The sequence below is a fragment of the Engystomops pustulosus genome, chromosome 6, assembly GCF_040894005.1.
Source record: "Engystomops pustulosus chromosome 6, aEngPut4.maternal, whole genome shotgun sequence".
Classification (NCBI taxonomy): Eukaryota; Metazoa; Chordata; class Amphibia; order Anura; family Leptodactylidae; genus Engystomops; species Engystomops pustulosus.
The window spans coordinates 37,324,436-37,396,524 of record NC_092416.1 but is presented as its reverse complement, the minus strand read 5'-3'; the positions used below and the strand labels follow the sequence as shown (position 1 = coordinate 37,396,524).

Sequence of the window (72,089 nt, the reverse complement as noted above, 5' to 3'; positions counted from 1 at the left end):
GTGTTCAGATACATAAATGGGGTAGACTTTTCAATGTTAGTAGGTAAAGGACCTTGGATGACATCACCTTGGTCCCATGACATGAAGTGTTGAATTGTGAGGATGTATATGGCATAAGGAGAAGTAGATGGGAGAGTCCAGCACTGAGTAGGACTCGCCCCCTCTGATATCAGGCTAGGTAACATAAAGTTGATTTTATGGGGATGTGAGATAAATATTTTTTATCTAAAAGAAGGGTGTCAGGGCTCTATAGGTACCTGTCACTAGTTATAATGGTGAAAAAGCTGTGACAGGTTCCCTTTAAATTCCTAGACAACCATGGACTTTGATGGAGATCAGCCATAGTTACCTCTCTAATTTATTACTACTATTAGGCGTCTTAAGTAGGGTGTAAAAATGGATGGGGTAAGCACAAAACTGTATCATGCTCCAGAGAAAGGGTAACTATAGTATAAACTTTGTAAAAATAAATTCTAGTATCCGAATGGTCAGGTAAAAGCACAAAGAGAATGAAACTAACATCTCGCTCAGAATTTGAATGAGGGATGTGGATGATATCATGAATTTTTCATTCCTCTTAGGGTTAACAAGGTAATTACAGAATTATATATTTGGGATGTTTTTGTTTAATTATGTTTTAGCTGTATTTAACAGTTACTGTGTTCCGTATGGGAAAAGCACCATAGTATACCTTGCCTGCAGGTAAATGCAGATGATAAGACGCGTCATATTCCTTATTTTATTAGATTCACAACTACTTCCAAAAATGTGATACCCAATATGCCAATGGCTATGAGTTTATTTGGTATTTTTTATTCCCCATAAGCACCAATCTGCTAAATACAATGTCTGGTATTAAATCTGAATACAAAACCAATTCCTGTTCTTTCAAGAGTGTTATTGTATATTTATGTCATATACTAGGCATGGATGAAATGTGAATGTATCAAGCATATTCCTGAAATCTTGTTGAATGTCAACTTTATATAATCAAATTTTTTTTTTCCACGCCGTATTCTCAACTAAGATATTGGTCCTCTGACCTTCTTACCACCTGCTGAGGTGACCACATCCTGGTGAAAAGTGGAGACAGTATCAAAGAAACGGCAAAAAAACTGTTGCTGTTAGCTATCTGCAGCATTCCCTACTTCTGTAAGACACCGATGGTCCTTCAGGCTCATTAGCATAATTTGAAAAGTTGATTTTAGAAGGAAGGAGGACAACAAATATAAGACGATTACAGCAGTCATGGTACCTGGATCTATAAGTAAGTGTCCCTGGTTTATCACGATGGATTTTGATGGCAGATTTCCTCTACAACTCTTTTAATATAATATCTGGTAGCAGTTGTCTTTTCTCTTTATTTTCCTTAACTATTTCCATACTTTATACAACATAATTGCATGTTCCATTGATTTTAATTTAGCCTTTTAACTTAAACAGCATGTGCGTAACAGGGGATAATTAGGGGGTAGGGGGTGATACCTGGTTCTGGTTCCCACCTGAGTGTATAGCAGGTGGTTGTTGCGCACCAACCGATCCCCTATTTATGGCAAATCCGTTGCACAGGTCATTAATTTGGGCCAGCAACCCCTATAATTGAGAATATACCTTTGGCTAAATATGACCATCTGTTTAAGACAATAATGTTCGGTTACATCATGTTGCAAAGTTATATTATGTACGTCTCTGAGGCTATGCAGTGTTTCTGTCAATAACAGCAAAGAAGTGCAGCACAGGGACGGATGAACTCTATGGGGCAGATTTACTTACCCGGTCAATTCGCGATCCAGCGGCGCGTTCTCTGCGGTGGATCGGGTCCGGCCGGGATTCACTAAGGCAGTTCCTCCGACGTCCACTAGGTGGCGCTGCTGCGCTGAAGTTCCCCGGAATGCACTGATCTTCACCAAGCCGGACCGAGTGAAGGTAAGCGCGAGTACCGTGACACTTTTTTATTTTTTTTTAAATGCGGCGTTTTTTCCGAATCCGTCGGGTTTTTGTTCGGCAATGCCCCCCGATTTCCGTTGCGTTTATGCCAGCGCCGATGCCCCACAATCCGATCACGTGTGCCAAAACCCCGGGGCAATTCAGGAAAAATCGGCGCAAATCGGAAATATTCGGGTAACACGTCAGGAAAACGCGAATCGGGCTCTTAGTAAATGACCCCCTATAAGATTGCTTTATTCCAACCAAATGCAACATTTCAATCTCATTGTGATCTTTGTAAAGCATGTGTACATAGTCCAAAAATAACATATATATAGGGGCTTATTTACTAAGGGTCCCGCGGCCACACTATAGTCAGATTTTCCGACATTTTCAGGGATTGCACGGCTGTGACAGGTATTTAGAAGGGGATTGTGTCACACACGATTGGATTTTGGCGCAGCTGCACTGGCTTTTATGGAACAGAAATCGGGGGGCATGGACGTCGGACGATCCGACTGATTCGGACTGAGCGCAGGATTTAAGATTCAAATTGTGTCACAAGATCAGGCACTTACATGCACCAGGAAGAAGAAGGTGAACTCTGTTGGACCTGAGCTGGGAAGTGACACATGCAGGATATCGGGCACACGATCTTCGTAAATTGCAGCACAGTGCATAATCGTCGGACAATGCACTTTCAGTGAACTCCTCCGTGGACCCTTAGTAAATGAGCCCCAGTGTGAGAAATAATATCTATGGCACAATTGCTCAGAGATCACATGATTCATGGTAAACAAGCAACAGAGATAACATGACAGAGATCACATGAATCATGGTAACCAAGTAAAATCGAAGGAGAAAGCCACAGCACCGAGGAGTAAATTATGAGGGGATCTTTATTGGTACATCATCCGGGCAAAAAAAATGCAACGTTTCGATTCAAGTGTGAATCTTTTTCACAAAAAGATTCACACTTGAATCGAAACGTTGCATTTTTTTTGCCCGGATGATGTACCAATAAAGATCACCTCATAATTTACTCCTCGGTGCTGTGGCTTTCTCCTTCGATTTTGCTGTGACTGAAGTTTTTGAACGCCTGAACTTCCAGCTGCGAGCACCAACCCCCAGGAGGGACTATTGTGGATTGCTGTCCTTTCTCTCTATTTGATGGTAACCAAGTATACATAATATTATTAAATCTATATGATCCACGGTAGTACAAAGAGCTGTATTCCCTGAACAATATCTAGCTTTCTGATATTCCATAATGAAAATAAGCGGTCTCCGATTACCATGCTTACCATGAGATCATGTGATCTCTATCATGTGATCTATTTTGCTTGGTTACCATGAATCATGTGATCTGTCCGTTTGGATATACCTGGGCAACTGTACTGTAGATATATCTCAAAATTATTTATTTGGGATGTAGGCACATGTATATACATCACTATGTATTAATAGATTTATGATGTAAACACTGTTTTTAATGTTTTGTATGATATAACTTTATACACTGGAAATGATGTCATTATGTGGAGACGCTATATATATGTTGTTATTGGACTATGTGCACATGCTTGACGAAGATCACAATGCGATCGATACTTTTCATTGGGTTGGAATAAAGCACCCTTATTGAGTTCCCCCGTCCTGTGTCTTCTTTGCTATTGTTGGATCCATGAGGAACCCCTGACTGGGGCTGACGGACTGCTGGCTCCCTCCACAACTACTAGTCTTTTTTGACCTTGGGTTTGCTGTCTACTATTTCTGTATGTGTTCCTGTTGTATTTACCATATTGAACCATATTGCCAACCATATTGTTGGCAAATTTCGATCTAGACTAAATTTCAGCTAAAGAAATGGAAGACCTATTGGCATCTTCAAGGACTTAAATGAACTACCTCTTTGTTTGTGGTTGAGTTGAGGTCATCGGTAAATAGCGACTGGTTGGTCTTCATATCTGTTGGTGGTGAGATGTCCGTTGTCAGCTTGTACAATGCTACTAGACCGTTTTCTAATGTTTTTGCCATTGTATATGGCTGTCCAGAGTGGATTCTAATAACAATGCTCCCTAGTTCTCTATTTTTTCGTGGAATAGTCTTTTCAGATAGGACAATTTTCCTCCTTAAAATAGAAACCTTTTGTTAGAAGGATCTATTCATTGTCAATTTGTAACCCCCAGTGTCATGGTTTGTATTTGAGATTGCTATTATCTATCTATTACTATCATATTATCCAGGTTTATATCCAAAAGCTGTTTTATAATAGATACAACATATTGTATTAATATCTCACAGGTTCCCACAAAAGACGTTACACACCCAATTATGGTATCAGGGCAGGAAAGATTGCATTTTAGTCTCAGCACGTTAGAAACATCAGTGATGATTGGTCAAAATTAGATGAAACTAGACACTTAATCATAAACCATCTACAAGGACTATGTGTTCCTTCTGTATTTTAGATTATTCTATTGAGTATCTTTATATGTAGTATATATAATTTCATCACAATCCCAGCTGTTAGTGCGGGAGCCCGGCTATCACTCACAGCTGAGCTCCGACAGCAATCACAAGGGCTCTGCTTATGAGCCCGGGCGATCGCTCAGATGTACATGTACATTGGGATGTGACATTAAGGGGTTAATGTAGGTTTCTTTGTAAAAGTTGTTTTGAAAAAGTAAAATTCCTCTATAGTGTTGAGTGGGTCCGAACTGTAAAGTTTGGGTCCATAATGAACTTTGCAAGTTCGGGCCCCAGTCTTGGACAACAACTTTAGCCAGTTTATATCCGAGTCCGGCTCAATACCGCCGCCAGACTATATATGCAATATAGAAGTATGTACAGTATATATACACCAGGCTACGCACCAATAGAAATTGTACTTAACTAAGAAATGAAGTTAGGAGATGTGATATAGTTGAAAGTGCTTCTTTTCACACTTTTTTTCTGGAATCTGCACAGATTGACTACAGCCCTGTCTACTGGAAACACTCAGACAGATGGCGTGCATATCACACACGCAAAGATTTTTTTTTTAAGACATGTAACAGTGCCACATGAGCTTGATGAATTAGGTGATGTCATTTCAGAGCGTGAATGCAAGAGAATGGTTCACAGAGACTTGATAAATTATCCAACTACAGGTGTCGTATACTTGGCAACATGTAGTGAATACACAAAGTACTGGAGCACCTAAAGTTCCAACAAATCGTACATCATCCGTGTAAGTTTCTCTCACAGCTAAGTCCTTGGGCCATTGCATATATCTAGACCAGACTGCTCATATAATAGATCTCAGTTATTGACCAAATTATTAAATTATGTACATACAATCTTTAGTGGGGAATGAAAGGATTTTGTGCTGAAGTTTTTTTTCCCTTCCTTTTTTGCCTGTTGGTCTCACACAAGCACAGCACATACAGCTCTAATACATTCATTCACATACACACAGCTCTGCTACTTTCCCACACTCATGCACAGATCTGCTATATCCATACTCACACACATCTATGCTACATCCAAACACGCACTCACAAATCTGTAACATCCATACACTCACACACATCTCTGCTATATTACTTCATTCACACATCATTCTTACATAATAATAATTTATTTTATTAAAATAGCGCACACAAATTACACAGCACTACACAGAGCTTGCCAAATCAGTCCCTGTCCCCATTGGGGCTCACAATCTAATCCATTCACTCCCACACACACAGCTCTGCTGCATCCATTTACTTACACAAATTACTGCTACAACCATTCACTCATACACCTCTTGCTAAATTCACTCACTTACTTCGGTCTGCTACATACATTCACTCACATGAACACTCTCATCACTACTACATCCATTCACACACTGCTCTTCTTCATGTCCAGTCCCAATGCCAAAACTGATCAGGTTTGTTAATAGACCACCAAAACGATATCATGTCCAGTATCCCAAAAAATACCAAACTGTCATCAATCAAACAATGTCATGTCCGGTATCCCAATGAGATATCATGTCCCAGTATCTCAATCGCCGGCATGTTTTGAGGGAGGTTGAGCTGATCCCAGACTCTAACATCAAATGAAGTGTCTAGGGGACCCAAACCTCCAAAGTTCATTATGAACCAGATCCAATAAAAACATACAGTTGGGTACGGAAAGTATTCAGACCCCTTCACATTTTCACTCTTTGTTTCATTGCGGTGGAATGATATCAGAGAAGTTTGGGTTTTTTTGCTCATTAATGTAAACTCTGCACCACATTTTGAAGAACAGAAAAAACTGAAATATCACATGGTTATAAGTATTCATCCCCTTTAAGCAGCTTTTGAGGTAGAAAAGGATTTCAAGTCCTTAAAAAGCCCATAAGTGGGTCTGCTCAAACCTACTGTAGACATTACCTCACAGCAAAGGTTACAATGTTACAAGTTTGGAAAAGGTTACAAGGTTTTTCCAGGAATTTCATATTAAAGGAAACCTACCATTTGATTTGATGCAGTATGAAGCAAACATACCTTGAGAATGCTGTAGCTACACTGATGCAGGATCATATCTTGGTTATCCCTGAGTTGAGTGGTTATGTTGATAAAACAGATATAACATTATGATGATGCAGCTCTGTTGCTTCTATGGCTCCTTCTGTACTTGGTTCAGCGCTTCTCCTAGCCTGTGAGTTTTTCTCTGTAGGAGAGGATGATGTAATCACTCTTCTCCCTGCCAGGCAGAATAATCAATTTCTGCACCATCCCCCTGCTGCTGTATATGAGTGATCCAGCTTAGGTTTATTAGTCATGCTTGACTAACCTCCATTTGTAATTATAAGCCCAGTGTCGATCTAATGTGTTGATCTTGGCAGTCAGCCTTACCCAGCTTTCCCAAGGTCCTGAATGTTATAATTGTTTTTTTTTAAGCAAAAACACTCAGCACAGGGATAAAACAAGATACCAGTGTAGCTACAGCATTCTCAAGGTATGTTTCCTTTATATATTCTCCAGTAACAGTCTATCTCATATCTATCTAGTTAGTCATTCTATATGCCATTGAATTTTGGAAAGTCTTAGACTTCAGTACTTATCCTTAAACATGCTTAGCTGGCCAGTTGCTCCCAAGATGCCTAATTACTCACCAGTTCTACACAATTCATGTTCTTTTCAATAAGAAAGACTCGCCAGCTGTACTACTTATTACACAGAACTCCCAAGGCTTACATACTGCCCAAAGTTTATGAAAATTGTCACATAACAGGTGCCGATATAATTCCATAGGAAACTTAACCCTGACTGTACATGACATTTACAAAGAATGGTTTGCAACTTGCATTACATTTGTTACCATCTAATTTTGTACCCGATTATATCGTAAAAACACATTTTGATGATTTCTTCTTTTGTTTTTCCTTCTGTTCTTGCCTCATTTTTTTCCACTCAGCTTGCTCTCTCAATTTTCAGCTCCTTCCTTGTATCAGTAATGATGTTAAAAGCCAACATATAATGGAATTACTGTAGATTAAGAACACTTCTTACTTTTGAGTGGAGAAATTTAAGGAGGTTTCTTTTTTTTCCCAAGTTATTTTACAATAAGTTTTATTAAAGTACAAAGGGTTCAGAATACAGGAACAAGTAAAAAGAGATTAATGTTAAAGGGGAAGAAACTATAAAATAAAGAATGAAAAAATTAAATAAGATATCAGATTTACATTCTCTTTAACATGCAAAAGTAAATATCAATATGATGTAAAATATTTTCTTTTATTTTCAGATTTTTTCCCCTCTTTATTCTGCCTGGGTATAATATGGATTGACAATTTGTCTAGTATTACCATTTAGCAATATGCTGTACAGTAGGTAGAGGAGATAAGCTGTGACATCACCTATTGTCAGTAGTGATGTAATGATGGGTCAGTGTTATCTATATAGAGGACATTGTACAGGGAGAAGGAGATAAGCTGTGACATCATCTATTGTCAGTAGTGATGTAATGATGGGTCAGTGTTATCTATATAGAGGTCATTGTACAGGGAGGAGGAGATAAGCTGTGACATCATCTATTGTCAGTAGTGATGTAATGATGGGTCAGTGTTATCTATATAGAGGTCATTGTACAGGGAGAAGGAGAGAAGCTGTGACATCATCTATTGTCAGTAGTGATGTAATGATGGGTCAGTGTTATCTATATAGAGGTCATTGTATAGAGAGGAGGAGATAAGCTGTGACATCATCTATTGTCAGTAGTGATGTAATAATGGGTCAGTGTTATTTATATAGAGGCCATTGTACAGGGAGGAGGAGGAGATAAGCTGTGACATCATCTATTGTCAGTAGTGATGTAATGATTGGTCAGTGTTATCTATATAGAGGACATTGCACAGGGAAGGGGAGGGGATAAGCTGTGACATCATCTATTGTCAGTAGTGATGTAATGATGGGCCAGTGTTATCTATATAGAGGTCATTGTATAGAGAGGAGGAGATAAGCTGTGACATCATCTATTGTCAGTAGTGATGTAATGATGGGTTAGTGTTATCTATATAGAGGTCATTGTACAGGGATCGGGAGGAGATAAGCTGTGACATCATCTATTGTTAGTAGTGATGTAATGATGGGTCAGTGTTATTTATACAGAGGCCATTGTACAGGGAGGTGGAGGGGATAAGCTGTGACATCACCTATTGTCAGTAGTGATGTAATGATCGGTCAGTGTTATCTATATAGAGGTCATTGTATAGAGAGGAGGAGATAAGCTGTGACATCATCTATTGTCCATAGTGATGTAATGATCGGTCAGTGTTATCTATATAGAGAACATTGCACAGGGAAGGGGAGGAGATAAGCTGTGACATCATCTATTGTCAGTAGTGATGTAATGATGGGTCAGTGTTATCTATATAAAGGTCATTGTACAGGGAAGGGGAGGAGATAAGCTGTGACATCATCTATTGTCAATAGTGATGTAATGATGGGTCAGTGTTATCTATATAGAGGTCATTGTATAGAGAGCAGGAGATAAGCTGTGACATCATCTATTGTCAGTAGTGATGTAATGATGGGTCAGTGTTATCTATATAGAGGTCATTGTACAGGGAGGGGGAGGAGATAAGTTGTGACATCATCTATTGTCAGTAGTGATGTAATGATGGGTCAGTGTTATCTATATAGAGGTCATTGTACAGGGAGGGGAGGAGATAAGTTGTGACATCATCTATTGTCAGTAGTGATGTAATGATGGGTCAATGTTATCTATATAGAGGTCATTGTAGAGGGAGGGGGAGGAGATAAGCTGTGACATCATCTATTATCAGAAGTGATGTAATGATGGGTCAGTGTTATCTATATAGAGGTCATTGTAGAGGGAGGGGGAGGAGATAAGCTGTTACATAATCTATTGTCAGTAATGATGTAATGATGGGTCAGTGTTATCTATATAGAGGTCATTGTATAGGGAGGAGGAGGAGATAAGCTGTGACATCATCTATTGTCAGTAGTTATGTAATGATGGGTCAGTGTTATCGATATAGAGGTCATTGTACAGAGAGGAGATAACTTCAGACAACTGTGTCTAGATGAATTATGTGGCTCCAGGTATGGTAGAAAAATTTATGAAGTGTGACGTTTCAATACCATGCAAAGATGCAAATTTATGTACAAATCCACTTTAGTCTCTCAGTAGGATAGGAAAAATTTAGGAATTAGTTGCACCAAATTTGTGACATTTGATCAACTTTTTAAATAAAAAGATTCATATCCACTCCAAACATTAACATCTCAGTCTGATATGCAAAAGGCAATCTTACGACGCTACAAAAATTGGAGTAAGATCCTATCTAATGATAAATCTGCTTCATTGCCTTTAAAACACAAGATAGATAAGTCGTAAGAGGGTTGAAACACAATGTCAACTGTTTGCAAGTGTAGAATATCTTTCCCATGTGGCTGCCTGCTTCCCAAGCTAAACTATGCCACAGTCCCCTCAGGTATGGCCTGTTTGGAGAATGGCAATAAAAAAAGTTTGTTGTAGCTCACCCGATACAACCTCTGGTTACTGCACGTCACGGATTCCACGCGGACCAGGTGCGTTTATACTGAGGAATAGGAAGTCCAGAGATTATTAAAACTTCATCTTTATAGTGGATGCATATTCCATTACAAAAAGTAAAATACCGCTTGTGTCTCTTCAATAGCTGGCTACTAGATGGTGGGTATTGCCTGGCTTGGCCAACGCGTTTCTAGTGTCACCCAACACTCTTACTAATGGCTAGTGTCATGAACGCTAGGTAAAATTTGAATGTTATGAGACCGGAAACTCTGCTGGTTTGAGGCTGAGATTGATAATATCTGCCATGGATTATTAGCGTTCACAAGAACAGCACCGCTGGTAAGTATATAACAGATATGCCTCTATAATAAAAAACGTGTGCTTGACGTACAATATACTGTATATTCTGATTAAATATAACAAATATCAAATTGTGCCAAATAAACAAATATAAAAAATATCAAACAGTGCCAATAAAAACAAAAACAGGCTAACCTTACATACCTTGTTAACTTGGGAACAGTGCGGAATTAAACGTATAAGACGGGACTGTAACCCGAAATATATAATACAGAAAGATATAACACTGGCATGTGATGTACATTAACCTTGACAATTGTATAAATGTACTCTCATTGTTGGAAAGTTGAGAGATGCGATCGCACAGTATTGTACAGAGCATTGTATGTATTTGATTGCATTGGAATTATGTTATTTCCTATAATTAAACATTAATTCATTTTTATAATTGAGGCCTTGGGGGTATCTAGTTTGTAAGTTTGTCACTTAAATAATAATAATAGAGCTTTATTTATATAGCGCCATCATATTTCACAGAGCTGTACAGAATACCGGATACATATATAAATGAAACAAGAAATTATAGAGTAATAACATAATCAGATGAAACAATTGGAGGGAGGGTCCTACTCGCCAGAGCTTACAATCTATAAGGACGAAGGCCTGAGATAGAAGTGACTTATACGAAGGTCCAGCCATTGTTTATGGGATAAAATAATTAAATAAATAAATAGATAAATAATTCTGAATGAGCCAGTCACCATCGGCTATCGATATGCACAGAAACTAGGGAGCATCCATCTGCAGAGAAACCTTTTTAATTATGGTTAGACAGGAGGTTTACTTAGACTGATTACTTAGACAGGAGGAGAGATCAGTGAAGATCAGTGAAGGATTAGAGAAAACAAAGTAAAAGTTACATGCATTTAGGAAATGTGATAGGCCTACCTGAAAAGATGAGTTTTTATGGCATGTTTGAAAGTTTGGTAGTTAGGTATTAACCTAATAGATTGAGGTAGTGAATTCCAGTGAATAGGTTCAGCTCGGGAGAAGTCTTGGATTTTCAAAATGAGAAAGAACGTAGATCATTTGCGGATCGAAGAGCACGGCCTGGTTAATAGACTGAGATGGGAGATGAGAGAGGAGAGGTAGGGAGGTGCGGTACTGTTCAGAGCTTTGTGGAAGAGGGTGATTAATTGATAGTCCATTCTTATTATATGTAAGGTGCAAGTGAGAGGTCAGAATCCAGCATCTTTATTAGAATTGAATACGGAAGGTGATGGGCAGCCAGTGGAGTGACTGACACAGAGTAGAGGCATACGTGTAGAGTTGGGATGTATAGATTTTTCTGGCCACTAGATTGTAGTGGAGAGAGTTTAGTAAGTGGAAGACCGATTAGTAGGGAGCCACAGTAGCCGAGAACGGAGTAAATCAGTCCGACAATTAAGGTATTAAAGGTTTCCATGGTCAGTAAAGGATGGATTCAAGAAATGTTTTTTGAGGCGCAAACGCCAGGTGCATGAAAGTGATTGTACGTGAGACGCAAATGAGAGGTCTGAAGTCCAGCACAACTTTACTTTACTAGAATTGGCTAATTTCTTAAGAAACCAATTCAATAAAATACAATATAATAAATCATGTTTTCTTGAAGAGCTGGTCATCTATCGAAAATATGTCAAACCAAAGACCTTAAAGTGTTAAAGGTTATTATAGTATCAACATTGTTAGATACTTCAGGTATAAGAAATAGAAATTATACATTTATACTAAATACATTTTGTAATGTGAAGTTTCAAGAGCTTCCACTCACTCCGAGAAATTAATGCTTGGAATGACCTCCAATGGCTTGTACAAGTTCTCCATTTGCTAATCTGTCATTACTACAAGAAAAGGGAAGCATTAGCTTCCTTAACCTCTCATCACTCCAGAACGGTATCGGCATAATTAGTACTTGGTACACAAGGGCCCAGTCATACAGGAAATAAACATTTATCGCACACATAGCAGTTTCATCCCACGTCATGTTGAGTTTGTTTGTAGGCATTGGATGATATTATTGCAATTTCATGTTAATTTGGAAAATAATAAAAGTCATTTGATGACTAAGTAATATATGTAGTATTTATAAATGGATTTGATAATCAATTCTGCAATTTCTTTTTTTTTCTGAAAAGAGTAATTACTGTCTATTTCTATTAAAGAGATAACTGTAATCTCTCACTTGCTTTGTTCTTTTGTACGGCGTAGACAATGGTCTATTCAAAATAAGCTTTTCATGAAACGCCATTAAAACGCAATTAGACAGCGGCTATTAAGACCAAAATCATCCAAACAGATTCAGCAAGTGAGATGAAACAATACTAACACAAACAATAAGACAAATAGTAAAAATCTAATTGAGATGTAATTACGATGAGCATAGATTATTTAGGGTCACCTGTGAACTAAACCAAGAAAGGGGGTGGGGTAATCTGTACATTGAAACTGACTTTAGATTACCCTATATAATTGGAAAAATATACCAAATATAATTGGAAAACCCCTATAAAGAAAAAAAAAAAGTACTTACCCGGACCAGTCTACCCATTGTCGAAGCATCATTTCTTAGATAGGCCAATCAAAGGCCTCAGAGGTCAGAAGGGCAAGAGCGGTAAAGTCACTGTAGAATATTACAATTGATCTGAACTGCAATATTTTGTCAGTCAGAAGTTTGTGTTTGGCGTGCTCACCCCTACAGGTAACGCCTGCATAAGTGCTGGTACCTAACGTGAATGTTAACCCTCGCAAATGCCCAACAATGTCATGGGGAGCCTCAATCTGGTTTTCCCAGCACAATGGTTATCACACACAGCACTGATAACAAGTATTACGGGTGAGCATTCAGGTTCAAAGTTCAGCTGAACTCGACGAACCTGAACCTGAACAAGTCCACTCATCACTACTCAACATCTCCGATCTCTCTTTTGTGACCGCTATCACCACTGATTGACCGTAGAGTTCATATGACTGCAGATACTTCTGTTTAAACAGTGAGTCTGAGGGTCAGAACAAGGAAACTATATTTTTGAAATTTCCCTTCCTTCTGTCCAAGCCCCCAGAGATTTTCCATTAAAACTGTTAAACCCCTGGATAAAACCGTTGATTCCAGCAGGATCAGTCAACAAAGATCTATCAGAAATAGATGGCCCACTTCAGTAAAAGCAGCATTTTAACTTGAGGGTGGAGGAGAACAGATGCCTGACAAGAAGAGGAGAAGGCAATATAATATTATATATATATATATATATACAAAATAGTGAGAAACAACTATAAATATCTCTTATATTCTATGTCCTTTTCTTTGAGTAAAGATTTGCACACTCTTGGCATGATGCACACTTGATGAGCTTCAAGAAAAGGTTTTCAGATTTTTATGTCAGAGGTGCCCTGTCAGGTGTAATAAGTGGGATTACTTGCCTTATAAATAGGTTTGGGACCATCAGTTGTGTTGTGCAGGAGTCAGGTGGATACACAGCTGATAGTCCTACTAAATAGACTGGTAGAATTTGTATTATGGCTAGAAAAAAGCAGTAAGTAAAGAAAAACTAGTGGCCATCATTACTTTAAGAATTGAGGTTTAGTCAGTGCAGTTGCAATAACCATCAAGCACTACAAAGAAACAGTCTCATATGAGGATCGCCCTAGGAAAGGAAGACCAAGAGGTTGGGAAGTAAGAGTTCTGCCAATTAATGCCGTCATGTAGGCGTGTGGAGTCTAATAGCCATGAATGCTCCACTAGGGGGATCCTGGGAAAATATACAAAGTTTTTCATGATGGGATAAGGAAAACCACGCCTCTTTTAGCTACCACGTAAGGCAGCTCCCTTGACATCAAGCATGACTTACAAGAGGCCTTATGACATTAAAACCAAACCAGTACATCTTTTCAGAATGAACAGACTCCCAACTGTATTTTTAATTTTACGTTTTTTTTAAATTATATTTGCCTTCACTATTTATTTTTGAAAACTTCTATTATGACTTGAGTAGGACTCATACAACTTTTTATTAATTTCTCTCCTTGGATTTACTAAAGTAATAGGAATCTACATCATCACTGCTCTTGACTCGTCTGTTCACTTTTGTGATATTTATCTACTAGATTTTTTAATCAGATATATTTGCTTCTGGGACCTGTTTGAAGTTTATTAATGCTGGATTAGCCATGTATCTTAATTGGAACTTTTGGCGAAATGTTAGTATTAGCTCTCACCTTCTCTTCCCATCTATTCCATGCATCTTAATTGGGTCTCCATATTTTGTGAAATGTTAGTGTTTACTGTACTCTCACCTCCCGCATTAATGCACTGCTTTTCATTTTAATCCATGTGTCTTTAATCTTTCGTCTAGCGTTGGCCCACATTAGTGCTGGGAACTTATTGTTACTTTCCACTCTGCCAGTAATTTACAGCAAGCTTTTATTTTTCGATTTCTTTAGATTCCATGTTACCATGTTAGCACCTTCCCCTTCTTATATTTGTGAGATGTGAGAACATTTTCAACAAAATTAATATTGACTCATCAAAAATAAAGGTGATAATAAACAAGATGAATTTATAACTGAGCTAATGGAAAATGCAACTCTATCCAACATGTTATTGTAATAATATACCTGCTAAAAGGAAATGTGATTGAAAATTGGCTCCATTTTCATTCAATTAGTGGTTTTTCAGTGCTTTGTCTAAAATAAAATATACTGATAATTTAAGAGGGGTCCTTTGGGGAAACACACTGATGACCTATTGCTATGATAGGGCAGCATTATATGGTTAATGACCTCTAGGATGTTAATGGGGGTCAGTTACATTTAAGAATGCACAAACTTATCCACAAAACATTTCTGTGTCAAACGTTTCACATTCATATTGATTACCCATCAATAGGATCAGTCATCAGATTGAGGGTAGCTCCCATAAATGAATCAAAAGTTTCTGCTGTCTGGGGTGAGCTACAGAATGACCCCCCTCCACCCCATACAGTAGTAATATATCAGGTTATTTTTTTAGGAAGTGGGTTCTCCATGCTGACATTGGGTGTGCAGAGCCACTATTTTTAGGTGTCTTGCTTTATAGCAGATGACTACGTCCCTGATGCTTTCCCCCCAGCAGTGCTCCCAGAGGCAAAAGACTCATCTCGCCTCATGGTTGGTGCACCTCTGATGGCTCAACATCTGAGACCTCCAGCAATAAGCTTATTCAATGCCAGAACATGTAGAATGGTGCCATTCCCTGTGTAGTAGCTGTGCCAGGGAACTGTATATAATTTGATATTGATTAATATCATATGGATGAGTCATCTATGTAAATAAGAATGTAAACTCCTTTTGTTAGCACAATGTTCAGATCAGATTGAGTCCTTAAATTTTGATCTCCGTTCATCATAAATCCGTGGTCTATCCCAGTAAGACCTCGGTGGAGCGTATAGAGAAAGGTCTTTCAAAGCCGATGACGAATATAATGAAACAAAAATCCATCAAATGAAATGTTTTCTTCTCAAAGGGTTGGTCTTTTAGGAATTTAAACCCATAATTTTAGGTGACTCTTTATAATAAACTGTGGGTTCATAAAGAGTAGCAATATTTCTGACTTGCATATTATCGACAGTATTTATATTTCCCTGTTTTGATGTTTGACAAACACAGCAAGTGGGAAGAAAAACTTGCACTCTTATCTGTCCATTTCCTTCTGATCCTCCTTGAGATGGTTCTACTCCTTCATTGGAGTCCAGCTGTGTTTAAACTGATTGGACTTCATTAGGTAAGGCACATGCCTTTCTTCCTTTCTATAGAAGACCTCACATCTCACAGTGTACACGAGAATCATGAGATCTAAGGAACTGCCCAAGGAGCTCAGAGACAGAATTGTGGCAAGGCGGCAAGACACAGATGTGGCCAAGATTACAAAAGAATTTATGCAGCACTCAAAGTTCCGAAGAGCACAGTGGCCTCCACAATCCATAAATGAAAGAGGTTTGAGACTACCACAACTTCTTGGTAAGAGAGGCCTTGGTGAGAAAGGCAAAGAAGAACGCCCAAGTTCACTATGTCTGTGCTCCACAGATGCAATAGGGAGGTGGGAGAAAATTCCATAAAGTCAACCATCGCTGCAGCCCTACTACAGTCGGGGCTTTATAGCAGAGTGTGCCGGAGGAAGCCTTCCCTTAGTGCAAGACATATGAAAGCCACATACAGTTTGCAAAAAAACACTATAAGCATTCCCAGACTATAAAAAAAAACATTCTCTGGTCTGAGGAGGCTAAGATTGAACTTTTTGGTGTTAATGCAAATGAGCCTGAGGGGTCTGGGCTCCATTAACACCTATGGAGCCTGGATCACCTCAGGCTCATTTGAGTACAGTCCTTTATCCTGGTGGTAGACTCCCTTTAAATTAGGCAAGAATTCTGACACATTGCGGCACATTTACTTACCCGTCCATGTCGCGATCTCCGATCCGGAATGTCCGACGATCATACATTGTGCCGCGTGTAACGTACATCATGTGCCTGATTTCCTGAATGTGTCACTTCCCTGATCAGGTCTACCGGAGTTCACCATCTTCCTACTTGTGTATGTAAGTGCATGGCTTGAGACACAATTTGTAAGGTAAATCCTGCTGTTTGTCCGAATCCGTCGGATCGTCCAACGGCCCGTCCCCCACTATTGCCTGCTAAATACCTGTCCCAGCGCTGCAATCCCAGAAAATGTCGCAAAACTCGCCGAAAATGTGGCTGCAGGACCCTTAGTAAAAAAGCCCCAAGTAAACTTGCTCTATTATTTACTAAGAGAAAATCTTAGTATATGACTCTTCAGTCAATCTTGTATTAGAGTACCATTAGAAGTTATTTCTTTTTTTTAAAAAAATTACAAAAATACTATGTAATTTGAGGTAATTTTCAACCTTCAAAATAAGTGCCTAATGAGGACCTTGTCAGTTTTCTTCTCATTGTCTCATAGTTTTGAAAATATCAAAGTAAACTTCCTTTTAGGAACATAATTGGAAAGTGACAAAGAGACTATTTAAGTAACATCTTCTGAATATAAAGTAATTACCGAAAACCTATCACTATTTGTGACATCTTTTGGTAAATACTTGCATTTTCCATAAAACAACAAGCATCTTAGAAATTTCCTCTATTATTTCTACTGTATCTTTATGAATAAATTGACAGCTTTGTGTGATCATGTCCCTACACAAAGCAATAATGTCGGCACTAAGTGGACAATGTCACAGTGTACATGGACACACACTCCGGCACCCAACTAGCAACGCCCAGTTGTCAATGTATTAACATATAAATAACAGAGAAACATCACAATTAATTATTTCAAAAGCAATTTAAGATTAGACTAAAACAGGCAAGTTATAACTTTTTGGCCTTACATGTCCCGCTGAGGAACTTTTATTAAGTATTTTTTATTAAAATGTATTTTTGTCATTAACAGCTCAAAACTACCCAGGATCCGGTGAAAAACACCAGGCACCGGGCAAAAATTTGTTGTAATTCTCTAGCTTGGGTTGGTACGGGTGTGGAACTACAAAATATGATCTATTTTATCTATTTTTCTTCAGTTTTTGTGTGCTTGTGATATTGTTACTTTTTTAAATACTTTTTCTTAATAAAATTAAATGCTTCATGCAGTCAGCCACCCCCCTTCTAATGAAATGCCCCATGCAGTTAGCCTCCGCCACTGATGATGAAATGCCCCATGCAGCCAACTCCCCAATGATGAAATGCCCCATGCAGCCGGCCCCCTGATGATGAAATGCCTCCTGCAGCTAGCCACCCAAGTTATGAAATGCCCCATGCAGTCAGGACCCCCCTCTGCCCCCTGAAGCCCTCGGCGTATAAAAAAATAAACTTACATACTCGCTTTCCTGTGCTCCCCGGTGCTCCCGATGCTTCCCTCTTCTTTCTTCTCTATTGTAACAGTGGGCAGAGGTACATCCATGCATTCTGCCTGCTGGCACACACCAGGACGCCATCAGCGGCGACACTGCCGCATCATAGTGTGCGGAGAGGAGAAAAGAAGAAGAGAGGAAAGAAGAGGAGCATCAGGGAGCCGCGCAGAGCCTCAGGAGCACCTCAGGAGTTAACCACAGTGTCTAAGGATTAAAACCAAGGATCTGACCTTTTCCAATCCAATAGGGCACGTTTACTTACCCGGTCCCTATTCGATCCCCGAGGTGCGTTGTCCGACGAGGATGAAGTCTGCCGCGATTCACTAAGATAGTGTGTCTGATATCCTGCATGTGTCGCTTCCCTGCTCAGGTCCGCTAGAGTTCACCTTCTTCTTCTCGGCATATGTGAGTGCATGTCTTTGGACACAATTTGAATTTTATATCCCGCGCTTAGTCCGAATCAGTCGGGTTGTTTTAACATTATGCAAATGAGCCTCAGGGCTCAAGGCCCCATAGGTGTTAATGGAGCCTAAACCCCCCCCCAGGCTCATTTGCATATTGTTTGAAGCCCTTTTTTCTTAAAAACAGGTGCATTGGAAGCTTAAAGAAGAGTGAATCGTACCAGAGGGGGCGCACACCAGTATGTCAGTGCGCTTGAGCAACATCCCGCACCTGGGCCTAGCCTTTTCTTGGGGCCTGGAGGCAGCCGGGGCCCAGAATACCGGAGTGGCTGGCGGTTGTGGTCTAGGTACGCTAGTGTCACGGTACTTGGTATGGGGACCGCAGGGCTGTCCTCCAGCCTGGCAGGTCTCCAGCAGGTGGTGTGTGCAAGAAATGATATAGAGGGAGAGGCTGTTGTACTGATTCTCCCTGGGGCAGCCCTTAGAGTCTGTGGTATGTGTCCCTGGTAGATAGATGGGGTGCCCTTGGTGTTACAGCCGTAGCAGGGACCAGACGAAGGCAATGTTGTGCAAAAATAACTTACAGTTCTTTATTCGAACCAACAGCAACGGCAGGCAACGTGCCCAATGATTCCTTACAGAAGTAGGATACTGGGAGTGCTCTTGGAGAGGGAACCACAGGAGTTTGTTCACCAGCCTGGATGCAGGGGCAGGCTGGGATGGAGCTGTGTCCAATGTAGGAAGCTTCCGCTTTTATCCTGAGATGGTTCAGTGTTAGCCCTGAAGGCGGACTGACACCCTGTAGCTCTGTAGTGAGAGCTGAGGCCTAGGAGGCCTGTGGTCAGAGCATGTGATGTTTCTCTGTCAGAAGCTGGATCCTAAGAGAACTGCTCTCTTCAGAAGTTTCTGGAACTCCTCCTCCTCCCCTGGTCAGGTGGGCTCCTCCTCCAATCACACTCCAGTTCACAGTTAAGTGCATTGAGGCATATCATTGGATGATAACAGTAAAAAACATTTAACCCTTGCCTATCCAGGCAGAATCTACCGCTGCACAATGACCTAAGTATATGTGTAGTGTCCTACAGAGGAGCTGATCAGACTCTCTATGAGGGGAAAACACATATTAGGGGCTTATACGCAATAAATCCTCTGCCTTGCAATGGCAGGGATGTTGTACTTGGTTTACAATCTTTCATCCTGGTGGTAGATGTCCTTTGAGGTATTACATTGTAAGTAGGACACCAGAGGTGATTTACTCTGCTTTCCCTATTGAGAAATGATATATTCTAAGCTGAGGTGAGCATGTATGTGTATAGATGGGTTGGAAAGAATAATTGTTGAGTTATTAAAGCTGCATGTGTACTTTAAAGAGAACTCTTCTTCACAACACCAACTCTTTGTAATGTTTAATACCGTTTAAGTATCCCTCCACAAAATTTGGCGCTTGGGCCACAAATAGCTGACCAGTGCCGATTAGTTTCCGCTTGTCTATCATCAGTGAGTTAAGGCCGCTCACAGGCCCATGACAAGAGAAAGAGTCGACTCGATCTGCAAACAAAGACTAGAATAGGAGCTGCTCTAAAATTTGTATCTCAGGCAGTCGACTCATACTGAAGGCTGTGTGTATGAGCCCATAGAAAGACACAGGGATGTCTGTCATTTGTGGAAACTGGAGTAAATGCCCTTCAGGCCTCAAGGCACAATGGTTACAATATGTGAAGGCAGAGATTTCTGAAGTGGATGCTCAAAACTTCTTTTCGTTGCTGTTCCTATTGTGTCTAATTCCAACCAAGGTCCCAGTAGAAATACCTACAGTCACATAATCAATAACTTTAACAGAAAGAAGAAAAGGAAGAATAATTTGATCTGTCTGAATGTTTGCACTGCACCCTGAAGTGCTCGTATGGCTTGAACTTTCCACAACAACGCTGAGGTTAAGCAACAATGAGTTTCAATGCTCTTTGCCCAGGTTTCTTGATAGAAGGTCAACGATGTAACCCCAAGTACATAGACCTGTCCCACACACATACCATGTTGTCAATCAAAAATTGTTACCTCACAGACCTGAGATTCATGGAGGGAAAGAGTTGCTAGATGCTATTTGACAAGAGTTGAACGTTCTATCTGCAGGAAATAAGACGGGTCATTACTTTGACAGAGTAAATAGCATTTTCATCATAGTAAATGAGGTTTCTGTGATGATATTTCTACTAGGGCCTTTGAAATCAATATAATAGGTAAGTGAATAACACTACAAAGAGTGTTAGCAAACATGAACTCGTCTGGGTCATTATACTCAAACATGTGGCAAAGAATGATTCAAGCGAAACTCGGTCCACTCAACAATGGTCCAAGGATCCTCGTCTACACATACAAATTTTTCAAAGCAAGCAAAGACAACATATATTTATCACAATGGTATCATGTCCTAGCATTGCCATACACCAATCGGCCAAAATATTAATATTAATACATTTATAATCTCTTAACTCAAAAATAGAACCGATCAAGGGGTCAGAGATATTCGTCAGAAGGTCAACAGTTCTCAAAGTTGGTGTGTTGGAAGCGTAAAGATCTGAGGAAATTCGGCAAGGACCAACGTAACGACTAAACCACTAGGTTGGTGGAATCTCCAAAACAATAGCTCTTATAGGTGTGTTGTGGGTGAATTTTAACTCCTTCCTGCTTTTGTCTTTCTGCAATTTTTAGATTTTTACTTCACTGTTCCCAAAAAACATAACTTTTTCTTTTGTTTTTATTTAGAAAGTTGCATGAGGATTTGGTTTCAGACAAACAAATTGGAATATGTAATGGAACAGCTCAGCAGATCGCTTCATGTGTAAAAACTAAAGTTCAAACTCAAAGAAGAAGGATTAACCATTTACTAATGAATACAGGCATCAGGACTGTGACAATTGTCTTATATGTGTTATCCATAGCCTCCTTCCTTCTAAAATCAACTTTTACATTTTTCTAATGAGCCAGAAGGGATCTGGGGGGCCTTACCATAGCTCCTCTGTGCTGTAGTTTCACCAGCGGTGACAAAGTTACATTTGCAACATCTACCCCATATACTTATCTGATCACACACAATAACAGCAGCCTCCATGGAGGATGGGGAGGAGTAGAAAGCCATGGAGGCTGCTGTGATTATCCCATTATACTGCCATGTGATCAGATACATACATGGGGTAGATTCTGCAAATGTTACTGGGTAAAGGATCTTAGATGACATCACCTTGGTCACATGACATGCTAAGAAGAGGCATGAGACATCGGATGATGTAGATTAGAGGGGTTGGCCGAGCAGGACACGCCCCCTGATGCCAGGTAATATAAGAAAAAGTTTATTTATGGGGATGGAAGGCAAACATTTTTTGGCTAAAAGAAGGGTGTCAGTTAGGTAACATGGCTTTATGTGTATTTATGAAAATGTGGTGAAAAGTTCCCTTTAAAGGAGGTAGACTGTAAACAACCAGCTCTGTTGCCTCTTCAGCTTTGTGTAATAGTCAAGAATAAAGATCCTAATTAAAGATATACCATCAAATATGCTGATTCTTGGGAAGAAACTTTCAATCAAGAATAAACTTTATTCAAGGCGTCAGAAGAAGACAATTTGTGTTCAAGAACAAGGACAGGACGCACAGTTACTTGGAAAGAAGTCCTGGTTCAAGTGGAAAATATCACCATATGACCTCATGAACATGTAATAGGGGCCTTGTGCTAGTAACTTGCATGGATAAGTGGTAAGTAAAGCAAAGTACCCTCACCCCAAAGCTCACAGTCAAAGACTACATTCACACGAACGTATGAAAATGAAGGTATGCTACCCATATAGTACCATTTTTTTTACCGGTTACATACTTCCACATTCATTTTAATGCACAATAAGTCCAACCATGTACATTGCTGTTGTTAACAGTGCACTATGATGTATACTAGCCATATAAAATATAGAATAAGTCCTATTTTCTCCCATATGGAGCTCCCTTGCCAACATGCAGAATGATATACCTCTGCAGAGAACATGCATTCTGTGCGGTGGACGAGAATTCGTTGCATATGCATAAAGATTTTTAATTGAAATTTTGCTTCCCACAGAACAGCTGATTACCGGAAGGATCCACCAGCTCCCGAGGAACCTGTGTCTTCTCCAGAGGAGCATGCAGCAGAACAAGATCCAGGGCCAGACATCCAAACAGAGCTATCATCAGCAACACCACCACCACCCCAGGTTACACCTCTGCAAGGAAGGCAAAGAAAACATCCACCTACTGTTGAATCTGCTGCAATAATGGAGATCCTTGATCTACTGCAACAGCGGCATGAAGACATGCAGAATGCTTTCGGAGAAGAGTCATGAAGACCCAGTCCAGGAGCAGATCATCTGCAGGATTGTGCGACTTTTGTCATCATTTGTAATTATTTGGCAGCCCACCATATTTTATATGGATACAGTGCAGATACGGTGACATACGTGTACATAATTGTGAAAAACGTCATCTATATACTGACTCATACGGTATGAAAACACCGGACTGGATAAATAATATGTTTGTGTCAATGTAGCCTAAGTTCGTATGACAAATCCAAAAAGGGACCATAAGACTATTACGATAATCCACTTACATACTGAGGTTAATGTGAGGACAGCTCAAGCCATTTGTCACAGAGTCTTGAAGCTGTCTTTCTATAACAGCACAAACTCTCAGAAAGGGAAGGTCAAATGGAACCTCTCCAGATCCATCAGCACTCTTTGGGGTCATCCAGTACCACCATACCCATGCTTACAAAAAGGATTTTATAGACCTGCTCCCAGAACCTCTAAACCTCAACTCAAGATTCCAAAAGGTGGTGAGAAGTGCCAGCATACATAAGGCATACAGCTGGAAAGCCAGGGAAGAACTTACTAACCCTAGCAGTTGCTAGATAGACACGATGAAGGTTGTACGCCTGCAACATCTGGTCAACCGGGACAGTCAAGCCTAGTTTAGGGGCTGCCAAAATCATATGCCATTCCTAAGTCTACCTCCGGGAGGATTCTTTGAGGTTAGTGGAACATTGGCATCTATAAATGTGTCGGTTATTTTTGGTGTGTCACAATGGGAGTATGATTCTGATTTGATCATTAACTTTGACAGGCTGTTTATACTGTAGATAAGTCTGTTTGGAATTTTTATCAATAATACACTTTTTATTTCTTATATTTCCTTGTATTAAAGAGAATCAGCAGGAAGAGACGTGATCCCGACACGATTCTACGAGTTAGTCTCTTTCAATGTAAACATTTGGATCCAAGCTGTGTTAATAAAGGGAGCTGTGATTACATTGTTATTATCATCAATAGTTAATTTTTCATTTTTATTCACTATTATGAATTGACTTTTAAATTGTTTTAAGCTCAGTGTGAGCTAATTTGTAACTGCACTGTGATCATCTCTTCACTAAGGTTACCAATTCGTGGTAAGAACAAACTGTACGATGACTATGCTTTTACTTGGAAAAACTTAAAAGGTTAGAACAGGTTTACCAGAAAACTTCTGGGGGCCGGGCAGGAGGTAGATAAAAAAATTTAATTCAAGCATGCTTCTAAATAGGGCCATTGAGGGGCTTAAAGGAAACCTACCACTTGGGATAGGGCTTATAAACTGGACATGCCGTGCACCAGCTCAGGGTGAGCTGGTGCCGGCGCTTATCTCCGTTATGTTTTTAAACAGTTTGAAAGTGTTTTAACAGTTTATTAATGTTTATATCCTTACTATCTTCCCCGCATCGGGGTCTGCGCTCGGCGCACCATGCGCGCTACCACTTCCTATTCAGATGCACGCACGGTCGCGCACATGGTGCGCCGAGCGCGGACCCCGGTGCATAGAAGATAGTAAGGATATAAACATTAATAAACTGTTAAAACACTTTCAAACTGTTTAAAAACATAACGGAGATAAGCGCTGGCACCAGCTCACCCTGAGCTGGTGCACGGCATGTCCAGCTTATAAGCCCTACCCGAAGTGGTAGGTTTCCTTTAAATGATGCACCTACACTTTGGGTGAATAAATGCTTACTGTTCCAGGAGTGCTGCTTCTGTACTATTTATTCTGGAGCTTTACCTGAGAGTTGGGTACGCCAAGACTTGCACCCTAAATTATGGCCGTTAAATCTTTATATGATAGAACTGCTCCATTGCCTTTTTTTTCTAATAACATAGAGGAAATGTAGATGTAGCGTTTATCAACTGGTTTTAGAAAATCTGTCTGTGATGGCACATCTCTTGGTGGTTACACATCTTGACAGAGGAAGAATGTAGAAACATCCAAAAAAAATCCATAAATCCTATATGTAGAAATATAATCTAATGGGCTGCTGCCCATATGTGTGTCATTCACATTAAGAGTGAGCCACAGAATCCCACAGCACAAGGTACATTTACCCATCTCACAGGACACCGTTCTGGATAGGATATTTGTAGTTCTGATTCAATATTTGCTCATATCCAGCTACTACAGAGCCTCCCAGTTGTAAATTATTTTGTTTTCTTGGTTCTTTTTAGGATGCCCCTTACAGCACTACAAGGGGTTTGGACGGTAGTCTGGGCCCAAGTCTTCTAGGGGGCTCGTGGACACCAAAACCTGCTACATTTTATTCTCAGAAGGACCTTCACTCATGAAATTCTCGTACATCTGTTCCTGCTATCAATACACAAAAAGATCTTCCAAATGTTCTGAAGACACAGATCACAGATTAAAAACAGGTAGAAAGGATGTTTTCACCATTCCCCAAGAAGATTGATTCTAGTAACATATGTAGGAAGTGAATTCTGGGTTTGTATGACCTATAGTATTCTTACAGCCCGGGGCCCATGGAAGTCTTATTCTGCCCCTGCCCTACAGGCACCATGTCCTACGTCCCCTCTCACTCTCTCACACCCACTGTTGCTTAACCCTGGGAGGGCAATTAATTTTCATATTCTGCTTATCCCTAGCAACTATTTGTAACTATCTCCTGCTCATAAACAAGTAACTCACAGGTTCCAGTTGAGAAGCTGTAAACAACGGCTGTAGAAGGTCCACCATGCAACCTCAACCAGATCAAAGGTGTACACCTTCAAAGATAAAGTTCATGTGTGTTATCTGAAAAGGGTATACAGAACATATTTACATGTAGTTGTTTTTAAAAATCAGCCCAAACTAACTGTTGAAGTTGATTTGCTTCCTTTGCTTTTGGGCAATACTGTTTCTTCTTGTTGAGAGGCCAGCTAGTAAAGGAAAGCTTGAAGGAAATGCTCCCCAAGGAAAAGATTTGCAAATTAGTTTATCTGTAGTAAACAAAAAACCATCACCTTAATGCCACCTGCTTTTGTCAATATATTTACAACTAAAGGGTCAAACAATTGCCTATAGATGGGAGTGTCTTCAATTTGGAGGAGATTCTGGTTTGGCTGATATCTGGCTCGTAAATAAGTTGGACATAGATTGCTACAGCAGAATTAGTTTTCTTCCATCTAGAGGAAAAATTGTTTACCTGCATTCAAAACCATTATCAATAAAGTCTGACATAGTTTCCAGATATGACCGCATTTCAGAGGCCACTTGCTAGCATTTTAATAAAATGCACCAAGTCTACTGACATTGAAAATCTTGTACAGTAGATCAATCATTCTGAATTAGCTTTGGTGCTTAGAGCACTTCAAAGGGCATTTTTACAGAAGAGCACAGCTGGGGGTACAGCTCTTCTACTTCACCATATGACTTTCTGTACCAGAGCTGGCGTTAGGTTTTTATGTGTCCTCTGATGGATAATGGTCATGACATCTAATTAATTCGGATTCTCAATATGTTTGATGTGTCTCATTTTCACAGACGTGGCTCCATCACGACAACTATTCCTACTTTGGACTACCTCGCTTTCGAATGGAGAGTCACTAACTAGCACAATAGTTTGGCTATTCTTCCTCCGGCACAATTAGTTATTTAATGGGGAAGTACAACCTGCTGCTGTGATGAGAGAACCCTTTAAGAAGTTATTACAGGTGGTCAATTCAATTTGTTAGGGAGAGTGAGATTCACAGTTTGAAAGATGTTCTCATATCTAAGGGTTATAGAATAATTTTAATGCAAATGTTAAGGGGTAAAGCCAAATTCCAAATCTTGGAACTTCTCTCGCTTGTAGGTATAAATGTCTAAAGTTAAAGCATCAACATCTAAAATCACCTCCATGACAAGTGATTTGATAAACCAAACCCACAGGGTTGTGTCACATGTGCATTAGTGTCTTATGTGATCTGTGCTTGTAAGATGAGGAGGCGTTGAGTTTTTCTGTTATTTACTCATTTGGCAGTCTGAACAGGGCTCTAGGGGCTGGCTGATTTCTGCCAAATCCTCTCTTTCTGAACTCCGCCTTTCTCCAACAAGGGTTAACTATGTGTGTCTGTGATCGCCTGCCCACGGCCTTTCCTTTCTATAAGTATCAACTACTCACTTCATATTGGTCAAATTTCTGTATGGCTTCATTCATACGCTTGCTATTTGCTTTTCTGATTCTGGTACCTGACCTGTTTTGCTTGTTCTGTGTGTGCACAGAGACCTAAGAAGGGATTGTCTTCCAGTTGTCCCTGGCCATTAGTACTCAGAGAGGCAATAAGCAAATGAAGGCTTTGGGGGGGCTTAGTAAAGGGCCCACTGCCCTGCTTGTATTCCTCTCCAGTGTTGTCCTGATCCTCCCTGGTTCACTCTCTGAAGGAACACGGATCCTCCTCCCTACCATCCTGTGCTCTCCTCTATTTTCTCTGATGGGTGCACGCACTATGACAGTGATGGCGAACCTTTTAGAGGCCGAGTGCCCAAACTGCAACCCAAAACCCTGCTTATTTATCATGAAGTGCCAACCAAAAATGAAAGCAGTAACTTATTGCTCTCTGTCCAACAACTTTCATTCATATTGGCCTCCTGAAGACAGCAACACAGTAGAAAGATGGAAAATTTTCATCATTTTAGCTTCTTTCCAGTCTCCCTCTATACACAGAGAAATGTGGGACCAGCAGGAGGTCCTCCAAAAATAATTTGACCCTGTCTAATTCTCCTCCTTCCTGCAGTCCCAAGTAGCGAAGTCAGTATCAAAATATGACTGAAAGCCGCATCTTTTAAGTAGCTTGGAACTGCAGGAAGATTATTTGAGTCCTGTCTGGTGTGCTGGGGCAATGGCCTGGGTGCCCACAAAAAGGGCTCTGAGTGCCGCCTCTGGCACCCGTGCCATAGGTTCGCCACCACTGCACTATGAAGACGGCGGACAATGATTTGCTTGACCCATGATGTGCATAGCGACACACAAAGAAGATGGTGCCTGATGATCTAAGCAAAGAGCTGGGGAAATGGACTGGGTCCAGAACAAAGTGACTGGTGAGTGGGATGGAAAATTAGTTATAAGCTCATCTATGGCCCATGCTTTAAGCTAAAGATGGCCAACCACCTTAACCCCTTGCCAATACACGACATACTGCAGGACGGATATTGGGCCTTATACAAGGAGGGCATTCAAATTTTCTGTCACCAGTCGCTGGTGTTAACTATTTAAATGTCCCAGACAAAGCTGCCAGAGGCTTTTAAATTGTGGCGGCATTGGGTGCCCCCATTTTCCATGAGTTCCTCTTAGATTCCAGGACCTGTCATTCTGCCTGATCTCAGAGGCAGGCGCTTAGAGATCAGTAGAAAAACTGCGAAATTGTAATGTCCTTGCCAATACATCGCACTATCTGCAGTTGGCAGAATAGATGACGTTAATTTGCGTGTGAACGGTGGCTTAGTGTTTGTGTTTGGATTAACTGAGCCACACCCTGCTCCTTGCATTTCTGTCATGCCCAGCAAGGGTTACGAGCCTGATGGACAGTTTCCCCAGTGTGCTGCTGGAGGCGTGTCCGGGAACTGCCTTATATACCTGCCTACTCCAATCAGACCTTGCTGGTTATTCTTCAAGTCTTACCTATGTATCTAGTTCAAGTCTTTCCTGTGTATCTAGTGCTCTTGCTATCTTGTTTGCTATTCTGTGTTTTGTATCCGATTCTGTACCCTTGCAGCCATCTTGGTTTTTACCCGATTTGTTTGTCTCCAATTGTCTGCCCATATTTGGACCTGACCTGTATATAACCTGCTTGATCTTGACCTGTCTCTGCTTGTCTGCCTGTATCTTGACCTGACCTGTATATAACCCGCTTAATCTTGACCTGACCTGTATATAACGTTGTTTGTCCCTCAGTATTGTTTACCTCCTAGTGTTATCCCGCTTTCCCTGTTTCTGTCCTGTGTTAGTATTCTGTGCCCTAGTGTGAACACTGGTCTATTCTCGTATTCCGGTTACCTGTCCGCTCCACCATCCAGCAGCTGCCAGACAAAGTAAGTTTTCCCTGTCATCTTGTAGGGTCACTCAGGGCCCGTCAATTAGGTTCCTGATAATGGGTTGGCCCTTATCAGGGCTGTTTATCTGCTTTAGGCAGGGCCTTAACCCACAGGGACGTCGCAGACCAATTACCTAATCTGGCTAGCGCCAAGCCTGGTTGTGGTTGCCCGTTTGCTGGACAGGTGCTGACAGATATACTGCAATACAGTAGCATTGCAATATATGGCAGAAGTGATCAGAACCCCTAGGGCAGTGGTGGCGAACCTATGGCACGGGTGCCATAGGTGGCACTCAGAGCCCTTTCTATGGGCACTCCAATCTTCCTGCAGTCCCAGGCAAATTAAGAGATGCTGCTCTGTCTATTCGACACTTTGTTGGCTGTTTGGAACTGCGGGAAAAGTGAGAAGGTTTTGACAGAACTGCATTATATTTGGAGGTCATCATGCTGGACCCCCACCATTGTTCCTTTACAGAGAGACCCTTGAGAAAATCTACAATGATAATCTGAATTTGCCCTCCTTCTTTTAACTGGTGGCCTCAGACCACCGATACAATTGAAGGATGTGGAAGAACAGGTAGCAATAAGTTACTGCTTAAAATTTCATATTGGCACTTCACAGTGAATAAGTGGATCTCGGTTGTAGTTTGGGCACTCGGTCTCTAAAAGGTTCGCCATCACTGCCCTAGGGTTCAAGTACCCTGGGGGGGCAAAAAAGTGAAAAAAAAAAATAGTCCAACTCAATTAATATTTCAAACTGAATATCCCCGGCAGTGAATGTATGTAATGGAAAAAGATGCTCTGGTCACTTTTTTGGCCATTTTGCAACTCATCAGAAGATCATAGTCTCCAAAATGGTAGCAATGAAAATGTTATCATGTGCTGAAAAAAAATAACATGACACAGGTCTGTAATCTGTAGAATGAAAAAGTGATCGATGTCAGAATAAGGTGAAATTAATAGGAATTTTTTTGGATACAAAAATTCTACTAAAGCCTTATGAAGTCTATAAAAATTTGGTATCTCCAAGACCACATAGAAGAAAAGAATAGAGAAGAGCTGTTATTTGAAACGTACATTGAATGCCATAAAAAAAAGCTCACAAGAAAATGTAAATTTTTTTTTTGCCCATTTCATCACAAATTGGAATTTTATCCCCCGATTCCCAGTACATGGCATGGAATAAATAAGTAGAATTTGTTATACAAGAAACAAGCCCTCATACAGTTCTGTACATGGATAAATACAAAAGTTAAAGACTTTTGAAGGTGAGGAGCAAAAAACGGAAACACAAAAAAGTCGGCGTTTAATGGGTTAAACTACAGTAACATATCACTACTACATTCTAATTGAAGGAGGAAGATCTTCAGAAATAAAATGCATGGCATTCATCCCCTAGAGTGACTTACGGAAAATCGGAATCTGAGATCCAGAATGAAGTGCGTCTTTAAGTTTTGAAAATGTTTATAATTATACATTATACAGTATTATATATATTATATTATTTAATTATATATTAAATCTAATTTAATATTAAATATAATTTTTATTTTGCTGATCATTTATAACTAACTTACTTCACATTGAAGTAATAAATAACATAGCCGTTATGTATCATGTACAACAAAAAATTTATTTTTTCTCAAAATATGATTTTTTTTCCCCTCCTGAACACAAATGGGGAGAAAAAGAGAAAAATTGATTAATCTCTACAAAATGACAAGGGTGATTTCCAGCCGCCTCCACCTTACTGTAGTGTTAACTATGCTGACATTGTGACTGTGAAAATGGAACCATTGGGAGCCGAATGTAATAATGACTCCTCATTCACATCATCAATCACACAATCAATCCAGTTACATTTAACCAGCTGAGGAGAATTCTTCAAATCGAATGACTCTTTTCAAGGTTGACCTGGATCAAAACTGCAACCCTGGTTCCAATAACTTCCAATTACATTGTCCTATACATAGCAGGAATGATACCGTCAGGCCGAGGCCTACATTGTGATAATGTCTAGTGAGCAGCAGAAACACTACTTTACAGAATCATTTGTCTGAAAGATTTCTTCACAGGATATTCAACACAGGATAAATTTAAAAAATTGAAAATAAAAATCCAAACAATTCGATAAAAAAACTAATTCCTAGAAATGTGCTTGGAGTTGTTATTAGGGATGAGCAGAACCAAAGCGGCAAATTCAGGTCCGTACCAAATTTGGACCCAAAGTCAATTATCACTCATCGTTTGGGATCAAGGACCGGGCTTTGGAAAATGTGCCAAGCTGCTTGGTAGACTGCTGAGCTGTCAACAGTAGTGGACTACAATATAAGTGGGTTGGGTTGTAGCCCAAGCTTTCTAGGGGGCCCATGGCCACCCAAACCAACCACCAAATTATATTCTTGGAAGGGCGCTCACCCATGAAATCCTCGTACATCGGTTACTGCTCTTAAGGGAATCCCAAACTTGTGAGGGCTATAATAAACATACAGCCCAAAGTCCATGACAGTCTTAATCCTAACCCAGGATGTAAATCAAACTGTTTTCAGCCCCTTAAAAACCACAGCCATGGCAACACAGAGCCTGGCTGTGATTGGTCTGGCAGGACATTTGACCCTGCTGTATAAGAGGCAGGGTCACACGCCACGGAACCATAACAGGACGAAGAGAGCTTTGGAGAGCTTTATGCTGCAGGAACAGTGAAAGACAGAGCTGTAAAATATAATTATTGCCCTTTTCAGAAGCTTGTGAGGGACAGAGAGAATACATTTCCCTTCTCAGGGCTTTCTACTCATTGGGGAACATGTGTCATAGTTTTTTGGCTGCCATTTTTCAAGTTTCCTGAAGTTCCTGAAGTTTCATTGCAACGTATCTTATGATAAGTTGCCTGTTTAGTCTCACTTTTGCGACTTTTTGTTTCGGTGTGCGACTTTTAAGTCCCAAATAGAAGCTGCGAAAGTAAGGCTGGGTCTAGCATGCTCTGTTTTGCAACTTATAGGACTACTTCAGAGACCAAAAGTTGCACAAGTTTAACAAACATCTGGGCTACAAAGATAAATACGACCACTGCATTAAATCGTGGAGGCAGCTAACTTTGGTACGCTGCTTGATTCTGCACCTAATAAGTCAAAAAGTGTGAAAAGTCTAACAAAAAGTCACACAAAAAAAAGGAAAAGAATGCAATAGAAGTGATACCCCATTGACTGCTATAGTGCAGAGCCACTCTAAGTAGTAGTTGTATCCCACAGTGCTAGAGGACATTTACAGTGTTAGTAATACTTGAATCCTACAGTACTAATGTACATTGTCAGTGTTAGCAATACAGTCATCCTCCAGTACCACTTTCAGTACCAGTACCAATACTATTTGCATCATATATTCATTCCAGCTTTATAGTACCAAGGCTATTAATATTTGCATTTACTTACCCTTCCCGTCGCGATCCCCGCTGTGCGTTGTCTGACGAGGATTCGCAGCTGCTGCGATTCACTAAGATCGTGCGTCCAATTTCCTGCATGTGTCGCTTACCTGCTCACCATCTTCTTCCCGGTGCATGTAAGTGTATGGCTTGCGGCAAAATTTAGTCCGAATCAGTTGGGTTGTCCGATGGCACGCCCCCGATTTGTGTTGCATGAAAATCCCATTGCGTGCGCCAAAAACCCCTGTTAAATGCGGAGCAAAACAGAAAAATGATGGAAATGCAGTCCGCGGACCCTTAGTAAATGTGCCCCATTGTGTGCTGTGTATACATGTAAGCCCCAATTGGACACACAAAATTGAGACATTAGTCAATTACATGGCCGACAGTGCCTTAACTTCCAGCGCATTATCTTCACCATGCTCATCCTCTGTTGGAAGTGCAGAGCTCTCCACCTCACCCCCCTTCAAAACATCAAAGCCGTCTCAGCCACACGTCATGGAGCAGTCACTCCTGTATGATGACTCTACTCACTGGGATTTCGTGAACCGTCCACCTGCCCCTTTAACAAACATAGGCGCACATGTATAAAACTTTTGCGTTTGACTTTTTTAATGTTTGAGACTTTTCATGACGCATGTGCACATTTGCTCCTAAGACAGTCTCCCTTCAAATCTCGCCATTGTCTAGTTTTCTGCAGTCTTCCCAGAGTTATCACCTGAATCCAGATGGGAAAGGTGCTAATTTTGCCTGACGAGGCTTAGAAATTAGCTTCAAACTGATTGCGACTTAAAAAGTTGCAAATTCACTAAAGACCAAATACCATATGTGTCAATAAGGAAAAACTGCTAAGATACATCTGACCAGCAGAAGAGCCAAGAAAAATAAATGGACGGACAAAGTCAAACTTATTACACATGTGCATTATAGAGTTGGAAGATTCCCAAGAAGTTGGAGTATAAGGGTGTGGACAGTGGACCATCCGAAAGGATCTACAATGATGAAACTACTAGGGCATACTAGGGTCATAAAATATTATTATAAATTTATAAAAAGTTATGGGGTACTGAATGATAAGCCATAAAAGGGCTTGGATGCTGTGCATTAGATGAACCTACCACCTTAATAGGTAGATCCGTGATGGCAAGTTTCTTTTAATCTGCTATGGGAATAACCCTGAACACTGACCCTCACCATCCAAGGCTCCATCCATCCATAGCATTTTTTATGTCAGTATTTTAAGTACTGTCCCTAGCCCATTTTAGTTAGGGCAACTGTACGGTTTATTACCCTCAATTTTGGGCCCTTTACCCCTTACTATCCCCATTTAACAGCCATTTTACGTGTTAAACTTTGAGTCCCCATTTATTTCAATGAGGTTTGTGTTGGGGCTCAGCTTTAGGACCAAGTCCAACTAAATTTTCTTCTGATATTTGGACAACCTCGAATTGTACCGAACCTACTCATTACTACAGTAGGTGTTACTTCATTTGGAAAAGAATAGAAGGCAACTACTCACAAAATGTGTTGCATGTTTCTTTAGTCAAACTAAGATGTTATCCGTAGCATTTTGATTTTAAGGATGAAGCTTTGAATTTTTGTGGGCACCCTAGTTCCTAAATATTGGATTATCTGGCCATCTCTATACCTTAAAATGTTTCTGGCTAAAAATATTGATGAACATATAGTTAGGTAATCATTATCAAATTAGTAGAAGCCTACCACACATCAAGACTACAGATCAAATGTTCTCAGAAGCTGAGCCTGGAACAGCTCCATACCCTGTATCTGGTTGAATCATGTCACTGCGGTTAATAAATGTGAGCTAATCTGCTATAAAACTGTCTTTTTCTTGTTCCATTCTGTTCCCACCCACAGCCAAACAGTTGGGGTCCTTGTTTTCAGAACCCTGCCATTCTGCTACTGATAACCTGGTCAGCAAAGGATAGGTTAAGAATAAATGTTGCTTTCATTTTAGAAACTATAGGAACTTTTTATTCAAAAAGTTTATAGGTGGCAAAAATATTTATTTATTTATTTATTTTTTAAAAATGTTTAGTCTCAGATGGCTCACACAATCTGATTGCAGTTCATTGTCCATTTATTGCTTTCCTCCCTCTGGCAGGGTGTAATAAGAGTGTTAGCATGATAGACCTGGGTTAACAACCATGATCTGTACACGTATGGCTCACATGCTTTAACTAAGAGTTGCGTAATCAGATTGATTTGCAAAAAAACTGTATTATAAATATAAGACCCGTGATAATAAGTCAATAAGATAAAAAAACCTGGAAAATAAACATATTGGGGGAGATTTATCATACACCGGCGCTCATGTGCCACTGGATATATCAAGAGGCATAGGCCTCTTGATATATTTGTGGGGCACATGGCCACTGGGCAAAACGATGACTGGATCTGACCTGGTATAGCTTCGCAAATGAAACATATAGTCTGCAAACAAAAGGTTTTTAAAAAGTATCTGGGCACAGGGCATTCCTGTCGGCAGCTGTGCCCCTCTATGCCCCCTCCATGCCCACAATGCGTGGAGTGACATAATCGCGATAATAATTATTTGTGATTATTTCTGTGCTTCTACTCCAGAAAACTGCCGTAGAAGCACTAATTAATCTCCCCTATTATCTTCAAGAGGATACGGGGGGTTCTGTAACAGTTACTGGGGCCAGGTCACACTCATCCAATAATAAACTAGACCAAAAAAATGATGTCTCACAATATCTCTATAATGTATGATGAGGAATGGCAGCACCAGAGGATGATGAAGATCTCCCAGATCACAGTATGAGAAAGTCATTCATTGTAGGTGCCTACCAGCTTAGATAATGAAAGGGATTGTGGGCCCTTTAATGTGTTCATCAATACTTGGAGATTTCAATCTCTTGGAATTAATTTAAAGTCCCTTTAGGACTGTATCTATTTTTGAACAGAGTGTTAGAGATTAATGCGCTGAAAAATGGAAAGAATACTGTTACATTATGGAAAATCTAATGGATTACTGGGGTTTGTACATTCTGCAGAGTTCTATAGATCCTAATTTGTGCCAAAAGTATCCAACATTGCTTGACATTTGTTACATTTTGCACTTCTGGATGTCTCTGCTTAGCCACCTGGAGTCTATAGGTCATGTGCCTTGGGCTGTACACATTTTTTTATGGTTTGACATTCACTATATAGTACTAGGACAAATCTTCTTGTTGACTTTCAGTTCTGCAGTTTAAAGACCTTTGCAGGAACTTCAAAGGTCCTGGAAGGCCTCTTGATTATATATATGTGAGTTTACGGCTGGCAGAATTGTATGAAGATTTTGGGGGTCTTCTTATTATCTCTATAGGACAGTATGAAACTTAGTGGGTGGTCTGGGTGCCCTTAGCTGTCTAACAAACTACCCTTAATATAATTTACTAATGAGTGAGAATTTGCATTGGTTATTCAGGCTTAAAAATTCCTACTTTTCTACCCACTTTTTAAAGTAGATTTATTGGAAATCTACCACCAGGATGAAGGATTCTAAATCAAGCACACTTACATGCAGGTATATGCAGGATCTGCTCTTCTTAAGTTTCTTGTACCCTTTTTTTTACTCAAAAGGCCTTTAAAAATTATGCAATTTTGCAAAGCTGTTACTCGAGCCCAGAGCCCCTTGGGCTAAATTGCATAATTTTAAAATCAAACAAAGAAAGGATGCTGCCAGGGGGGGCACACACCAACATGTAAGTGTGTTTGGTTTACAATCCTTCATTCTGGTGGTAGATTTCCTTTCAGGTCTAAGAATTTTTTTAAAAAATGACACATTTTCAAAAAACTAATTTCAAAGCCAAAACTAGAATGCTTTATGTGCTATAATATACTGCCATCTTATGAATGGTACATAGTACTATAACAGTGACGGCGAACCTTTTAGCGGCCAAGTGCCCAAAATGCAACCCAAAACCCCTCTTATTTATCGTGAGGCACCAACCAAAAATTAAAGAAGTAATTGCTCCCTGTTCAACAACTTTCAATCATATTGGCCTCCTGAGGACAGCAACATAGTAGAAAGTGGAAAATTTTCATCATTTTAGCTTCTTTCCAGTGTCCCTCTGTACACAGAGAATCGTGGGGCAAGCAGGAGGTCCTCCAAAGATAATTCGTCCTTGTCTACTCATTCTCCCTCTTCCTACAGACCCTAGTAACGAAGTAAGTATCAAAATATGACTGAAAGCAGCAAGCATGCTTGCAACTGCAGGAAGATTCTTTGAGTCCTCTCTGATGTGCTTGGACGATGGCCCGGGTGCCCACAGAAAGGGCTCTGAGTGCCGCCTCTGGCACCCGTGCCATAGGTTCGCCACCACTGCACTATAATGTTTCCTTTTGATGTCCATCACAAAAACAAATCAATCTAATTTCTTAAATTTCAATTGCATCCTGATTTTTAAGATTTAGGGTTAATACCTTCTAGGTCCGGCTTTGGATATTCCTTTACACATGCTGTATGAAATCCTGTTCTGTCACACTTGTAACCCTTTTGCTGTCAGTGCCTTCAGCTATTCCCTTGTAAATCCCTTTCCTGTGCTGTCATACTATGACTTTAGCTATTGTGAATAAATGTATTTACAAGGTGAAATCTCAGTCATTTAATGGTGCTCAGTGATAATGATGTCTGGAAAGAAGAGGTTACAGAACACAAATGTGCAATGAATAAAGCAGATCTGCTGAAAGGTTAATATGCAATGTGCATATAGAAAAATGGAATAATCATCACCGCAGGCCTTTTCTTGAGCAGGAACATCCAGAACCTGACTTACTGCTCATACTGCTAGTTATAAATGGTTGTCCGCACAATCCCTTACCGTCAAAATTCAGATTTCTATAAAGAGAAGAAGAGAGATCATGCTCACCACCGTGATCTCCCATGATCTCCACCTCTACCATGTAAATATTATATAGGTACCTTCTCCTCTCTGGTCCTGGTGGTCTGTTCTCACTGATCTCTTTGATCCTGGTGGCCTGGTCCTGGTAGTCCATTATGCACTTCTCCAGTCTTCTTTAGACCTTCTTCTACTTAATTTGCTATCTCTATTCACCCTCCACAGGCCCCTTCTTCCAAATTCTTCTGGTTCCTGTTGAACTGAAAGAAAGGCCGTATTCAGCTTGAGACACAAAGCCAATTAATGACCCCATCCCAGTTATAGTCCTGATCTGTTAGTTTCCATAACGATATTTGGTCAGTGTTAAGAAAAGACAACACATTTCTTCTCCCCCCCCCCCTCTCCTATATTCTAAATCCTCCCCATTACCTTAAATCAGTGTTCAACTAATCAGGTTGGGGCCAAGCTTCAAAACAATAATGGCTCCTGTAAGTCCAACTGAGGACAAGCAGATTAAGAGACTACTAGGGTCTGTTATTGTGGGTTGATGGAGAGTGGGCCTGAGAATTAGTTCAACATTTGGAGAGAGAAGATCTGGACTTCACATCCACAAATTATACAATGATCTATTGCCGCTAGGCTACATTAACAAAACCAATTTAACCCCTTAGGGACGTGGCCCTTTTTCATTTTTGCATTTTCATTTTTCACTCCCCACCTTCAAAAATCTGTAACTTTTTTTATTTTTCCATGTAAAGAGCTCTGTTTGGGCTTGTTTTCTGCGTAACAAATTGAACTTCATAGTGATGGTATTTATTATTCCATGCCGTATACTGGGAAGCGGGAAAAAAATCAGAATGCAGTGAAAATGATGAAAAAACGCATTTCCGCCGTTTTCTTGTGGGCTTGGATTTTACAGCTTTCACTGAGCGCCCCAAATCACATGTCTGTTTTATTCTTTGGTTTGGCACGATCACGAGGATACCAAATTTGTACAGGTTTTATAATGTTTTCATACATTAAAAAAAAATGAAAACCTTCTGTACAAAAAAAGTTCTTCATTTTGCCATGTTCTGGCACTAATAACTTTTTCATACTTCAGTGTACGGAGCTGTGGGTGGTGTAATTTTTCGCTGGGAAAAATCGCTAATATATTTTGAAAGATCGGACATTTTGGGACGCGATGATACCTAATGTGTTGATGATTTTTACTGTTTATTTATATCAGTTCTAGGGAAAGGGGGGTGATTTAAACTTTTACTTTTTTTACTATTTTTTTTACATTTTTTTTAATTTTTTTTTACCAATATTTTAGATACTCCAGGGTAATTTAACCCTGCAGGGTCCGATTGCTAATACTATATACTGCAATACTACTGTATTGCAGTATATAGCTATTTTACAATGATTTTTAATAGCCTGCCCTCTGGTGGCTATTAGAAATCATTGCACCTGGCAAGCCTACGAGTCTCAATGACACTCTAGGCTGCCATAGCAACCAATCGCTGCCCTCCGATGACGTTTCAGGGGGCCGCGATCGGGCATCCAAGATGGCGGCGCCCATGTAAAGGTAAGTTAGGCACTTAACAGGTTAACTGCCTGGATCGGTGCCAGAACTGACCGCGGCAGTGACAGGCGGGTGTTGGCTGTTTTATACAGCCATTACCCGCTATGTATGGAGAGAGCTCAGCTCGTGAGCTCTCTCCATACACCCCTTGCGGTACGAGGACAATATAGTTCGTCCTCGGTCGTCAAGGTGTTCTTAGTTATATTTTGCTCAAGTTTTATGAGCCCACTGACCACTTTCATGGTGACCTTGTTTTAGTGGGCCCCTACACTATTGGGTGCAGCATCCCATGGCATCCTCTGCCCCAGCAACACAACGCCAATACTCCAGGGACCAATGCCCAGCACCCTCCCTTTACCCATACTGGCAAGCTAGGCCCCTATGGCCTTGGGTCCTGTCCAGCACCGCACCACAGAATCAGCAGACACCATGAAGTACTGCGCCTTGTGGGATTCATCTGGTGGGTCCAAGGAACTTTGGTATAAAACTGTCTACTCATATATGATATGACAACCTATTCTCCCCTCTTTACATAACTTTGTGTTGACTTTGATTGTCTATGGACTAGTATCCAACATGCCCAACTACAGCAGTAATGCCCCATTCCTTCTATCTCTGTGTACCAGCATCCCATAATTCATCCTGGAAATCCCCCCACAGCCCAGACATCATGGCACCACTGCAACAAATGTTGCACATGTGCGGACTGCTGACCCTTGTACAATGAGTTGTATAGTGAGCCATGGCATGTGCCGACAAGTGTGCAAGCCAAAGAAGCATGAGATTAACATAAGGGGCTCAGGGATTTGGCAGGGATCGGCAGGATGAAGGATAGGATGTTGTGTTACTGTGGGGGGGAAGGCAACGTCCTGGTTGCACCATTGTCATAATTAACATAAATCTTATAAGTCATTTTTCTGGGAATGAGTTATTAATTCCTATTTTTCTGCATAAGGGGCTCTGCATAGCTCTATAATGGGTTAGAAAGTGTTGGTGATTGGGTAGACACATTAAGAACACAGTTATCATAAACTGTAGGGATTTCAATCAATCATATTTGTTATCCGTGTAAATGATGCAGCGCTGACAACGGTGACAGCTGCTCGTCTCTTATAAGGTCTATGCAAATTGTTATAATACCAACCACTGTACAAAAGTCTTCTTATCTGTGTGACATGGCAATACATTTTAAAATGCTTTATGCAGTACCCGAATATAGAAATGTTATTGGTCCATATAGTAAAAATCTTTAAGTGCCCACGTGTTAGTAGATAAAGAGGGGGCTCATACTTTCTTTAATGTGACAATAATGTGAACTAGTAAAACAAAAATCAGTGCTAATCTTCTTATATTTGTTGGCCTCCTTCCTTCAAAAATTATGCTAATGAGCCATAAAGGCTATGGGCGTGTTACAGAAGCCCTCTGTGCTTTGGATAGGCTGTTGTTACACTGAAACAGTGGGATAACTCTGATAACATGCCCATAGCTTCCCTGGCACATTAGCATAATTTTAGAAGGAAGAAGGCAATGGATAATTAATAAAAGATGATTACCATAGTCGTGGTGTCTGGATCGATGAGTAAGTGTTCCCGGTTTATCATGATGGATATTGATGGAAGGATGCTCATTACTAGAAGAATTGGTGTGGAACTTTGGTAAATAAGTCACAAATACATCCTAATAACTAGCACTTCTAACAAACAGAAACAAAATGTACCCACTTCTAAGCCTTGTGTAAGTTAGTTACTGCATTTCAAGGGAAAGTGTTACCAAGTACAGAATGACATGACATTTAATTTCCGCAGTGTCCCTGATCTATGTCATTTTCCCTTCCTATCATTTTTTTCTTTATTCTTTCTACCTGTCCAAAAGGTATGGGCCCTGAAAAATTTAGATGTGAATAAGTTTATATTAGCCATTTTCACTTTCATACAGCACAAAAACACACCCCTAAAAGGTCACCACCCACTTGGTTTGTATGGGATGTATGGGAGTCGTATTTTTAAACTTTTGGGGTCTTATTTTTTTTTAACAAATGGGCACCAAAGTGATCTGTGGTATTGAAATAGGTAGTTTTTGAATTTGTGGGTGTTGGGACCCAGTAACATCTAAATAGCTAGCGTTGCTTATTTGTGGTGCAGAATCATTAAAGGGGTTTTCCCACGAAGACAAGATTCTTAAATATACTTAAGATAACAAAATAACATATTCTCCTATTTACTGTTTACAAATAAAATTCCAACCTGTCTCTATCAGTCCTGCTTTTTTACTTTTGGTTGTCCCTGACCATAAATCTTCTCATGAATAGCTTCTCTTGTCTGCACAGTGCAGTGCTCCATGCCTCCTTCCCCTCCCCCCCTACATTATAAGACCATCTCAGGCACTTCCTGCCGGCAACCAGTAGTGTGCAATGACTTAGTCTAGAAACTACAGGCAAGATAAGGCTTTTATCCAGGGAAGGGGAAGGGAGGCATATAGCAGAGCTCACTGTATGTGTGTTGTAGATGAGTTAGCACAGATGAGAGTGTCATTGTGTTCAATATCCATCTCATGGATCTCATTATTTTTCATGTCTTATCTGTCTCATATCTCTTTTTCTATGTGTTAGATACTAGCAGAATTTCCAGAAGCTAAATAAAAGTGTAGATAAACCCTGTACCCTGATAATCTAAGCACATTGTGAGCACACAGCATCTCATAGCATTAGAGGCATCATGAAGTATCTGATTAGAGAGTCCCTGATCACACTCTGGAATCTTACACTGACCATCACTGAGTAATAGGAGCCAAAACAGCAATAAAGTTGAGTAAAATTGTAAAGTAAGGGGGTTAAAAATGATATTTATTGTGTAGACATCACTAGGGTGTTAACATTTGAGAACTTTCTTTCATGGGAAAACCCATTTAATGTTGTATGTTTAACTTATGTTATAGTGAAGATCATGTTTTGTGCTCCCCTATATTAAAATCCCATCCCCTCTGCACATCTGAGTGAAAGTTTGTCAGGGCCTGGAATACATAATAAAATAATAAATAATAAAAAATGTAAAAGTAGAACCCGCGTTCAGTCCGAATCAGTTGGATCGTCCGATGGCACGCCCCCCCCGATTTCGGTTGCATGAAAGCCAGCGCAGCTGCAACACGATCCAATGGCGTGCAACACAATTCCAGCGCAAACCCCTTAAATACCTGTCAAAGCTGCGCAAATCCCCAAACCGTGAACAGTCCGATGAAAGTGCGATCCGCGACCCTTGTCAATTTCACCACATTTGGAATTTTTTTCCATCTTCCCAGTGGATTGCAATGAATATAAAATGGTGCCACTAGGAAATAAAATTTGTCTTGCAGAAAACAAACCCCCAAACAGCTATGTAAACTGAAACGTTCAAAAACTCTCACCTTTGGAAGGAAGGAATTAAAAAACGTACCTGATCCCATACCTGATTGGTTGCAGCTATCATGTGGGTGTATAGTACATGACAGTTGAAGTAATAGAGTTAGACCGCGTCCTCTGATTCTGCACCAGCCCAGCAGATCGGGATTTGAGAAAAAAAATATTTTTCAATTTTATTAACTTTTTTTATTATGTTTATATTTCAAGAAACTTCGAAAAAATACAAATTGACCTTTTCTTTTACTTTTTAGCTAGATGAAAAAGCCTTAACCAACATACTGTCCCTTTTACCATGCCCTTAGTGAAGAAATATATCTTCCGTCTCAATAATTTCTCACCTGGCTCGAATGAATGTCTCTCGAAGAAAGTAAAACCTACCCGTAGATTTCATTGGTATTTTTCCTGTTGCATGCTGTGTCTTCCCTGATGCTCGCTGCCATTACTCTTGCTTCCTCCTCTTATAAGCGTGAGTCCCAATGATGTATGGTGTGTTTGGGGAGAAAGCTGCCTCTGCTTAAGCATTATATACATGTCTTGTCTGGTCCAGTTGATAATGCCATCCTTTAATATGCCCAGAAGTATCTCTCTTATCCTTCTTTTCATTCATGGCCAGAGCCCAGTGTGAGCCATTTCTCCAGATAATTTAGAGTATTTGATTGCAGCCTCCTTTGCTTTTTCCTTTGTTTTCAGCTTTTTCATTCTCTGGGTTTAATGGAACATAGACACATGAAGTTGGAAATCAGAACAATCTAGGAAGAAAAGACAAAGACGGATGATTGTTCTAAGTGAAGAGAAGCCCCCCTTCTGTGCAGCCCTTGGCACCATTTAACTCACTCCTGTAAGGGGAGATTCACTCAAAACTTGATGCCATTCATCTCCTGGACACATCAATAGTTGGAGGTGGTTTGGACAGAAATACATTTGAGGAAAGATAATAGATTGGCTGATTGTTAGAAATGTGTTGTGTGAGGAGATGCCCATTCGAGGAGGTCGCAACATGTGTTTGGTCTGTTCACGACATATAAATAAAGGCGATGTTATTACAATCTAAAACTTTATCAGAAAAGTTCCAAATCAGTTTCTAAGTCCTACATTCTGCATTTTTTTTAGTTAAAAGAACAACCACTAAACATTGGATCTACTTTAAAACACTTTTGGCAATAGGCACAAACTGGTCCACCCATTCGTAATCCTGGGTGGGAATTACACTGCTGGTCATCAACAGGTTACTTTCAGTATATACTTACTATGAGTATATAAAAGTGAAAAAAATAGACCAAGTGGGACCCCTATTTACTAGAAATTGGTAAACACTTCTGGCTCATTAGCATAATTTTTGAAGTTGATTTTAAAAGGAACGAGACCATGGATAACAAATATAAGAAAATTGCCTGGAGTAAGTGCTCGTGGTTTATCGTGATTGGTAGATAATCTTTAAGATTAACTTCCATTGTGGGAAAATATTGAAACAGATATAAAGAGAATATAAAAAGGAGGCCTAAGGAGTTGGGAATTACAGAAATAGTGACATAAGGTTGGAGGACGGCTACAAAACCTGAGCATAAGTTGAGGGGCTACAGAAAAGTAGAAGCATTGTGGGGGCTACATAAAGCCTAGTATAAAGAGGGGGTTACAGCACGGGGGACGAAGGGTCGACAGAGATGGGGTATTATGTGTTGTGGGGCTAATGAAAGAGCGAGTGCATTATAAGTGGCAGCCAAAAGATAGTTGAACATTATTAAACATGGGAAACATTAAAAGGAGCATTATACTCTGTGTTAACAAATGTAGGTAGGGTTACGCTGGACAGTACATTCGCACATCACAATGTAAAGTTACAAAGGAGCAGGGCCAGCACAAGGTTTCAGTAGGCCCCTGGGTGACAGAGCCTCAGTAGGTTCTGACATGGTGACTAGAGATGAGCGAGCACTAAAATGCTCGGGTACTCGTTATTCGAGACAAACTTTTCCCGATGCTCGAGTGCTCGTCTCGAATAACGAACCCCATTGAAGTCAATGGGAGACTCGAGCATTTTTCAAGGGGACCAAGGCTCTGCACAGGGAAGCTTGGCCAAACACCTGGGAACCTCAGAAAAGGATGGAAACACCACGGAAATGGACAGGAAACAGCAGGGGCAGCATGCATGGATGCCTCTGAGGCTGCTTAATCGCACCATTATGCCAAAATTATGGGCAACAGCATGGCCATGACAGAGTGACAGAATGAAGCTAGATAGCATCTAAAACATGCAATAATTGACCCTGACACTATAGGGGACGGCATGCAGAGGCAGCGGCAGCAGGCTAGAGAGTGGCATGGCGACATACCCTAAATGGACTCAGGCTTCAAACCAATGGGTGGCAGAGAGGAACCAAAGGAGGTGAGCAAGAAGCGCTCAAATAATATCGGTACATGATAAAAGTTTGCCAGTATATTTTGTGGATTACACAGCAGGGTGGCGACAAAGTTAACATGGAAGCCATGAAAACAACCCAAAATTCTGCCTGACACAGCTCGTTTGATAAGGGGAGCATGTATGGAGGCAGTGAACTAGTAGTAGATTAAAGGTGCTGCAGTTAAAACTATGTTAGTTGGATCTTGGCATGGAGCTGGCGCTCCGCTGCCAGGCGAGCTTTCGCCAATCCAAGCCCCTGTCTCTAGGCTACTCCCCAAACAGCACTTCTAAGAACCTTTTGTATAAGATCAAGTGTAGTAGCGTTCTTATAAGTTTGGGATATGGCGGGTGAGGGGAATGTAAACAGATGCGCAAGAAGCGCTGAAATAATATTGGTAAATGATAAAAGTTTATTAGTATATTTTGTGGATAACACAGCTGGGTGGCGACAAAGTTAACAACTTTGATGTGGAATCCATGAAAACAACCCAAATTTCTGCCTGACACACCTCGTTTGATAAAGGGACGATGTATGGAGGCAGCTATATGGACGACTTTTGGAGGTAGCAATGGAGACAACGTGTGGAGGCTGCTATGGAGACAATTTAATTTGGATAGTGCCTGTATGTGGCAGTCCCAAAAATTTTTCAAACCAGAGGAGCAGGTAGGTGGCCCTCCAGAAAAATAGAATAGATTGAGTGCCTGTATGTGGCAGTCCCAAAAAGTTTTCAAACCAGAGGAGCAGGTAGGTGGCCCTCCAGAAAAATGGAATCGATTGAGTGCCTGTATGTGGCAGTCCCAAAAAGTTTTCAAACCAGAGGAGCAGGTAGGTGGCCCTCCAGAAAAATAGAATAGATTGAGTGCCTGTATGTGGCAGTCCCAAAAAGTTTTCAAACCAGAGGAGCAGGTAGGTGGCCCTCCAGAAAAATAGAATAGATTGAGTGCCTGTATGTGGCAGTCCCAAAAAGTTTTCAAACCAGAGGAGCAGGTAGGTGGCCCTCCAGAAAAATGGAATCGATTGAGTGCCTGTATGTGGCAGTCCCAAAAAGTTTTCAAACCAGAGGAGCAGGTAGGTGGCCCTCCAGAAAAATTGAATAGATTGAGTGCCTGTATGTGGCAGTCCCAAAAAGTTTTCAAACCAGAGGAGCAGGTAGGTGGCCCTCCAGAAAAATTGAATCGATTGAGTGCCTGTATGTGGCAGTCCCAAAAAGTTTTCAAACCAGAGGAGCAGGTAGGTGGCCCTCCAGAAAAATTGAATAGATTGAGTGCCTGTATGTGGCACTCCCAAAAATTGTTTAAAACAGAGGACCGGGTCGGTGGCCCTCCAGAAAAATTAAATGCATAAAGTACTATAGCTAGAGCCAGTGGGCCCTGTCAAAAAATAGCCAGTTTCCTCTGCTTTACTGTACAAAGAGGAGGAGAAGGAGGAAAATGAGGAGGAGGAGGAGTGTATCAATTATTCAGGTTGAGCTTCCTTCACCTGGTGGAGATTGGAAATTATGAGAAATCCAGGCTTTATTCATCTTAATAAGCGTCAGCCTGTCAGCGCTGTCAGTCGACAGGCGTGTACGCTTATCGGTGATGATGCCACCAGCTGCACTGAAAACCCGCTCGGACAAGACGCTAGCGGCAGGGCAGGCAAGAACCTCCAAGGCGTACAGCGCCAGTTCGTGCCACATGTCCAGCTTTGAAACCCAGTAGTTGTAGGGAGCTGTGTGATCATTTAGGACGATGGTATGGTCAGCTACGTACTCCCTCACCATCTTTCTGTAAAGATCAGCCCTACTCTGCCGAGACTGGGGACAGGTGACAGTGTCTTGCTGGGGTGACATAAAGCTGGCAAAAGCCTTGTAAAGCGTACCCTTGCCAGTGCTGGACAAGCTGCCTGCTCGCCTACTCTCCCTCGCTACTTGTCCCGCAGAACTACGCACTCTGCCGCTAGCGCTGTCAGAAGGGAAATACTGTTTCAGCTTGTGCACCAGGGCCTGCTGGTATTCATGCATTCTCACACTCCTTTCCTCTGCAGGGATGAGAGTGGAAAGATTTTGCTTGTACCGTGGGTCCAGGAGAGTGAACACCCAGTAATCGGTGCTGGAATAAATTCTTTGAACGCGAGGGTCACGGGATAGGCAGCCTAGCATGAAATCTGCCATATGCGCCAGAGTACCAACGCGTAAGAATTCACTCCCCTCACTGGCCTGACTGTCCATTTCCTCCTCCTCCAACTCCTCCAACTCCTCTTCTTCTGCCCATACACGCTGAACAGTAAAGGACTCAACAATGGTCCCCTCTTGTGTCTCGCCAACATTCTCCTCCTCTTCCTCCTCATCCTCCTCCACCTCCACCTCCTCCGATATGCGCTGAGAAACAGACCTAAGGGTGCTTTGGCTATCAACAAGGGAATCTTCTTCCCCCGTCTCTTGTGACGAGCGCAAAGCTTCCGACTTCATGCTGATCAGAGAATTTTTCAACAGGCCAAGCAGCGGGATGGTGAGGCTGATGATGGCGGCATCGCCACTGACCATCTGTGTTGACTCCTCAAAGTTACTCAGCACCTGACAGATATCAGACATCCACGTCCACTCCTCATTGTAGACTTGTGGAAGCTGACTGACCTGACTACCAGTTCTGGTGGAAGTTGACATCTGGCAGTCTACAATGGCTCGGCGCTGCTGGTAAACTCTGGATAACATGGTCAGTGTTGAATTCCACCTCGTGGGCACGTCGCACAACAGTCGGTGAGCGGGCAGTTGGAGGCGGCGCTGCGCTGCCCTGAGAGTGGCAGCATCTGTGCTGGACTTCCTGAAATGCGCACAGATGCGGCGCACCTTCGTGAGCAAATCTGACAGATTGGGGTATGTCTTGAGGAAACGCTGAACTATCAGATTTAACACATGGGCCAGGCATGGCACATGTGTCAGTCTGACGAGTTGCAGAGCCGCCACCAGGTTACGGCCGTTGTCACACACAACCATGCCTGGCTTCAGGTTCAGCGGTGCCAGCCACAGATCAGTCTGCGCCGTGATGCCCTGTAATAGCTCTTGGGCGGTGTGCCTTTTATCGCCTAGGCTCAGCAGTTTGAGCACCGCCTGCTGTCGCTTAGCAACGGCACTGCTGCTGTGCCTAGAGCTACCGACTGATGGCGCCGTGCCCACGGATGGTAGTTCGGAGGAGGAGGTGGAGGAGGGGTGGGAGGAGGAGGAGGCATAGTAGGCCTGAAACACCTGGACCGAGGTAGGCCCCGCAATCCTCGGCGTCGGCAGTATATGACCAGCCCCAGGGTCAGACTCGGTCCCAGCCTCCACCAAGTTAACCCAATGTGCCGTCAGCGATATATAGTGGCCCTGCCCGGCAGCACTCGTCCACGTGTCCGTGGTCAGGTGGACCTTGTCAGAAACGGCGTTGGTCAGGGCACGGGTGATGTTGTCTGACACGTGCTGGTGCAGGGCTGGGACGGCACATCGGGAAAAGTAGTGGCGGCTGGGGACCGAATACCGAGGGGCGGCCGCCGCCATGAGGTTGCGAAAGGCCTCGGTCTCTACTAGCCTATAGGGCAGCATCTCCAGGCTAAGCAATCTGGAGATGTGCACATTAAGGGCTTGGGCGTGCGGGTGGGTTGCACTATATTTGCGTTTCCGCTCCAGCGTCTGGGGTATGGAGAGCTGAACGCTGGTGGATGCTGTGGAGGATCGTGGAGGCGACGATGGGGTTTTTGTGGCAGGGTCCTGGGCAGGGGGCTGACTATCAGCTGACACAGGGGAAGGAGCAGTGGTGTGCACGGCCGGAGGTGAACGGGCTTGTTGCCACTGAGTGGGGTGTTTAGCATTCATATGCCTGCGCATACTGGTGGTAGTTAAGCTAGTAGTGGTGGAACCCCTGCTGAGCCTGGTTTGGCAAATGTTGCACACCACAGTCCGTCGGTCATCCGGTGTTTCCTTAAAGAACCTCCAGACTTCTGAAGATCTAGCCCTCGCCGCAAGAGCCCTCGCCACGGGAGCTTCACTAGTTGACACATTTGGCGCTGATGCACCAGCTCTGGCCCTGCCTCTCCGTCTGGCCCCACCACTGCCTCTTCCAACCTGTTCTGGTCGAGGACTCTCCTCCGTCTCAGAAGCACTGTGTTCACCCGGCCTCTCAACCCAGCTTGGGTCTGTCACCTCATCATCCTCCGATCCCTCAGTCTGCTCCCCCCTCGGACTTCCTGCCCTGACAACAACTTCCCCACTGTCTGACAACCGTGTCTCCTCATCGTCGGACACCTCTTTACACACTTCCACTACGTCAAGAAGGTCATCATCACCCACAGACTGTGACTGGTGGAAAACCTGGGCATCGGAAAATTGCTCAGCAGCAACCGGACAAGTGGTTTGTGACTGTGGGAAGGGTCCAGAAAACAGTTCCTCAGAGTATGCCGGTTCAAATGCCAAATTTTCCTGGGAGGGGGCAGACTGGGGGGGAGGAGGCTGAGGTGCAGGAGCTGGAGGAGTGGCGATTTCGGTGACATGGGTGGACTGCGTGGAAGACTGACTGGTGGACAAATTGCTCGAAGCATTGTCAGCAATCCACGACATCACCTGTTCGCACTGTTCTGGCCTCAACAGTGCTCTACCACGAGTCCCAGTAACTTCAGACATGAACTTAGGGAGTGTAGCTCTGCGGCGTTCCCCTGCTCCCTCATAAGCAGGTGGTGTCTCACCCCGGCCAGGACCACGGCCTCTGACCCCTGCAGTAGTTGGACGCCCACGTCCCCGCCCTCGTCCTCTACCCCTAGCCCTCGGGTTAAACATTTTTAAAATGAGAGTTATAGCTTTAATTTTTTTTTAACTTTTTTTTGTGTTTTTTTTTTTTTTTTGTGTTTTTGAGTTTTTAAAACCAAACAATGCTATCCTATTGCTATGGCTATTTTCTAGCCAAGTATGAAAGCACACTACTATGCCAGATGAGATGACACCGAGTTATTAAACAAAATAAACGTAAAATAAAAAAGGACAAATGGCAGACTGTGCCTAATTGAAATCCAACCCCTACTAAATTTTCCCACTTCGGTCTTTGCAATGGATATGTGCGTCACTAAGCGCAAAACACAGCGGTCGCAAGTCTCACTACAAATTGCTGACAATTGGCTAGTAGATGCACTGCAGCAAGTACAGCCACCAGCAGATCAACCAGAAATCAAATATATAACGCTACTGTAGGCGTAAGCCGTTTGGATTCTCCTATGGCTATTTTCTAGCCAAGTATGAAAGCACACTACTATGCCAGATGAGATGACGCTGAGTTATTAAACAAAATAAACGTAAAATAAAAAAGGACAAATGGCAGACTGTGCCTAATTGAAATCCAACCCCTACTAAATTTTCCCACTTCGGTCTTTGCAATGGATATGTGCGTCACTAAGCGCAAAACACAGCGGTCGCAAGTCTCACTACAAATTGCTCACAATTGGCTAGTAGATGCACTGCAGCAAGTACAGCCACCAGCAGATCAACCAGAAATCAAATATATAACGCTACTGTAGGCGTAAGCCGTTTGGATTCTCCTATGGCTATTTTCTAGCCAAGTATGAAAGCACACTACTATGCCAGATGAGATGACGCTGAGTTATTAAACAAAATAAACGTAAAATAAAAAAGGACAAATGGCAGACTGTGCCTAATTGAAATCCAACCCCTACTAAATTTTCCCACTTCGGTCTTTGCAATGGATATGTGCGTCACTAAGCGCAAAACACAGCGGTCGCAAGTCTCACTACAAATTGCTCACAATTGGCTAGTAGATGCACTGCAGCAAGTACAGCCACCAGCAGATCAACCAGAAATCAAATATATAACGCTACTGTAGGCGTAAGCCGTTTGGATTCTCCTATGGCTATTTTCTAGCCAAGTATGAAAGCACACTACTATGCCAGATGAGATGACACTGAGTTATTAAACAAAATAAACGTAAAATAAAAAAGGAAAAATGGCAGACTGTGCCTAATTGAAATCCAACCCCTACTAAATTTTCCCACTTTGGTGTTTGAGGTGGATATGTGTGCCACTAAGAGCTAAACACAACGGTAGCAAGTCCCCCTGCTAATTCCTCACAAAATGGTACTAGATGCAAATAAAAAAAAAAAAAAGTAGAACGTTATTGTAGCCCTAAGAAGGGCTGTTGGGTTCTTGGAGAATCACTCCTGCCTAACAGTAAGCTAATAGAACACCCTAACGCTTTCCCTGACCAGCAGCAGCTCTCTCCCTAGCGGCATCCAGACACAGAATGATCCGAGCAGCGCGGGCAGCGGCTAGTCTATCCCAGGGTCACCTGATCTGGCCAGCCAACCACTGCTATCGACGTGTAAGGGTACCACTTCATGCTGGGTGGAGTGCAGAGTCTCCTGGCTTGTGATTGGCTCTGTTTCTGGCCGCCAAAAAGCAAAACGGCGGGAGCTGCCATTTTCTCGAGAGGGCGAAGTATTCGTCCGAGCAACGAGCAGTTTCGAGTACGCTAATGCTCGAACGAGCATCAAGCTCGGACGAGCATGTTCGCTCATCTCTAATGGTGACAATAAAAATACAGAAACTAAAACAGACCACTGTTCCCTAAAATTTTCCCTAGTTTATTGTCCCAAACAGCCCCCTCGTGGTCATTTTTTATACAGGCCCCTCATTGTTTAATTATATAGAGCCCCCTGATAGTTTATTTATATACAGCCCCACATGGTTATATTTTATACTGAGATTCATCCATGTGGGCCCTCCAGCAGCTCTGGGCCCAGCACTTGCCCAGGTGTGCCTGTTACTGGGGCCGGCCCTGCAGAAGCCATAGCCAAAATTTTGTTATGGGTCCAATCATCTCTTCCTGCAACCTAGATTATTATAATAAAGCCAAAACATTTGCAATTATAAATAAAGGAAAAGACAAGGATGGAGGATCTCATCTAATTCAAAGATCACTAGTTTTCTCCCATAGGTCCCAAATGAGAACCAGTGCGTGGCGTATATAACAAAATGTTTTTCTTAACAACATCTTTGTATAAAAAACAATAAAATGGTGGGTGACTAGACGCGTTTCGAATCCGGACAGGATTCTTCCTCAGTCGTATATATCAACATGTGTGTACATTGCTAGTATTTAAACTAAAATTTTTGGCGCCTTTCAGTGTCGGGACCAGGTCGCCGCAGGATTAGTAATCAATTGTAGAGTGATAAGATACAGACAGTGTAATACAACATATCAAAGGACTTGTAACAAATTAAAACTATGTACATAGGATAAATATAATAAATATAATATAAATATACAATAAAAATATTTTATAAAACATACGTACATGTAGCAGTATTTTTCCATTCAGAATGAATGGTATTAACTGAGAAAACTACGAACAAGATGGCCGAGATGAATAGAAACTACAACTACAGAAGCTCAATAAAGGAATAGTGAATTTTCAGCGGTTAAAACGTTTTTTCAAAAATACAAAAAAAAATGTTTGAAAAGTAAATGTGAATATCATTTCATGCATCAATTATTCTATAAGATTAAATAGAAAATTCAAGAAAATACAAGGAAAACTATCATTGTGCAATGCCATACATTGTAACAAATCTTTTGGAAGTTTTGCAAAATGACATTGGAAGTTCCCAAATTTTTTAATGAATCTGTTAACTGCAATAATTTTGCCTTCTTGTCACTGGATGACTGACTCACATCCCATTGGTGATAGTAAAGCAATGTGTAGCTAAATGCAGAAGAATGGCAGTTACTAGATATTAGGTATCATTCTCTATGGTAGCAAAAATAAGTTGTTTAGATGTTATGGAGACAATTAGAAAGTAACATTTTCATTCTATACAAAAAATGAAAAATCAAAATGAAAATTTCAACTGTAAAATATGTTGACATATGTTTAAAGTTTGATTTGCATTGGACTGCTATTAGACCTATAGGCACAAATCTGTAAGTAGACTCCTTTTAAATTAAACCTATTACCAAGGATATCATTTTTAGCTGGTGACAGGCTCCATTAGCCTATGTTCTGCTGATTTTAAAAATGCCTGCATGTCTGCATTTTGAATAATTTCAGTAGTTTATAAAAGTTTATTTCACATTACCTGGCTACCTGCCAACAGCATTTGGTGAGTCCTGGGCGGGGGAGGAAGCGGCAGCCTGCATGTGCCTGTGTCTCAGTCTCCTCTTGCATTCTTCTCCTCAACACTACCCTTCTCCCATTCCTTCAGGACTGAGACATAGGCACACAGGCTTCTGCAGCTGCCCCCTCTACTGTCTGGTAGGTGGTCCTAGGCTGGACAAACTGTCTGGAATCAGGGGAGGAGGGAAGGTGGTGAAATAAGTTCCCCTTTAAGTGTCAGATTATAGTTTGCTAGATCTTAAGGATAGTTAACTTGCTGGAGTATGGGGGTACTAGAGAATGATTGGAAGATAATGAAGGGTATTTTTGGGCTGAAGTTTAGAATTGGGGCATCAACTAGGTCCAACAAATTTTAAAAAATACTGTAAAACAGAAAAAGAATAATAAAACTAATAACCCATACTATCAAACAGTTAATAAATTCATGTTCACGTACAGGTAAAACTAGTGAATACATTTATGCCAGTATAGATTTGACATTTTCTATGAGATGATTATTTCTAAAATTCTTATTTTTAATTCAAAAGGTTCAGAAGCCTACAGAGTATTGGCATGAGGCAGCACCGCACCATTAAATTTTTACAGAGATCTTACGTGGCTCGGTAAAGCAAGCGAAAGCCCAAGTGAAGGGCAGCTCTCTAATAACAGGCCTGTCCGCAGCTTCCCCCAATCTTTATTCCAGTCCCTGTAATGGATGTGCTGCTCTTCATACATTTATTGAAGAGATGTTGTTATGTGGGACCCACAGAGAGCACTATATGTTATGGGGTTACATAATGTGACCCTTCAGATGTACAAAACTCATAATTTTTTAACCTAAGGCTAAATAGATATTCACAAAAAGTTCTGAGATCCAGTATCTTGATCTTTAACATTGTACATGGCTTGTTGCTTTATGGAAAAACTTTCTTCCAAAATAATGTTACAGTGCAGGTATCTAAAAAAAAAGTAATATAAAAGTAATGTAAAAAAAAAAATAACAATAATAATTATATATAGGTATATCTGTAGTTCTTTAGAAAGGCTCACTATTATTAGTAGTGCCTTTAACACTATAATCCAACAGTATATTCCAACAGTAAACTGGATGTTTGGCTACCCACCAGAAGGTTAAAATGGGTAGTAACTGGTCAAGTGATGTCAAAATAACTCCCTGAATCAACATAAACTATGTATAAAAAAATGTATATTTTTGCTCTTCATAATCGAACATCCCAACATTTTGTGGCAGAGATTTTCACAGTCTAAGGCTACATTCACACACATGTATGGGCGACGTATATATGGCCTATATACGTCCCTCATACACTTCTATGGGCTCACGGCCCTGTACGGGAGCGGTAAGGTTCAGCACACATGCGGCACCGCACCACTCCGTAGCCTGGGAAAAGATAGGACATGTCCTATCTTTTCCCGTGATACGGCGCCGTGCGCTGTATCTTCCTATGGAGAGGGGCGGGGGTGAGCAGCGCTCATCCCCTGCTCCTCTCCGCAGCACCGATGTATGCCCGCCGTACTACGGTACGGCGGGCATACATCGTGTGAATGTAGCCTAAGGCTGCATTCACACACATGTATGGGGGACGTATATACGGCCGACGTATATACGGCCGATATACGTCCCCCATACACTCCCCATACACTCTTCTAGGTGTAGAAGATGCCCCCTGTCTATGGTGATAGTAGAACCACCTCTCCTCTAGGTGTAGAGGATGTCCCCTGGCTATGGTGATAGTAGAACCTCCTCTCCTCTAGGTGTAGAGGATGTGTCCTGCCTAAGGTGATAGTAGAACCACCTCTCCTCTAAGTGTAGAGGATGATTCCTGTCTAAGGTGATGGTGGAACCGCCTCTCCTCTAGGTGTAGAGGATGCCCCCTGTCTATGGTGATGGTAGAACCACCTCTCCTCTAGGTGTAGAAGATGCCCCCTGTCTATGGTGATGGTATAACCTCCTCTCCTCTAGGTGTAGAGGATGCCCCTGTCAATGGTGATGGTAGAAGCACCTCTCCTCTTGGTGTAGAGGATGCCCCTGTCAATGGTGATGGTAGAACCACCTCTCCTCTAGGTGTAGAGGATGCCCCTGTCTATGGTGATGGTAGAACCACCTCTCCTCTAGGTGTAGAGGATGCCCCTGTCAATGGTGATGGTAGAATCACCTCTCCTCTAGGTGTAGAGGATGCCCCTGTCTATGGTGATGGTAGAACCACCTCTCCTCTAGGTGTAGAGGATGCCCCCTGTCTATGGTGATGGTAGAACCTCCTCTCCTCTGGGCATAGCAGATGCCCCCTGTCTATGGTAATAGTAGAACTGCCTCTCCTCTAGGGTAGAGGAGCCCAAACAGTTCTGACTAATCAAATGCTAACAAAATTTGAGAGCATTTCCGGAAATTAATGTAATTGAATGAATGCCATGTTAAGTGACAACCACAGTAGGGTCACACAGACTGATTTTTTTGAGCCCCTAACCGAAAAGTCTAGAAAACAGCGGGGGTCATTTACTAAGGGCCCGAATCACTTTTTTTCGTCGGGTTTCAAATTTTTCCGATTTGCGACGAATTGCCACAGGTTTTTGGCACACGCCATCGCATTGTGGCGCTTCGGCGTCGACATGCATGCGACGGAAACCGGGGGTTTGGCCGTCGGAGAACCCGACGGATTCGGACAAATCGCGGTATTTTTTTAAAAAAACTTACCTGCATCAAGAAATAGAAGATGAACTCCGGTGAACTCCAGCGGACCTCGGCACAGCAGCGACACCGAGTGGATATCAGTGCAGGGACCCTAGTGAATCCCGTCCGGACCCGAATCAACGTAAGTAAATCTGCCCCAGTGTGTACCGGGTGTTTTATATCAAATTAACAACTGTAGGGTGGGAATCATTAAAAAAATTAAATGGCAGCGTTTAATGGGTACACTCATACGGAATGGTCACTAGGAACCCATTAAGGGCTACCATTTATTTTTTATGTTGCTTTTCCTTTTATACCTTTTAGATTTTGTATATAAATACACATTTACAAAAACAACAGTCTAAATATATATTTTTGTACTTTCCTTAATGGAATAAGTTGCTGTTGCCTCACGCCTTCATGAACACTAAGGAGTTGCTGAAGCGTCTCCTGATCCAGTGTGTTACCTTTCATAAAGACAAAACCAGGCATTTCCAGGGCTTTTAGATAAAAACTGAAAAATATCCTCACGATCCCAAGTCGGGTTTAGTTAGCAACTTTGATTATTCAATAAAGTATTTCTAAATATATTTAGTCTTCCACTCATGTAGACCGTTAAACTGAACTGAATAGGAAGCTATCCCTAGTGTACACCTGCCCTAGTTATTAATATTTGGGGAATGTTTGGGAAATCAAAGTCACATATTTTGTCTCACAATGTTTTTTGCTGAAAATGTTTCAATATTGGAGAAATTTGCAGTTGCCTGTGATGTATAATATTTTAGGTTTTTTAGTTGATTGTAGATTTTCTTACTGAAGGTTTATGCCCAAGACAAGGTTTTGTAGATGTGTTAGCTGTTTTTTTTTTTTTAAAGCTAGCCAGGGCCGGATTAAGAAAGGTGGAGGCATCCAGTAGTAAAATCTGGTGGGCGACCTCACTGAATATAGTCCAGACAGTGTTACTGAGTACTAGGCCTAGTCGCCACACTAGTCCTACGTACCACGGGCTTGGTAAACCTAAGACTGATTGGCTTGGACTTGGCTGGCAACCAGTTCAGCCAGTGTTAGGTTTTAAAGGGGGAATCAGGTGTCACTCTGCATTTTGTGCAGCACTTGAAAAGCATGCCTCATGCAGTATGAAATTGAGCATGGGTGGCTGGGTGGGCATGTCCATCACAGCTCAGAGGGAGGTGCAGCATGGTGGCATTGCAGCAGCAAATTACTCCAAGAGACAGTCAACTCACAGTAGTGTGCTTGCTATAGGACATTGCTGGTGAGGGCCCCCTTTTGCATACAGTGGTGGGGGCCCCTGGACACAAGCCCCTGGAGCCCTTTCTATAATCTGGTCTTGCAGCTACCACAGGTTCTGAAGGGCTCCCTACAAGAGATAATTTATAATATATATATATATATATATATATATATATATATATATATATATGTTCTCTCCATTAACCTTTTTTTATCTGGTCCATATATTGCTGCAGATATATAGCATAAAGTTACCTGCTAATTTATAGTCATGTGCTCTGTCTGGGTCCTCCCTCTTCGATCACATGACATGGGTCATGAGACTGTGTATTGTGGTATGTGTGTCCACATAAAATTATGCTCTAATGTGGGTGTGTTTTTCTGAATAAGGAAATAAAATCACTAAATTGGATTAATTCGGGTGTCAAACAATATACACAATCTAGTTTTTGAATAGGTTTACGTTTCATTCATATAGATAGTAACTAATAGCCTGCCTAATTAGAAACGTTTAAAATAGCAAAATTTTATTAATTATCAGTTTAAAAATATATACATTCGCAATCTAGTCCCTTCCGGATGTGGGATCCAGATGATTTAGGCATTGGCCAGTAATAAGGACTTATGTAAAGGGTCCATAGACGGGGTGGTCAGTATAGAGGTAATCCCCGGTTTACGGGCTATTAAATTGGGGATCAAGTCTAAGCGGAACTAGTGTGATCTAGCTCCACACGACTGAATTCGAGGTGCTGATGTGTTTTGTCAGCCCCCAGGGAACGAGCAAGGTGCCCTACGATCCACTTTTATGGGTGCCAACTCTTTTAGTGCACCCTAAAGGGTTTGAGCAGTATGCCCTTCCTAACACCTAACGCGTTTCTGCATCATTTGTTGGGTTAGATGCGTCCTCAGAGGTGCTAAGGTTCTTTATTGTCGGTGTGACCTTGTTTAGTTACACACCGATAGCATTTCCCCCCCACAGCATTGTAGCAGCTATCCTTACATCAGCACATCAACACATCAGCACCTCGAATTCAGTCGTGTGGAGCTAGATCACACTAGTTTCGCTTAGACTTGATCCCCAATTTAATAGCCCGTAAGCCGGGGATTACCTCTATACTGACCACCCCGTCTATGGACCCTTTACATAAGTCCTTATTACTGGCCAATGCCTAAATCATCTGGATCCCACATCCGGAAGGGACTAGATTGCGAATGTATATATTTTTAAACCGATAATTAATAAAATTTTGCTATTTTAAACGTTTCTAATTAGGCAGGCTATTAGTTACTGATTAATTCGGGTGTCCCATTTAGGTGTGTTTAATTTAAATATGTTTGTTAAGAAAAGGGCGAACAGACCACATTGGCCACATGTAAAGGCCTGAAATGCGTAGGTCCACCTAGTTTTTACGCCATTATTCGGTTTTATCTTTGTAACTGCATGGATTAAATAAAGGAACAAAGTATTTTTACAATACTTTTTGTGTGCTTGGGGATCAAACTTCTGCTTTTGGACTATATTCACACCGTTGGACGATGTGGTTTCCTGACTTCCCCTCTCTATTCCTTTGTGCAGCGGTTTGAAGGACTTCTCAGGTGGCTTCCAGTGCCTTCCATGTGAATACAATCACCTCGTTGTTTACCAGAGGAGGACCTGTCTTCCTGCAGCTGACACATTTACTATAATTTAGATTTAGATATGGAAATTCGAGCCATCCAAAATAAATACTTCATAAATTAAAAAGCATTGCCATTGCCGAAACATTTCCATGGCTGCAATGTAAAAAAAAATCAGTTTGTAAACTTATATACAATGTTGCATGCTGCTATATGGAATGTTAAAAGAGAGCTCTGTTACATCATTGGCCGCTTAATATTATGTGACAAGGGTGATGTCATCTAAGGTCCTGTTACATTTGCAATATCTACCCCATGTATGTATCTGATCACAGCATGGCTTCATAGACTTTTACTCCTCCATAGGTTTCCATGGAGGCTGCTGTGATTTCATGTGCTCAGATAAATACATGGGGTGGATGTTGTAAAAGTAACTGGGTTTAGGACCATAGATGACATTGCCTTGGTCACATGACATTAAGTGCTGAATGCTGAAAAGAGGCATGGAACATGGGGAGGAGTAAATGGGACATGTCAGCTCCTTCTGATGCCAGGTAATATAACATAAAGTTGATTTATGGGGATGTAAGGTTAACAATATTTAGCAAACAAAAGGGTGTCAGTTAGTTATAGAGCTCTACGGGAACCTGTCACTAGATGTAGTTGAGAAAATGTGGTGACAGCTTCCCTTCAAATCTAAGCCCTTTCCTACAGGGTTACTACAGGGGGTTATCTTTTAGGTTATATCCAGGTCATGGTCTCAATCTTAAAAGCTGCTATACTGGATCAAGGTCAATTCTTGTCTTCCTTGATTTGCTACATGACCAACTTCCCCTTGGAAAAGCTTGCCCTTGATCTAATATGGTGGCTTTTAAGTTGGTGGCAATGTTCTGGACATAGTCTAAAAGATTGGCCCCTTCATTGATTATTTACTGAGGGACTCAAATATTAGGATGTCTTGAGATTTTTGATGCGCCTTGTAGATTTTAATATCAGGTAGAGGAGAGGCACCTTATTAATTAAAAGGTATGCAAATTGCAGCTAATCACTAGTCTTGATAAATCCGCTTCATTGACTTTGTGAACTTGGAATATTGAGTTTTTGCAGCTGTAGCTACTGCCTGCAACAGTTAACATTGTGATATGTGATTGTCCAATGATATTCTGGTAATACAAGCTGGAAGGTGATTGGAGAGGTGCTCCCACCTGACCAGGGGAGTATATAAACTCCTGCAGGGCGGAAGCACATGGTCAGTTCTGGTCAGAGTGAGAGACTCCATCTTGGAGTCAGTATTTGGCTAGAGAAACAGACCTCAGGTTATGTCTGCCACAGCCACTGTCCTAATTCCAGGAACTACAAGTGCCTCAGGTTTACTGCCTAGAACCCAGGGCAAATATGGAGACTTAAGCCCAGAACTGAGCTCTACCACCCGGACTCAGTTCCATCTGCACCAGCGCAGCCTGAACCTACTACCAGGCTCCATGTAAGCTTCCTGTGGACCGGCTCTCCTTGACTCTTTCAGCTTGAGAATCTTCTGATCTGCTGTTATCGTTTTGGCCGTCGCCTGCTGTTCAATAAAGATTCATCCTACAGACACCAAAGGGGTTGCCCCAGGGAGAAACCATTACATCACCCTCTCCCTCCATATTTCTTGCACACACCACCTTCTGGAGACCTGCCAGGCTGTAGGTCAGCACTCTGGTCCCCAGCCCAGGGCTGCACTTGCCAGCCACTCCAATATTCTAGGCCCTGGCTGCCTCCAGGCCCCCAAGAAAAGGATAGGCCCCAGTTGGGGATGTTGCACCTGCATGTTACCATCCATGCACTATTGATTAATTTCCCCTGGATTGGACCTGGTAATGCGTCGGAGTTGATGTTTTAGGGACCCTATGGTCTACAGGGATTCCCTGGGACTGTCCTTGTAAGGACAGGAGCAATTTATTGGGGTTTAGGAACAGAGTAGCTATAGGGACATTGAGCTGCAGTGTGGATACCTTTTCCTGACCTGGGTTCTCTGCTATGCCTGCCCTACTACCTCCAGTATTTGTACCAAATCCTGCTCCTTAAAGACGGGTGAGATCTACCCTTTTATTCATTGCGCTGGTTTATTGAGGTTCACTGTTTTTAGATACCAGGGCCGGCACCATCTCTGGGCAAACCTGGGCAAGGGCCAGGGCCTAGAGCTGCAGGGGGGGCCACATAGGGCTGTACATAAGGAATCTATGGGGTTGAGGGGGGTTGCATTTAATGAACCCATTGGGTGTGAGGGGGCTTTATATAAAATAACCATGAGGGGGCTGTTGGGATGATAAACTAGGGAATATTTTAGGGAACAGGAGACTGTTTTAATTTCAAAATTTTTAATGCCTCCACATGAGTTCATTGTTGAGGGACCTACTGAGGCTTTCTCAGCCAGGGGCCTACTGAAACCTGGAGCTGACCCTGTTAGACCCTGTTGTATTTGTCCTGATGGTCATGTCACCATTTTGTCAAGTATTTTTATCTTGTATTTATTAAAAGTTATATTTTGTATGGCCTATTTTGTTCACCTTTGCCTGGTATGTGATTTTGGCTGGCGAATTTTGCATGTCTTTAATCTACCTGTTGAGCATTACTCTATAAAAGCTTTTACAGTAAATGTTACCTTTCACCAATGTATAAGTTTGCTTGTGGTGGAGCCATTGTCTCTTCGGAGAGCTATTTTAGGCCGGCATTAGAAGCAGCGAGTGGCTGCATGTGATGGAAGAAGGTCAGGTGAGGTCTGAGGCCTAGCGCACTTCCCAGGGTTGCTATGGAAGTTGCTGAATCTGATACAGCACATGGATATCGTGGTGAAATGAGATAACCGATGTCATAGGCTCTTCCTGACATGGACAACTGTTCTTCTTTCCTCTGCTCCTCGGCCTACACAGTTCCTCGGCCTTTATTCGCACATTAAATTGCTCAGGTCACCATGGTGATGAATATTCACCGCTTATGAAAAAAAATTTGCAAGGACATATAATAAGGAGCTACAGGTTACAAGACGCAGACCCTTAGGATGAACATAGCAGTGTAAAGGGAGAATATTGTATTATATGGAATACAAAGGAGACAGAAAGATTATTGTGTCGCTCGGAAAATCTTGTTAGGATTTATATATATAGAAGAGGCGAAGTGCAACGTTATAGAAAATGGGTGGGAAAAAATCCGAAGTAACTTTAACTTGACATCAACTTAAATTATCACTCATCAGTTTTTTAAAAAGAAGAAACATTAGACGACAATTGGTTTAATGGATTTAATGCAAAACTGTTAAGTACACTGTAGGTACAAGGATGTCACTCAGTGATAGGATCGTCTCCCTGACTTCACAGAACAGAAAGAAAAGAGAATTAGGCGAGTGCAGGTTATAATGCAGATTTTCTTATGAAACCATATATGAATCTGCTCAGCTCCTCCTGCTGTATAACATGCTGCCTGCATATAGGACACTATATACAATCTACTCAGCTCCTCTTGCTTTATAACATGCTCTTTGCAGATACGACACTGTGTACAATGTGCTCACCTCCTCCTGCTCTGTCACATGCTTCCTGCAGATACTATGCATAGTCTTCTAAACTCATTGGGGGTCATTTACTTAGGGCCCGATTCACGTTTTTCAGTCGTGTTACCTGAATATTTCTGATTTGCACTGATTTTCCCTGAATTGTATGGTGGCGCATCGGCGCCGGCATTCACGTGCCGGAAATCGGGGGGCGTGGCTGTAAGAAAACCCGACGGATTTGGAAAAACCGCTGTATTTTTTTTTAAAAAAAGTGTCGCTTGACACACACTTACCTGCACCCAGCTTAGGATGGTGAACTTCAGTGAACTCCGATGGAATTCAGCACAGCAGCGAAACCTTTATGGACATCGGCACACTACCTTAGTGAATCAGCGGAAGACCCGAATCCTGGGTACAATCTTCTCATCTCCCGCTCTAAAAATGTTTGCCTGCAGATAGGACACTTTCTACAATCTGCTCAGCTCCTCCTCCTCTATATCATGCTGCCTGTAGATAGGGAACTATGTACAATCTGCTCAGCTCTGCCTGCTCTATAACTTGCTACCTGCAGATAGGACACTATGTACAATCTGCTCAGCTCCTCCTGCTCTATAACATGCTGCTCGCAGATAGAACACTATGTACAATCTGTCCGGATGTTCATGCTCTGTAATATGCTGCCTGCAGATAGGACACTATGTACAATCTACTCAACTCCTCCTGCTTTATAACATGCTGCCTGCCAATAGGACACTAAGTACAATCTCCTCATCTCCTAATATGCTGCCCAGAGATCATACTGCACTTTCATGTTGACAGGTTCAAGTTTTCAACAAATAAGCGTACATAAAGGCAGGATTAAAGAATATTAAATTCTAGAGAACATCTAGAATAGAGAAATAATAGAGAAATATTATAGAGAACATCTCCCTTTTGGTCATTCTACATATACAGAATATTGAAGTATTATCATTGGTAATGTAGACAAGTGTCCAGATATAGTTGCATATTTTTTTTCTATTGTTTCTTCTTAGTGGACCTTAGTGGACCTAAGAAGGCAAAAGTGGTTGCAGAAGGATATACAAATTTATTGCAACTTTTTCCAAAAAAAGTATTTTTTTTGACTTGCTAAGACTTACTAATTGCTGTTCTTTTTTGCATCCATACATATAATTGGAATCTATTGACTAAATATATTCCAAAAACAAGATCCAAATACCAGTGGGAGCTAAGTCTAGCAATGTCATCATGATGCAAACTTTTGAAACAGCCGTCCTTCCGCCAGTCTTCACTCGCGTCTTTTTGTAAATTAACATTCAGCCCTAGTGGCAATAAATATTCATGATTAGACTTTTCTCTTAACTCAGTCTCACAAATTTAGTTAAAAAATAAGTCTAAATAAGGCACAATGGTGGAACATCTGCTTCTTCTCTAGTCTTCTGCCATGCTTTCTAGCTCATTGCTTGTATACACAACTGCTTAATCATTGCTGATGGGGCCACGCTATTGCAGATATTAGTCCTGCAGTATGACAGAAGAAGAACCTTATTTTTATGCCTCAATTCCAGCTGATTTTTTATAGATAAGGCCTCTCATCTAGAAGGGCGTTTCAAATCAGAAAAGTGACATCTGCTGATATGGCCCCTGAGTGTGTGAATCCTCCTAAACATAATTATATCAGGAATGAGATAGAAGGCTGAGTACGGAGACCCCGAGGGATGACAGAGACTTTGAAAAGAAATATGTTAATCAGAACAGCCATCTACTTGCATCTGTTCCACTGTTATTCCGGGGAGTCAGCTGCCGCGCATTACGGGAAGGGATGGTTAAAGCAGCAGTGGATGTGCCAAGGTACTTTTTTTTTTGAAGGCACCTTTTTATAATGCACTTTTGTGCCATATTGTATCATTTACTTGAACATAACAAGCTATTTGTAGCGGGGATAGAAAACCATTGAAGCCATTAATTTAATAAATGTAATATATCAACCTAAATGATTTCTTCGGAGACTTGTATAAAAGCAACCGGTTGCACAAAGTTACTACTGAGCTATGATTTTATATGTGAAGTTTGACATTATATTCTTAAATTATGTTTCACTTTGTCCCTTTTGGTCAATTTTTTTCTAATTCTCTTCCAATTAGATCTACTTTATTTTACAGGTTATATGGAATTGGTAGGGGTTGACCTTTGACATACACAGATATACTAAAACCGTCTAAAAGTTCATTGAAGTTCCTAACAAAGTGTAAAACACTGTAAGTAAGGGTCTGGAAAGAGTTTGGACCAGCTGTCCCTGCCTATTTGTCCGGCCCACCCTAAACGGTGGGTTGACAGCAAGTCGACTTGCCCTTCCTAAACCTAGGTGTAAAACACGGAGATAAAACAATACAGGTTACCATATTATACTTGAGTATAAGCTGACCTGAGTATAAGCCGAGACACCTAATTTTACCACCAAAAACTGGAAAAAAATTGACTTGGGTATAAGCCGAGGCTGGGAAATGCATTGGTCACAAAAATTGTGCTGAAAAACTTGGCTTATACGTGAGTATATATGGTATTTGTCATTTCAGAAGTATAAAATTAAAAATTTACTTGGAAAAAAAAACAATACAGAGAGGGATAGTTGTCAGATATGTGTCAAGTACGAGAGGATTACAAAATACAAATACAAAATCATAAGGCAAATGGATAGTCAGAATACAAGTAAAGGGTCAAAGATATCAGAATTCAGAATTACCAAATACACAATTAGCTAACAAAGTTCTAGACAACAATAGGCAAAGATTACTGATTCAGAAGACCTTATATGAGAATCAAAGTTCCAGTCCGAAAGGTGATTGGCTCAGTACTTTGACATCAGACACAATGGCAATGATGGAGAAAGATTTTGTCAATCACAGCAGGCTAACTATAATTATACTTGCCCTTGCCCTTTTTGTTTTTTTTTTCAGAATTCCTTTAACTGGCAAGGGATTGTCATCATTAATTAAAGTTGACCACATGCTACAAGCTTAGAATTTGGGATTCATTTAACCTTTTCAAGACCAAGTTTACTGTGTCGAGGGTGCTCCAATGACCCACCTCCCGGGTCGCAGGCTCACATGTGCCGCTCTATGCTGCTCTGGTTCCCTGCCGGCTCGCTTACCTATCAAGCGCTAACTCCAGGTGATAATTGGCGCTGGCCACCTGTTCTATTTAAATTCCCGCCCCTTCCTGTGTCCCCTGCCCAATCTTTATTCTTTGGGTCACTTGATCTTGGAGATACCAAATCTATATAGTTTGGTCATTCCTTTATACATAGAAAAATATTAAAACTTTGCATTAAAAAAGTCTTATGTTACCACATGCTGACATCTGTAACTTTTTGATACTTTGGTGTATAGATCTGGGCCCCCTATATTTTGTGAGCCCTATGGGGTCTGGTACAACTATATTGCAGTATAGTGTAAATATACTGCCAGAATCTTTTGCGGCAGTTAGTGAGAGGTGTCAGCTGTATGATACAGCTAACCCCTGCCGTGTATGGAGAGGGCTCGGTCAATGAGCCCTCTCCATACACCCCTTCAAGTCTGTTAGACATAATTGTATTTTGCCTGGCTGTGAAGGTGCTAAATGAGTTTTCTGAACTAAACAAATGGATGACATATCCAAGAGGTCCTCAATATCAGATTCGTGGGGTTCCACCTCACAGCACCCCAACACATAAAAGGTTCTCAACCGCAAGAGGGAGCAGAGAGGTTAGGTCAGGCCAGGTTACTACAGAACAGCTCCTTTTCATTTGCATGGAAGCTAAATTGCGATGATTTGGCTTAGAAATCACTGAGAATAGACTGATTCCTCTTCCATTCTTCCATTTTCGATTTATCAACTGCTTGGAACAATTAATCTGTCACAATAGGATAGGCTAGGTGTTGTATCCACACTAGAGATGAACGGACCCGAACTTTCCGTACGGGTGCACCGCGCACGACCCAGACATATTGCTGAATTGACAGCCAAACAGCCAAACCAGCATATTAACGCTCCTAGAAATGATTGGTCTGCGGTGTCCAATTGGCCAATCATAGCCATAGCTAGTAGTTAGGAGTGTTAGTTTGTCTGATTGGCTATTTGGCAGCCAATCCATCAATGTGTCTGGGTCACGTGAGACGCACCCAAACCTGAGCGGAAAATTTAGGTCTGCTCATCTCTAATCCCCACCAATCTACTATCAATAGCCTATTTGGATATAATACCAATAATTTTTTTCCCAAGAAAAAAGTTTAGGTTTGGAATCTGCAAGCTTTTTTCAACGGATAATGTTGTGCCTATTGGCCTTGAGTAAACATTTGCATATTTTTGATCCAAATCATATATTTTTTACCTCAACCAATTAAATGGATCCTGTTCACGGGTCACTCATAAAGTATTTATATTAGGATAAGAATGCAGCAAACGCCACCATCATTCTGTCACAACGCGTGAAAACAAATTAAGAAAAACATGAATACAATGGTTACCCTTGCAAAATTGCAATTTAATACTACGGTGAATAACACAGCGAATTTCCAGTTTTAATATGAAAACAGAAAAACACAATTGTAACGGAGGTTTCTGTATAACGGAGATATAGATATTTAGGAGTGTTCAGATATAGAAAGCTTAGAAATATATATTGCCAGGAGATGATAAAAAAAAAATCCATTTTGCATTTTATGAGAACACTTTGCTGCTAATGTCTTTTTTTTTCTCTCCAAATACCTATATTTCTTGTATTGTGCAATTGGCTGCAATCCATGCTACAAATGTAGGAAGAGAAGGAAGATTGACTTGTACAGATAAAATGAAAATGGCTATTTCTGTGTAATGTTGTTGCCGGATGAAAGATAATACGGCGCTGTCCATGTAGCGTATGTATGTGAGCTTCCCGCTCTACCACAGTGCCCACCACCAGGGTGCCGGGAAGGCTAAGGAAATTCAGAGGAGGTTAATAGGCTACTGACAGATTATAGACACAGATAATAGACATTGAAAATGCAGTCTGGGGATAGCTGGTGGGTCGCATGGACATGGCTTCATAAAAAGCACAAATAATAGTTTTTGCAGCTTTGGCTTTTATGGAAAATGCTGTCTTTTGTATTTAACAGTCTTTTGACCTTGTGCGTCCGTCTCCGTGTGTTTGTGACTTTGAGGGATTCTTGCTGGAATCTTGGGAGTAGCTCGGAGCAGAGTAATAATGATAGCGAGATGCGGCACTCGTCAGAGACATGTAGTGACTAGGTAATGATCTTGTATGTAGTTTGCTTTTATGTCAGAAAATGGCCTGAAAACAGAAACAATTGCTGCAAAACAAGTTGGAAATGAAAGATGGAAAAAAAATAAGCTATTCCATAGATACTTGTGGATTAATTATCCTATTAACATGCTTACGAAGTGGGACGAGCATAATTGTTCTGATTAACTCATAGTTCACGCCAGAGGAGGTTGAAGATGCTCGTCCTGATGCAAGGCTCCTGTTGTATCTGTCTTGACATGCCCCCTTAGATGCCACAACCAAAAACATGACTGCAGAATCTAAGGGGTTAGACAGAAATTGTCTTACAGTGAGGTGGAATCTTGAAAGTCCATAGCAGATCAAGGAAACCGGTGATTCTGATGATTGCAGAGGGTCCAACAGCTGATCCTCTCTCACTATTGTAATAAAAAATAAATATGGCTGGAGGTGCTGTAAAAATAATAAACCTCCTATATTCACCTTCTCCGTCACTCTTGTTCGGCTGGCGTACAGTCCGTCACTGCAGGTTTCTCGTTGTACTCAAAGTCTTGTGGTCTCGTCCCGACCACAGCCACACACCTCCTACAGCAAGGGATTCAGGTGCGCTGAATTGGTCAGGAGGTCACCAGATTTTCAGTTCTAACATGTCTACAAAGTGATCGGCCTTGTGAAACACAGCCAAAAAAATGAATCTATGGGTTGGTCCATTGGTAGTCTGAACGTAAAAAGACAAAAAAAGTGTTCCTTTGTGCGATACCTTTTTAGATTTTTATGTTTTATGTTTTTTACGGTTTTATGTTGTTGTGCTAGTGGAGGTATAACTCACAAATGGCACTTTTTATGCTATTGCACCTTCACCTCATCCCAGCTTGATCCCTAAGGATGGGCTGTTTTATGCAGTGAATCACTTGCCAAACAGGCTCAATAGAGTCCGGATGTTGCCCTAGGAGTTTCACTCAGGATGAAAGGAACTGGGTTCCAAAAAGCTTTTATTTATACACTAGATAAAAAGGGAACAAAAATATAAAAACCTAATTTTAAGAACGCGCTATGTGCTTCGTGTCGTCAGGCTATAATAACAAAGTGAATAAGCTGTTTCTTAAAATCATGTTTTAATATTTTTGTTACCTTATTATTTAGTGTATAAATAAAAGCTGGATGTTATTTTTAGAATGGAGTTCCTGTCATCCTGAATGAAGCTCTTAGGTGCCAAAAAACCGTCCGGACTGTATTGAGCCTGTTCGGCAATGATTCACTGCATGGGCAGGCTAGGGGCAGGACATCCCTATGTCACCCACTGTAATGTTATCAAACTCAATACTTCAGTGCACCGAGACAGGAGAAGTAGTACGGGAGGACACATTTTTATTTTTATCCGAAGGTTAATTTACTGATACTTTGCCCCATATCCCCTTATCTCCTTCACACCGCAAGAGAGTTACATAATAAAACTCCATTCGTCTGTATAAAGTTAAAACTTATATGCAAGGATCAAACTTTTCTTTACATACTAGAAATATAAAAGTACAGCACATTAAAAGAGCATCTAGTCCAATCAAACTATCAATACTCATGTTTTCGCTTTACAGAGCAAAAACTACACTGTATGAGATAAAACAGAGATAGTAGCGATCATGTTGTAAGCAATTTTCTGGTCTATCGACCCAGAATCCCGTCCTATAGCAAAAGTTGAAAAAATACATACATGAGCTCATGTATCAAAAGCATCAGTGGAAAAGCCTTAATGTTTTATTTATAAATGGTATATATTGTATATCTGTATCTTTTCATTCTGAGAAGTTTGAGAAATCTATGTGCTTACACTGAGGGGATACAAAAACAGAAGAGTGCGTCAAGTCATATCACAAATTAGCAATTAATCTAAGTCCTAAACAGAGTCACTATGAGATGTATGCATGGTAAAGAAGCATAAATACAATAGGGTAGTCAGGAAGCAGAGTAGATGTCAGGTAAGTAGAGTCCAGATGAGACAGTATCCACACATGGGAAGGTTAACTAGCTGAGAAAAAATAAGCTGCCTACCTTTTTTAGATGTTATTTTCAAATAAGTATTTAATGCACCATGGGCATGTTCCTACAACTTTAAAACTGAGTAAGAAGGGTAACTGGATCCCGTGTAGCCAGCCATGGAGTACTGAAATGCTCGTTGCCATATAAAATCTAAATATGAAGCTTCCCTTTAATTGACTTTTAAATTGACCTCCATTAAATAGTCGACTGTTCCAAAAAAAAGGGATAAGTGGACCTATGTCAAAACACCACTAACGCTCATCAAAAAATCCATCAAGAAAGGCAAGGGACACTTACTCATAGATCCAGGCAATGTGACTGTGGTAATCTTCTTATATCGGTTATCCATGGCCTCCTTCCTTTTAAAATTAACTTTTAAAATTCTGCGAATAAGCCGTAAAGGCTACTAGGGTGGTTCCGAGAGCCCCTCCCTGCTGCAGATTCACAGGCTATTGCACTGTACAGGAGAACCTTCTCCTCTAACTGTGTACTAATACTTCCTCTGCTGCAGTGAAATTACATCAGGAAGATTTGTGCCACAAATCTTGACTTATGTTGAAGCAAAAGGGAAGATGACCCACCATGTAAAATTGGGAGAACAGCACATATCAGTAATTTTTTTGACTGCAGAAGCCCTACATGGTGCGAAATATTTCTATATACAGTAGTATGTTCTGAAGAACATCAGATAAAAGATCAAAATAAATTCAAATCTACTAAGCTTTAGTAGAGAAATTGGTTGAACATTTTTCGATGTTTTATCTTATTCGTGGAGTAGGACATTGATTTTGCTGGGTCGACTTCAGCTAACCATCTAATGATCCAGGAAGAAGAAGGATGGTAGCCACCTTGAAAATACGGTTGCCCTACACCTTATCCACTCCTCATGTGAAACAAATCATCCATACATGTTCTATTGTCCACCATGCAACGACACAAGAAATCTACTTGGACCAAAGAAACACATAAGTAATGGATAAGGTGATCCCGGCACTGCAGTTAAAAGTTCATAGCTTTTTTTGCACATCTTGGAAAGATATGTCCATAACAGCGGTGTAACTAGAAGAGGCAGCGCCCCATAGTAGACTTCTGAATGGAGCCCCTCTTCCTGCTTGAAACTATACATATTACACTCATATACACACACATTTATATACCTATATATATATACATACAGTACAGTCCTTCACTGATACAAACACATTTATACACTCTTACACACATTTACACACTTATACACACATACAAACACATATTGAACATATACACATCATATATACACACATACTGTGTCATATACAGACATACAGTATATACAAACCATTAACCATGTACACATACAGCATATAGACATCACATATACACACGTTTACAGTGCCATATACAGACATACAGTATATACACACCATACACACATACAGCATATACACATCACATATACACACACATACAGTGCCATATACAGACATACAGTATATACACACACCGTATACCATTTACACATGCAGCATATACACATCACATATACACACACATACAGTGCCATATACAGACGTGCAGTATATACACACACACCATACACCATTGACACATATAGCATATACGCATCACATATACACACACATACAGTGCCATATACAGACATACAATATATACACGCACCATACACCATTTACACATACAGCATATACACATCACATATACACACACTTACAGTGTCAAATACAGACGTACAGCATACATACACACATTATATGCACACCATATACACATACAGCATATACATATCAGAGATACACACACATATACAGCACATATACTGTACATCACATATATGTTATCTACATATTATGCTGTACAATGTGCAGCATATTGTATATATAATGGTGCAGATCCTTCATTCTTTAGTGTAAGATTAGATTATGGGCCCCCCTTACACTGCGGGCCCCATAGCGGCTTCTATGGTAGCTACCACTGTGGTTACTCCCCTGGTCCATGACCTTGATAGGGGGTTAAATGACGACAAGTTTCAGGAAAGTTATGTTTTGGACTTTTGGATTTAGATATGCCTTATAGTTTATTTTCTCTGGGGAGTTGACTCACCACAAGAGGTATGTGCCAGTTGTTAATTTCCCTCTCGTCGTACGGAATACATGTATGCTTGGCCCAATGGTTGGGTTAATGAGACTTCATCTAAATGTTTTGAGTGCATATGGCCAGCTCTAGTTGTTTCTGGTCTACAGTCTGCTGTACTGAAAATAGAAATTGGCACAAACTACTAGAGCAGCAGTTCATAAATGGAATACAATTACAGCAAATATGGTACATATGGTCTTCTCACTTTCTTAAAAGGCTCTTCTGAAATTGTATTGTATAGTTGCCGACCAGTAGAAGCTTGCAGTATGTAAAGCCTATTTTAATGGTAGGGAAAACACTGAGATATTTTGTTACTTTCTTCGACAACACTGGCTCATGCAGAAACTCATTGATATTCGGCATTATAACAAATCCTGTTTGTTGTGTTGCCTGGGGAACAAGCTGCTACATCTGAAATCTCCCCATTTCTTCTTTTTTTTTAAACATTCTTGATTTTCGTTTCTCGCATGTAGTGAAACCTTTTATTGAAATTCAAATAATGATTTTGCTTGTCGGTCGCTTAAGGAGGAGAATTAATGAATGAATGCAGAGAATGGATGGTAATACAGATAGCTGGGAGAAGACGTGAAACTGGAGCCCAACACAAAAAAAATAAATAAATAAGAGAATGCGAATTGTAAAAGGTCAAAGATAACAAGACACGAAAAAAAAAAGAACAACACAAAAAAATGTAGGCATAGAATTTAAGGCACATTTTAGATAGATTTGAGAAAAACAAAATAAAAATTCAGGAGCAAAAACATCACAAAAATAGAAGGGTACGTTAAAGAAGTTTTCAGATCAAAATAAAAGTAGGTTTACAAGTAGGGGGGAGCA

At 41.1% G+C, this 72,089-nt stretch overlaps 1 long non-coding RNA gene across 2 annotated transcripts; it reads right to left on the bottom strand.

Annotated features, from left to right (window-relative positions):
- Window positions 1-37,363: 37,363 nt before the first annotated feature.
- Window positions 37,364-61,156, bottom strand: LOC140065647 (uncharacterized). Of its 2 annotated transcripts, none has more exons than XR_011847997.1 (3): window positions 60,941-61,156; window positions 42,613-42,983; window positions 37,364-37,533 (listed from the first exon to the last, which is right to left on the bottom strand). It is a non-coding gene; the product is annotated as an uncharacterized lncRNA (long non-coding RNA). The 2 variants fall into 2 exon arrangements; XR_011847998.1 differs by lacking the exon at window positions 37,364-37,533 and adding an exon at window positions 42,271-42,357.
- Between the last annotated feature and the right edge of the window lie 10,933 nt (window positions 61,157-72,089).